This window comes from Anas platyrhynchos, chromosome 28 (assembly GCF_047663525.1).
Source record: "Anas platyrhynchos isolate ZD024472 breed Pekin duck chromosome 28, IASCAAS_PekinDuck_T2T, whole genome shotgun sequence".
In the NCBI taxonomy this organism is placed as follows: domain Eukaryota; kingdom Metazoa; phylum Chordata; class Aves; order Anseriformes; family Anatidae; genus Anas; species Anas platyrhynchos.
Window position 1 is genome coordinate 5,064,306 of NC_092614.1, and position 68,880 is coordinate 5,133,185.

Sequence of the window (68,880 nt, forward strand, 5' to 3'; positions counted from 1 at the left end):
TGACACCAAGTTAGGTGCGTGTGTCGATCTGCTCGAGGGTAGGAAGGCTCTGCAGGAGGATCTGGATAGGCTGGACAGATGGGCTGAGGCCAACCGTATGAAGTTCAACAAGGCCAAGTGCCGGGTCCTGCACCTGGGGCACAACAACCCCAAGCAGAGCTACAGGCTGGGAGATGAGTGCTTGGAAAGCTGCCTGGTGGAGAAGGACCTGGGAGTATTGGTTGATAGTTGGCTTAATATGAGCCAGCAGTGTGCTCAGGGGGCCAAGAAGGCCAACAGCATCCTGGCTTGCATAAGAAGCAGTGTGGCCAGCAGGTCTAGGGAAGTGATCGTCCCCCTGTACTCGGCTCTGGTGAGGCTGCACCTCAAGTACTTTGTTCAGTTTTGGGCCCCTTGCTACAAGAAGGACATGGAGGTGCTTGAGCGAGTCCAGAGAAGGGCAACGAAGCTGGTGAGGGGTCTGGAGAAAAAGTCTTACGAGGAGCAGCTGAGGTAGCTGGGCTTGTTCAGCCTGGAGAAGAGGAGGCTCATGGGTGACCTTATCATTCTCTACAGGTACTTTAAAGGAGGCTGTAGCGAGGCGGGGGTTGGTCTATTCTCCCATGTGCCTGGCGACAGATTGAGGGGGAATGGGCTAAAGTTGCACCAGAGGTGTTTTAGGTTGGATATTAGGAAGAACTTCTTTACCGAAAGGGTTGTTAGGCATTGGAATGGGCTGCCCAGGGAAGTGGTGGTGTCACCATTCCTGGAGGTCTTTAAAAGACGTTTAGATGTAGAGCTTAGGGATATGGTTTAGTGGAGGACTGGTTAGTGTTAGGTCAGAGGTTGGACTAGGTGATCTTGAGGTCTCTTCCAACCTAGACAATTCTGTGATTCTGTGATTCCTCATAACCTTCTTCTCTTCCAATTGCTTGGAGATAGCATCCAGAACAAGCTGTTCCAAGACCTTTCCAGGGACAGAGCTGAGACTGACTGGCCTGTAGTTTCCCGGATACTCCTTCTTGCCCTTCTTGAAGACCGGAGTGACAATGGCTATCCTCCAATCTTCAGGCACCTCTCCTGTTCTCCAGGACCTTTCAAAGATGATAGAGAATGGTTTGGTGATCACCTCTGCCAACTCTCTTAGCATACGTGGATGCATCACATCAGGACCCATGGATTTGTGAGCGCTGATCCCATTCAGATGCTACCGAACCACTCCCTTCTCAACAAGGGTGGAGATCTCCACTTCCCAGACTCTTTCTCCTCCTCCAGAGTTCAGGAGTCCCGTGGGGAAGTCCTTGAAGCAAAGAGTGTAGCAAAGAAAACATTCAGTATCTCTGCTTCAGTGAGACCCCACCTGGAGTGCTGTGTTCAGCTTTGGGGCCCCCAGCACGGGAAAGATACAGACCTGTTAGAGTGAGTCCAGAGCAGAGCCATGAAGATGATCAGAGGGGACCCATCCAGCACTTCCAGTGAGTCTTCTGCCCTCACTGATACATTCCTGCCCTAGAAGTCCTTGGACATTTCATCCCAGCACTCTAAAGAAATCATCACTGCGGAATGGCCATGGCCTAGATCTGCAAGTAAAAACGCAGCAGTGCAGGAAACCAGCACACAGCCCATATCATTTGTTGGGATGGTTTGCATTCAAGATGAACCTGTCAGAAAATTGTTACCTCTGCCAAGGGTGCCTCTGGGCCTGTGGCAATGAAGTACCAGTATAAAAGGCAGACCAGCTCCTTGCTCTCTCATCCAATTCTGTAGCTTCATCCTCCTTGGGAACCAGGTGAGTCTGAAGCCCTCTCTCCTCTTCTTCTCAAGTAGAAGGGATCTTGCATTAATAGACATCTCATCTGGTGGTGGTTCAGAGCTATGCTGGGCCTTGGAGTTCCTTGACATGGGAGAATGGTGGAGAGAGAAGTTCTGTGTAGAGAGAGACTGTGACATGGTGCAGAGGCAGCCTTTGGGATTATGCGCTCTGTGATGGTGTCATTGGATCTTCCTCTCTGCCCTCTCTCCCAGGTTCAACTCCAGCCCAAGACATGTCCTGCTACAACCAGTGCCTGCCATGCCGGCCCTGTGGCCCAACTCCACTGGCCAGCAGCTGCAATGAGCCCTGCGTTAGGCAGTGCCAGAACTCCACCGTCGTCATTGAGCCCTCTCCCGTAGTGGTGACCCTGCCCGGCCCCATCCTCAGCTCCTTCCCGCAGAACACCGTTGTAGGATCCTCCACCTCTGCTGCCGTTGGCAGCATCCTCAGCTGTGACGGAGTCCCCATCACCTCCGGGTGCTGTGACCTCTCCTGCATTACCAGCCGCTACTGTGGCAGAAGGTGCCTGCCCTGCTAAAGCCACTGCCCATGGCCCTGGGGTTCCAGCACGACCATGGTGCTGGACAATAGAAGGAGTCTTCAGGCAATTGCTTTCAGAATGACTGACCTTCCTCACCTCCTCTGGCAAACATTGGCAGGAGCCTGACCAGGGGCTAGCCTGAGATCTCTGAAAACATGGCCCAAGTCTCTTCTTCCATTCCTCCACCTACCGCCTTGCCCCCCTTTTCGTACTGTTCTCCTCCCTTGCGCTGTGGGGATCATCAGATCCAGCCCTGCCACTGTGGTAACAGCAGACTAATGCCCTGCATGAACTCCTCCATGGGCAAAGGATGCTGCCTCTTGTTTGGCCCTGCTGATCCCTGCACTGAAGGGCCTCTGCTCAGAATGACCTCCTTTTCCTCTCTACACTAATTAAAGTTTTCTGCATCACCAGCCTTGGTTGTACATGTTTCTTCCCTCTCCATATACCCTCCTCAACTGCCCACCGAGAAAGGTTTTGCCCTTGGTGGGTATAAGATGGGTGTTTAAGGAGCCTCTTCCCCACTCCTAGAACAATGGGAGGTTGCAAGACACTGCAGAGGGTCCTCTCTTGGACACTGCCCCTTGGGGCTGAAGAAGACATCCCTGCCTTTAACAGAGGTAGGGGTATCTACCCTTGCCTTGCAGCGTCTCTGCCCACAGCTCCCCCCTGTCCTGCAAACAGAGAGCACAACCTCTGCTCTCCTCACGGAAGAAGCTACGAGTCTGTGGGAGGCTGTGGAGGCTTGGCACCCTGTAGGCTCTTAGGAATGGGCTTCTTCTTGCTCAGGACAGTGCTGTGCTGGGGAAGCAGGTGGGGACAGAAGATGGATGGCAGATGTGGGGAATGGGTGGAATAAGTGCAGGGATGCCCGACTGCTTCTACTCCACCCTCATCTTCCCTCATTTGCCCTACCTCAGGGCTATGGCCAGCACACATGGGCATGTGCGGCAGGAACATGTGTCCCATGAGGCCCAACCGCCCCCAGCATGGCACTTGGCAGTGCCCAGGTGATGGCACACATGCAGGGCTGATCCCCTTCCACAAGTCAGCATTGGTGTTCGCCGTAATGGACCATACATGGCAATCTCCAGTCCCTGAGGACCCTGAACCAATATGGGGTGGGTCAGTGCAGAGACAGCAAGCAGTTTGCATGCCCCCACACTGCTCTAGGGTGCCCACTTGCCCTCAAGCATGCAGCAGCTTTCCTCAGGTGCAGGATGTGCACTCACAGGGACTTCCTCACTCTCATTTCCACTTTTCCTGACCATTTGCTTTGCTCCTGCTCAGGCAAGCTGTTTCTCTGTTTCTTCTTTTGGTTATGTAGAGGCTATGTTCAGGATGTGTGCAGCTCTCTGGTGCCCAGTTGCACTTCAAGGATGCCCATTGTTTCCAGGCCCTGTTCGACTGCTGGCAGATATTTTTCCTGTCAGTGCTTTTCACCCCCATGATGTTTCTCACCAGTATCTAATTAGAGCCTAGTAACCTCTGTAACAGCTCCCATCAGAAGGGAGCTGTCCTTCCTCCCTGTCTTTCCCTGCTTAATTACAGAGCTCTTTCCTTATGGATACATGTATGTCCCTGCTTCGTACAGCCTTGTCACATCCAGAAGGAATCAACCATGCAAGCAAGAGACGAGCCAAAGGTGTGCTGGGGTAAACCCTTTGTCTTTCCTGGTGTCAGAGGAATGGAATCAGCCACAGCTGCAAGAGAATGCAACCAATTTAGCCCAGGTGAAGGTATGGCACTGCCAGGGCTAAGGTGTGGGGTAGACCACAGGAAAGAGACCCAGGCAGAGCTCTAACAAACATTTCTGCTTTGTTGGGATGGCCCATTGCCCTGGAAGGGCTTGGCCCATGTTGCAACCCAAAATATGACTAGTAGTTCCTGGAGACATTGGTTTCTTAATTGCTCTGCTGTTTATTGCCTACCTTAAATGCCCCAGGACACTGTTAGCAGTATATAATGCTTGGGTGAAGTTCTGGGTGCATGTCATTGGCTAATGGACAAAACTGTGGTTGGGATACGCTTCTACGTTTGCACAAGGCAGCTTAGCTTGGTTGAAAAACATGCTACCATGAGCAAACACCTTTGCTCTAAAATAAGACGTGAGGCTGCCCCTTTGCCTTCAGGAGAAACAGCCAGACATGGGCTGGATGGGAATCTGTCCCCTCTGCGATGCATTTCTGAGACAATGCTGGCCGGCCTTTATAGACAACTGTGAGGAGATAGGCCTGTCTCCAGCACTGACTCCCAGAAGAACCTGGCAGTGTCCAGGGGCGGAAATCCCTGACTGACAGGCACTCTCAGGAGCCTCACAGCAGTCTGCTTCTCCTATACATCCCAAGGTCATCGATGGACAGCCACGCTGAGGCACTCCAAACATTGTTACCCTGAATTAAACCAAGGATGCAAACTGTCCTGATTCGGTCCTTGTTTGGGCATGAATTTGGGAGAAACTGAGGAACATTGTTGCAGAGTGAGGAAAAGGAGGGCTCAGGAGAAAGGGGCTGTGTTTCAGTGCCTCTTCCCTGCACACACCTCTGGCAGGCTGCTGCCATCTCCGTTCAGCTGCACCCAGGCTCCAGACCCTTTCAGCAGAACCGAAGTGCCTTGGAGGGGCCGGGCTGGCGGGGGAACCCCCGCGGCTGCGGGACGAGGTGGTCCTGGCGGGCGGAGCGGCAGCGCCCCCTGGGGGCTGTGCCCCTGCCTCGCCCCCGCCACACACGCCCGGCCCCGCCCGCCACGGTTCCTGCACGGCCGCAGCCCCGGCTCCTCTCCCCGTGGCTCTCAGGGCGCAGTAATACACCGCCGCGTCCCGAAGACGGGGATCGGTGAGCCACAGGGCGCTGGACCGGCGGTCTGCTGCCACCACGAGCCACCCCGGCAGGTCCCTCAGTTCTCTGGAACCACTGAAAGCGCTCATGAGGAATGCGGGTCCTTGGCCCGGGAGATGGCGGTACCAGTAGATGGAGTCACCAGTCTGCATGTTGGGGTGTGAGCAGGTGATGTTGATGCCCGTGCCCTCGGTGGTCTGTGCCCATGGCTCCTGCTGCACCTGGGCTCTGCACACAGCCACTGCCGAGAAAGCAAGCAGGAGAAAACTCAGAAAACGTCTTTCCTGCACCTAAATGTCACGCAGGGGGAGAGGGGAGAAGAAAACAGTTGACAGTTGATGCGAGCTTTTTCTCAGAAGAAAGCATACAAAGCCATTTCACGGGGAATGGTTATTTGGGGACCAAGTCGGAGCAGGGCTGTTTGGGAGGAGAGTCCGAGCCAGGAGGAGAAGGGAAGCAGGCAGGAATGAGTGGGGGTGTGCCGAAAGGAGAGGAGGGAGGCAGGGAGCAAGGCAAGGTGGGAGGCAACGGCCGGCTGAGCTCGCTGGAGGCAGGCGGGATGGCTGCAGAGGGAGGCCAGAGGGGAGCGAGGTCCGTAAGAAGCCGGCGGGCCAGAAGCGAGGGCAGCCCCGTCCCGTCCCGTCCCGTCCCGTCCCGTCCCGTCCCCGGCGCCGGCAGCCCCGCGCACCCAGGAGCACCGCGGCCAGCGCCGCCAGCCCTGCGGCCCGGCCCTGCCGCATCCCGCCGCTCCGCCGCCCGCGCCGCGCTGCCCCCGCCAGCCCCGGCTCTGCTCCGCCCGCGGCGCCTCCTCCCCGCCGCCGCCGCCCGGCGCCGCCAGCTCCGCCCCGGGGCCGCTCGGGGGCTGGCCCGGGCTGCGAGTGCTGGGCGCCTGTGGGCGGGCAGGGCTTCGGCTGCTGCCCGCGGGGCTCTGCCCGTCCTGCAGCCCAGCCCGGGATAGGAGAGGCAGAGCGAGAGGGAGTGGGAGATGGAGCCGGAGCGAAAGGGCGAGGGAGCGGAGACAGCGGCTGCCCGTCTGCTACGGCATCTCCTTTGGGAGTGGGAAGGGGAGAGGAGGGCAGTGAATGGGGTAGGAGATGAGTAGGGAGAGAGGAGAGAAGGGGGAGAGGAGAAAGCAGCTGCCTGCCTGAAGCGTCCCCAGTGGAGGGCAACGGGTCAGGCTGGGCTGGGCCTGGGAGCTTGGTGCTGTGGTGCGCTGGTATCACAGCCTTGGCCGGCACTGCTGCAGATGTGGAAAGCCAGCAGCAGGAACGGGTCCGGGGACACAGTGCCCCGACAGCACCCCAAACCGTACGGGGCCCTGCTGTCTGGCACTGCCCATTGAGCTGTCATCGTCGGTCGAGCGTCTCTGCCCAGATTGAGGGGCACAGTTGCCACTTTCCCATTTACAGGCTTCACGGCAATAGTAGCTGAGCACGTACCCAGGAGACACACAGGCAGGGACAAGCATGCCCATTTGGGGAAGATAGACGCAGGCCAGTACCCCCAGTAGCTGCTTTTGGAGACCCCAAATGGACTTGCCACATTTTCCTGGAGGCTGAGACCCCCTTTCCCTGCTCCAGGAGCTGCACAGGGACCCCTGGCTCCAGCAGCTGACAGCACAGGGCAGGGATGTCCTCGTGCTGAGTCTGACTCCAGCGGCTAGCATCAAATCCACTTCTGCCACTCCATGAGGAATTGCTACGTTCTCCTTGCAGCACATGTGTGCATGGGACAGAGCGAGATTATGGAGACGTAAGGAAATATTCCAGAAGAGGACAGGACAGACAGCGGTGCTCATGTGCAGGGCCCAGCCATGCAAGTACAGGCTGCAGCCCCTTTTACACCCTGCTCTGTCTGCCCTAGTGTGCTCCTCCCGGCTCCCATTTCCCTGCACGTCCCCTCATGGGGTTGTATAGGTCTGTCCTGCACCCACCCCAGCGTGTGTCCTAGCCCACAGCTGTAGGAGGTGCAAGGCCCAAGCTGATCTCCCTGTGGCTTCTTGATAGGCCACCAACTGGTGTTGTGACTGCCCACATTTGATCTCCTCTCTTCCTCCTTCATCATCTATCAGTCAGGTTTGTATCCCTGTGTGTTGTTTCCAGCTTCCTGCAGTTCTTTCTCTCGGCCCCCCTCCCAAGTGCTGAAGGGCTGCTTCTAGGGTAGGAAACAAGAAGGGAGGAGCTGAAAGCTATGAAAGAAAATAAGGGCTGCTGTGGAAGCAGTGATGGCAGCTTCCCCAAGACCTCCATTGCAGAAGAGAGTAGAGAAAACAGCATGGCCCTGAAAGCAGAGACAGCGAACACAGCAGAGGAAACAAAGAAACAACCTCCCTCTGTTTCTCAGGTTTCGCATGGCTTCCTTCACCTTCTCGGTCTTTACGCTGTAGGTTGGTGCATGGAGCAGAGGGAATCACAGCCCTGGAGAAGATGGACACCACTTTGTTGTGGGAGAAGTTTGCAATGGGGTGGGTATAGAGGAGGGAACGTAGCCCCCGGCATGATACAAGTGCAGGGAAGTGAGAGTGAGCAGACAGTGTCTTGTGTCTCCTCACATGTCTACATTCAGAGGGAGACCAGGAGCACCCTGCAGGAGCTCAAGGAGCACAGGAAAACTGGTGGTGCTGTTGTATTTAAGGAGCACAGCAGTCCAGAAGCTCTCTGCAGAAGGCAGCTGCATGACTGACAGCGAGTCCCAGAAGGAGCTGCGATTGTGTAGGGCTAGAGCAGTGCAAAGGAAGGGTGAGCGCCGCTTCCATGTATATTTCATCCATATAACCAAACCTACCAATTTCTGAAATTGCACGCATTAGCCCCAGACTAAGTATGCTTCATCTCCAGAGTTCAGCTCTGTTTCCTTTGAATCCCCCTGTGAGGTGGGCGTAGACAATACACGTCTGTTTGGCTTTCTGTGTGGCACCCACGGGGTCTTTCCCTCCTCCCACAGCACAGCAACACCAGGACCCATGTTCCTCTGGTTCAGTACCACTTCTGCCCAAGGTTTCAGGCCCTGCATGACTCAGCACCAGGCCCATGAGTCACAGATGTATGTGAGGCATTGGTTTCCCCATGGGGAACCACTGTCCCAACCCACACACCACTGACACTGCACCAGCAGCAGATCCACGCAGGGCTGGGCCTGCACAAAGATGGCAGGATTTCTCAGCCTTTCTCCTTGTGCATAAAGCTAATGCCATCCTTTTGAACTCTCTAGCCATGGGGAGTGCAGCTGTGTCCTGGCCTGGAGAGGCAGGGAGGGGTGACTGCCACCATGCTCTTACACTCTGAATCCTGTGGTACAGAATTAAAGAAAGGATCCAAACTGTTGTGGGCCCATCCTTGTTGGGGACTGACATTGGCAATGAACTTCTTAGGGTCAGGAGAAAGAGGGCTTCAGATACAGAAGGACACATTTCAGCATGTGTGCTGTGGGCACTTCTGGGCTGTTTTTGTTCTGTGATTGTTCAGCTGTTCTCAGGTTCCTTCTTGCTCTCTTCTTGCCAAGTAAACATCCACCACACAGCTCTCTCACACCCCCTGCTGAAAGCAAGATGTTGGGAGAGAATGTGATTTAAGCTAAAGGGCTTGCAAGTATAGATAGGGACAATATAATTAAATGAAAAAGGAAGCATAATTATAAAACTAAAGAGTGAAAAGTATTTGGAAACAAACTGAGAGAAAATTATACTCCACTTCCCATCAGCAAGTGATGTTCGTTGAAGTCTTTGGAAGCACTGACTTAGTATGCTCACCCCTGTTTTTCCTTCCCCTTTCACATCTTTACTGCTGAGTGTGACATCATCCAGTACAGAATATCCCTTTGGTTGGTTTAGGTCAGGTGCCCTGGTGATGTCCCCTCCCAACCTCGTGCCCACCCCCCACCTCCCGGCTTTGGGGGGCTTGGAGAGAGTCTTGATGCCGTGTCAACACTGCTCCACTATAGCCCCAATGTTGGTGTGATGGCAATGCTGTTCTAGCTCCAAGTGCTTAGCACAGCACTCTAGGGGCTGCTGTGGGGAATGTTGAGTCTGTCCCACATAGCCCCAATACAGGCCAGTGCCCACAAGGGAGGAACATGTGCATGAACGTGACACAGTGTACAGCAAAGATTCTGGACAGCATTTGAGCAAAGCACATGGTTTGACGTGGTAGAGAGGGGAGGTGGACTGGGAGCCTTGCAGAAGGCGCTGGAGCCAGGGCTCTTGACAAGACAATGTCAGCTTTCTTGGGCCTTGCATTTAAGGCCTGAGAATTCCATTTGTTAGCCTGAGTAGCAGTGGCAAGGAAAGTGCTGGAGTGCCCCGACTGATCACTGGTGGGTGTCATGACAGAAATAAGCTTGCGTCATGTAAGGAGATGGTGTATGATTTTATTCATTTTTTTTTTGAAGCAAAAAATGAAAGGCATCAAGTTATGGGAGTGAAGAAGGAATTCTCTATGTACAGGATCTGCACTGTGTGTCTTGGGAAAATCCACCCGGCTCTGTCCGATGCTGGTAGAAGGCAGGATCACCTGCACATGAAAGCATTCCTTTCTGTGTACATTCATCTTGTTATTCCTTCTAACTAAAACAGCCACTGACCTGTTGGGCCTTTCTTTTGTGATCCAGAAAGGGCCCTGCACAACCTCTCCCCCTTTACAGACACCCCTGGGTCAGAGCAGGAGGAGGCAAAACAGGCCAGCAGGTTTTCCCTGAGGGCAGTGTCAGCAGGGTTAGGGTCACAGGCAGGAGCTGGGTCACCTGTAGCCAAAAGGGCCCCAGAGAGTCCCTAGGGAGTCACCCTGACTGAAAACATTTGCCTTTACTGGACTCTTCCAGCACGTGAACTGAGTCTTCTACCCACACTGACATGCGTTGCCTGGAAATACTTGGGCCTCCCTACCTGCCACTCAGGAGTTGCCTTCTCTGGGGAAAGGACATAAAGCAGGAAATGAAAAGCAGCATCACAGGAAGGCAACACACATCCCGTATCATTAGGTGGGATGTTTTGTATTCAAGAGCAGCTTGTCAGAAAATAGTCCCTGCTTCAAGGGATGCCTCTGGACATGGGGCAGCTAAGGCCCACTATAAAAGCCAGCCCAGCTCCATGCTCTCTCATCCACTTCTCTGGCCTTCTTCTTGTTGGGAACCAGGTGAGTGTGAAGCCCCTTCTTGTCCCCCTCATTCTCCCACAGGAGGACTCAGTTCCTTGGACCTTTCAGCTGCTATCAGCTGTGTGCCCTGCCAAATCTTGGGACTGCTGGTTGTGGGAGAGTCAAGGGGTAGAAGGTTTGTCATGGAGGAAGATTGGGCCTTTGGTGTGATGGCTCCTGTGCTGGAGCCTAGGGTGTATCCTGGCTGTGGTGGCTCTTTTTGGGCCCTGTCAGGATGCAGCCAAGAATGCCTCGCACATCCCTGCACAGCCTCCAGCTCACAGTACTGCCTGTGCCTTGGATCTGTTAGGGTCTGGTAGCAGGCTGCTCCTCATGCATTTCCATGTTAAACTTCCTATCTGCCCTCTCTCCCAGGTGCACCTCCTGCCCCCAGACATGTCCTGCTACGACCAGTGCCGGCCATGCCAGCCCTGTGGCCCGACCCCGCTGGCCAGCAGCTGCAACGAGCCCTGCGTCAGGCAGTGCCAGAACTCCACCATTGTCATCCAGCCCTCTCCCGTGGTGGTGACCCTGCCCGGCCCCATCCTCAGCTCCTTCCCGCAGAACACGGCTGTGGGATCCTCCACCTCTGCTGCCGTTGGCAGCATCCTCAGCTGTGACGGAGTCCCCATCAACTCTGGGTGCTGTGACCTCTCCTGCATTACCAGCCGCTACTGTGGCAGCAGGTGCCGCCCCTGCTAAAGATGCCAGACAGTGCCCCAGACCAGGACCCCAGGAACTCACAACATGCTGCTGGCCAAAATGGATGGAAGAAAAGACCTCATGTTGTTGTTCTAAGAGGACCTGACCATCTCTGGCTTGTCCTGTAAAGACAGATAGGAAGGGGCCAGCCCGGAGTCTATGACAACATGACCAATGTCTTCCTATCCTGTTTTCTACACGCTCTTTTTCTTTCTTTGCTTTCTTGCCCTCTCCTTTGTGTGAGGCCCCCAGAAACCAGCCTGGAGAGACCTGCTAGCCCCTCTCCCCATGTGGACCAGGTAGATTGATGCCCTGTTGCAAGTCTGCCATTGGAAAAGCTGAACAGATTTTTGTCTGCTCCTGCTGTGCTACGATCTCGGGGCCTCCTCTTGGAGTGTCCTCCTTTCCCTCCTGAGCCTTGACAAACATTTGCAGCAACCCTGAGTGTGTCCCTGTGTGGTCTTTTCATCTGGATACTGATGGCCAAGGGAGAAAACCATTCCTTAGTGGGAATAGGCTGGGGGCACTGCCTCATTCCTCTAGGCACTGGAGGGTGGGGCATACTGCAGCAATTCCTCTTTCAGGCAGTGTCTCTTGAAGGTGAGGAAGACATCCCTAGTTCCATCACAGCCAATAGCCACCAGTCCGTGACTTGTGGCATCTCCGCCTAGACAAGCGCTGTTGACATTGTTGGCCCGAGCTCTTAGGGCAGAGTGTTCGTCTTGCTTTGGGTGGAGCTGTGCTGGGGGTGGAGGCTGAGACCAATATGATCCCAAAGGACTGCAGAAACTGGGAATGGGTAATTGTCTTGGTGATGGCCCTCTGTCCCTCATCGACTTTCACATTTCCTCCACCACCTAATCATGGGCATCATGTCTGGGCATGAAGAGCAGGAACAGTTTCCCTGTGCATCCCCATCACACTACAGCACAGCGTCTGGCATGGCCCAGCTGTTACCAAGATGCATAGGGCTGAGGAGATCCACAGGTTCGTACTGGTACCAGTCCCATCAGGCCACACACTGGAGTCCCCAGGCCCTGTGAACTCAATTCCTTTTTCATGAAGGCAGGCCCAGGGCAGGGACCAATGCCCAAACACTCACGGCTGCTCAGTCTTGCTTTCTTTTCCCCAAGCATGGATCAGCTTTCATCAGGCCCTGGAACTCAGAGACCCCATAGGTGGCACAATTGCACCATGCTCCAGAAAAGACATTCTGTGGGGGCAGGGATCCCAGAGTCTCTGCTGAGACATAGCAGTGAGAATGGGACCTGATTGTGCACTCAGCAAGATCTGTGTATGGGCCCTGAATGTCACAAGGCATGCACCAGCCCAACCACAGGGCACACGCTGGGGGATCTTCTCCCAGGCACCAAGCTCCTCTGTCATTCCCAGAGCCATGAGGATGAAGTGGCCCTTGTGCTCCATGTAGCCCCACTGCTCTCCACACCCAGGTGAGGGCCTTCCCACAGTAGCACACCTCGGGGCCCTGTGGTGTGGGGGTACTTTACTTTCACAAAGACTCTTGGCCCCTAGTCCAAAGACTCTGCTCATGCTCAGGCCTAGCATGGCATTGCCCCAGTTCTGCTGCCTGTGTGCCTGTGCCTGGGCTGGCCAAATCTTGTCAGCCTGGCCTAGCCAGCCTCTTAGGTGGTGCAGGGCCATCACTGGATGGAGCCTTCATCCAGGCCTCTCTGGAGTCTGGCCTATCAGGTATTAGCCCCGGCCCAGCTCTCACGCTGGGACCGAGACTTTCTACGCGTAACACATCTATTGCCTGGGTTAGAGCAATAATCAATAGGTGCTTCTGAGCCAGAATTATCTCCTGGCTAACACTGAAGTCTGAGATGGAGGAGCATATTCACAATTTGGAGATTCACAATTGTCTTGGAAATGACAGAATCCTTCTGGAGAACAAGTCCCCTCCACATCCAGAGTTGTTGCACAGCCAGGGCACCTTCCTGCACCAGGGTGTCACTCACAGCACAGAAGTACAAGGCGCTGTCAGAAAGCTCGACTTCCTTCAGCCGCAGAACACTGGATTTCCTCTCAGTGTTCAGCTCCGTGGTGAGACGGTCCTTCTGCTTGGTGCCTGCTCCTGCTTGATAGGAAATCCGTTGAGGGGCTTGTCCCTTCTTCTGCTGGTACCAGAACCAGGCATCAGGTGTGGAGCTCTGGTACGTGCAATTGGTCTGGAAGGTGTTTCCCTGCTCCACGGAGACTTGTCCTTCTTGCTGGATGACGGACACCTGCCCCGTGGTTTCTGGAAGAAAGAGAAGTTCAGCAGTTCTGTGGGGATATCTCCAGACAGCCAAACAGGAGTGAATTCAGACCTGTGGGAGATAAGGCCCCCTGTCCTTTACTGGGCTGAAAGGTCCCCAGGGCTGGGGCACAGCAAGGTGGTTTGGGGGCAGAGCTCAGAGCTCCCTGGCCAGAGCGGACCCTGAGGAGAGCTGTGCTGTGTGCCTGCTCCTCCTGCCTCACACATCAGGCAGAAGACAGACTGGACACCCTGGTAATGTCCATGGGAGGAGAGCTTTCATGTCCCTGTATCCACTTGGACACAATCTGTCTGTTTCTATAGGAAAGGGAGAAATGAGGGACGGCAGAGACTGATGAAATCTTCTCTGGTTACAGTAGGCGGACCAGAAGAGAGACGCAGAAAAGGGATGGACTGAAAGGACAAGAGAAGCAGGAGAGGTCTCTTCTCCATCTCCTCATTCCAAATTTCGAAGAATAACAGCAATGTGAGATAACCAGTCCAAGAACCAGAAACAGGAGACAACATTTACCAACATTTTCCCTGTGATTCATAATCTCTTTTTCACATAAATGTGGTAAGGCTGACGAGGGCTTCCTGGGAAAAGAAGATTTATGTCTTGATTAAAAGCCAGCACTTACCCAGCAGTTGCCCCAGGAAGGCAGTGAGGATGAGATACCCACGGTGCATGCTGAGACCGACCCTCTTGTTTGCTGTGGGAGAGAGAGTCAGAAAAGCACCTCCCAGCCCCAAGAGAACAGAGCTGCCGGAAATGACTCTGCTGGGGGAACAGGAGGAGATTCAGCAAAGATAAATTTTCTGTTCTGACTGTGCCCCAAATGCTCCCTGGGGTTTCTCCCTCCTCCAGCAGGAGCAACCTCTGAGGATTGTCACAGTCAGGGGAACTCTGGGAGCCGCATCATGTGCAGGGGCTGCTCTCGTCTCCTCTCCCAGTGGGGTCCTCACTTCCCCAGCTACATCTGCCTTCTGTTCTGCACAGGCACTGTTTGGCCATGGCTGATGTCAGGACAGTCTTCCCCACTGAGCTTGTTCTTTCTACCTTGGGGTCCCCTGCTCCATAGAAATGTTTCTGTTTCCTGTGTGAGGAGTAGATGCCTTTCACATCCCCAGAAAGAAGGGAGGAACCATGCTACGCAGCAGCCAGGGTTTCTGGCTGTGTCCTGTTCTGGTGGGATAACCTAGCATTTGCAAGAGGAATGGGGCTCCACTGGGGTGTTGGATGGCACGAGCCTAGAGGGGACAAGGACAACCTGTTCCATTGGGCAAGGGGTGAGGAGTCAGCAGGGAAAAGGATGTGGGTTCAGTGGGTCACATGCATTTACAATGATGGGCCACAGGGGGCACCCACCCAGGGCCACGTCCCCAGCAGTTTCTGTTTCCCTGATGCTTGGGCTCCCTCTATCACCACCCCTAACACCTTGCCTGGCTTGGCTGCGCCTGGCTAGTTGCCTTGTCAATGCCTCAGATGTGTACTTCTCAGACATCCAAAGGAATGACACTCCAAGCCCTGCAGCCCCCAACTGCTCCTTTCATACCCCCCAGGCAGTGTGAACGTTCTCCCTCTCTCCAAAAATATTTACCGCATGAAGCAGTGAATCCTCTTCACTGCCTGTGGTGTCCCAAAACAGAAGGAGATTGTTCATGGAGAAGTTTGGGATCTGCATGGCAGCTGGCCTGAATAGGCACAGAGCTCTGCTGTGCTGTACAGAGCTGTGCTGTCCACATCCTTTGGCACGTGGTAGTGTGCATGTGGCAAGTCTGTAGGAGTGAAGCAACGTGTTGTTGTTTGATGAATAGAGCTCTCCATTTCAAAGAAGAATTACACAAAATCCCAGAAAATCTCCAAAGAAAACAATGCCAGTGAATCTCAGCAGGAGCAGGATCTGCAGCATGTGCCTTGCCCTGACAAGTGGTCTGTCTTATGTTCCTTGGTGAGCTCCACCACAACCACTCTCTTACTCCCCCTCATCAGAAGAGGGTGAGAAGAAAAAAAATTAATATAAGGGAAAAGTAAGAGAGAGAAATAAGCAAGGGCTGCACAGAAGCACAGAGAGAAAAGAAAATTATTCTCTACTTCCCCTCAAAAAGTGATGTTTGGCCATCTCCTGGCAAGCAGGGCCTCAATACTCGTAGCGATTGTTTGGGAGGACAGATGTCTTCATAATGAGAGCTCCCCGCTTTCCTTCCCCTTTGCCGCCTTTTATTGCTGAGTGTGACATCACATGGAATGGAATATCCCTTTGGACGATATGGGTCAGCTGCCATGGTGATGTCCCCTCCCTCCTTTTGCCAACCCTCCACTTCCTGGCTTTGGAGGTGTTGGAGAAAGAATCTTGATGTTGTGCCAGCGCTGGTCCATAATTGCCCAAACATTGTTGCGATGGCAGTGGAGTTCTAGCTCTAAGTGCAGAGCACAGCACCCTAGGGGCTACTGTGGGGAATGTTATTTCTGTCCCAGACAGTCCCAGTACAGCTCCATAAATCAGGGACAACTCTTTGGGCCTGACTATTCAGCCAGTTTCTAACCCAATGAAGCATGCGCCAGTCCAAGCCATGAGCAGCCAGTTTCTTGAGGAGAATGCTGTGGGAAACGGTGTCAAAAGCCTTGCTGAAGTCAAGGTAGACCACATCCACAGCCTTTCCCTCATCCACCCAGAGCGTCACTGTGTCATAGAAGGAGATCAGGTTCGTCAAGCAGGACCTGCCTTTCATAAACTCATGCTGACTGGGCCTGATCGCCTTCCAGCCCACTCCTTCTCAATTTTCCACATTGCAGCTAACAGCCAGCTAACTCTCCTTCCTTCCTTTTCGCTTTCCTTACTGTACATGCATCTTTCCATTTATTAAATTCATTCCTTGAGGGATTTGGATTGTGGTGTATTGAGCTTAGCCATTGCTGCTTTGCACCTTGCCTTCCATTTCCAAGAAAACCCTTTCACAGTGGGGCCCATTTCTCAAGGGAACCATTCATTATTCTAACACAAGGCTCCTGCTGACTATACCCAGCTCTGTCTCCCAACACTACAGAGCACTGGCAGGTTCTCTACGGATCCTTGGTGGAATGAGGACTGGCCACAGGTTGTGGTTGTAATTAGGGATGTATTATTACATAATAAATTACTAGAAATACTAAAAATTACTACAAAATCCTAAAGCTTACTACAAATAAATTGCTAGTTTGATTACTAGCTTGATAACACCAATGCCCTTTCTCGCCACAATGGTGGGTATCTCAGCATGCTGGGGCCAGTGAGAGGGAGAGACAAGGAGGCAGGGGTGCACATTAACAGCCCCTTCCACATGATGATTATTTGCCTTTCTGTTGGTTATGCTAACCACACTGCCAGGCATCAGGAGCAGGGGCTGCTGGCTCAGCACAAGCCCCAGGTGTCCTTGGTGGGCAGGCTCAGCTCAGAGCGCTATGCAAACTGTGATGAGACGGAACTGCACCTCACAGCACCCGCACCTTCCTGTATAAAGCTGAAAGCTGAGGGCACCAGTGTGGGCTCAGTGCACACAGGTAGACAGCGCTGTCCTGGAGCTTGGCATCTTGCACGTGGAGAAGCACCTGGGAGTTCTCCATGGAGAGCACGGAGGAGATCCTCTCAGAATGCACATGAGGCTTGAACTTGCTCACCTGCAGCAAGAACTGAGGGGACTGGGTCAGGCGCTGCTGGTACCAGAAGATATAGGGTGTAGAGGTGCTGGTGGAGAAATTGCAGTGCAGAGTAGCGTTGTGTCCCACCTGGATGGCAGTTTCTTGTGCAAACTGCACCACAGAGTCCTTCTGTGCATGACCTGCAAAGCCAGAACAGCATCTCAGCACTGCTTGAAGATGTATCTGTTCTCCCCCTCTCTCTCCTGTGTCTATCAGCTCACCAACTTGTTCACTGTCCCCACTCTCCATCTCCCTTTTCATGGGCTATAGAATGCTGAGCTAAGTACACATGCACTCTTCTTTCTGCAGGTGTTATTCAATTCCCATAACCAAGTCTGTCAGCTTACCTACTTTTTAGGAGTATCTCACCAGGATTTGAGTCCTTATGTACCTGTGAACAATGCATGTATGAATGCTAGGCATCTGCAAAGGAAAAGTGTAGAAGCTTATTCATCCCTGTACACTCGTTGCTCCTGACATCTCCCAGACTGTCTCCCGTACTGGTCTGCAGCCCCTGCTCTCCCTACAGAAAACACTTCTAGTTCTTCCAGGAGGAAGGAGTCCAATTTCCCCCCTCCAGAAATGATGGGATGCCATCTTGACCCTAGCTTGCCCTGCCTCAAAGTCACATCTCACCAAAGTCTGACAGTGCCAACAGGGCTGCCAGGAAAAGCAGGACCATGTCACGCTCTCGCCTTCACAGGGTGCCCACGTAGTGCCTGGAAAGAGGGAGCTCAAGCTTGCAAGTTCACTTCCCCTTCTGCCAGCTCAAAGCAGCCTCTAAACCTCAGCACAGAGGGTGGAGCAAAGCTCTCCCCCTGCTGCTCCTTGGGGCTCACCTCTGCCCTAGCAAGGCTCTCAAGAGAGGGATGGACTAGTGGCTAAAGCAGTCAGAAAGGAATCCAGCCAATCTTTGCCGTGCCCTAGGATCCCCATGGCCAGCCAGAAGTGTTCCAGCACAGGGAGCGTCACACTTGTGCAGTTAGCTCACAGCTGAAAGCCTGTGAAGCCTAGGACATTTCACTTGGTCAGCTGGAAGGCAAAAGGACACCAACATGGCCACTGTGTGCTTCCCTCTTTTTGCCCCTTCCGGCAGGTGGGCAGCCCCAGCAAGGGGCAAGTGTCCCCAGTGGCCTCCCCCTCCCATCCAGAACCCGGCCAGACACAGAGACCTGCACCCACCTCTGCTGTCAATGAAGATGGGATTGCTTCCCCCACCCCTCTTCCACCCAATCCCCTGGGAGAGCCACACACTATCTGGCAGGGAAGGACGCCCCACCACAGCGCTCTGCTCAGCAGTCAGCACCTCTGCACACACAGGAGTGAATCCTGCACCAAGGGCAGACCTTCAACAGCGCTGGCTAGTGCAGCAAACCCCTCAGTGACTCAGTCCTTTGGCAAGATCCAAGGTTCCAACACGTGTCATTAGAGTGAGTGACCAGCACAGATATTTGTTGTATTGCCAGGACGTCATCTCAGCACCAGAGGTCCTGGATTTGGGCTTAGGAAGAAACCTGTACAACAAGCTCTTGGAAAAAAGACCACTAAAGAGAATGGAGGAAACCCAATGTGGCTGTTCTGAGGCTCCCTCGGGCCCGTGCTGTTTAACTCCAGGCCCTGCAAGGGGACTTCCAAGCACCGGCAACAACCCCACGCGGCCCGACTGTGGCTGTGCCCCCGCCTCGCCCACGCCCCACCTGTCCGGCCCCACGCACTGCGGGGCACCCCCTGATGCCTCCAGCTGCACAGGCCGTTGGCTGCCTTTGCTGCAAGGGCACACTACTGGCTCGTGTGTGGCTGGGTGCCTCCTGCACCCAAAAGCCTTTCCTGAGGGTTTGCTTCCTTGGCAGCCAGCCCCCATCCTGAATTACTCTGGGGGTGCTTCCTACCCAAGAGGAAAATCCTTTTCTTTGCTCCTTTGCACCAAAATGAGATTCTGGTCAGCCCCTTTCTCCAGCCAGCCTGTATTCTCCACAACACATTTGTGACCTACACTGTCACCACCTGTGTGCCCTGGTTGGGGACCATGCACAAACTCACCGAGGGTGTCCTCCTTCAAACTGCTTGTGGCCCTAATGAAAGCATTCAGCAGGACTGGGTGTCTGGCACTGCCAGCTGCTACTCAAGCAGAAGGTGACCTCCACGCCAAAGCTGCAGGCTTGGGCCTCCGGGAAGGGCTCTCAGGAGCTATGAACACTGTGCCAGACAGTCAGCCATACTGAAGACTCCAAATGCTGAGAATTCATTTGGCACAAGGGGGAGTGGGATGGGGACACACAAATTACTCTTGCTATTGTGTGATCCCTTTGCTGTGATATTCTACACATGGAGGAGTTCGCCTTAACCCTCAGGCGAACCAGCCAGTCCAGGCAGAACCAGCCATGGGAATCTGTCCCCTCTGCGATGCATTTCTGAGACAATGCTGGCCGGCCTTTATAGACAGGTGTGAGGAGATGGGCCTGGCACTGGCATTGACTCACAGATGAACCTGGCAGTGTCCAGGGGCGGAAATCTCTGACTGACAGGCACTCTCAGGAGCCTTACAGCAGTCTGCTTCTCCTATACATCCCAAGGTCATCGATGGACAGCCACGCTGAGGCACTCCAAACGTTGCTATCCTGAATTAAACCAAGGATCCAAACTGTCCTGATTCGGTCCTTGTTGGGGCCTGAATTCTGCAGGAACAAAGGGTGATTGTTGCAGTGTGAGGAAAAGGAGGGCTCAGGAGAAAGGGGCTGTGTTTCAGTGCCTCTTCCCTGCACACACCTCTGCCAGGCTGGTGCCATCTCCGTTCAGAATATACCAGAATAGTCGCAGAATATACCAGGACATGCTGCGTAATCCCAGAATTACCAAGATATAAAAAGGGACCCTGGTGGGGGTGAGGTGCGCGCCATTGATGGAGCTGAGACTCCCCGGCCACCCAGCGCTGTTTTGCTTGCTGTTGCTTACTCAATAAATTCCTTTCTATTATTAATGCAATGCTATCTGAAAATTAATTAAGGGGGCAACTTATAACAGTATTAGCCCCTGCGCAGCTCTCACGCTGGGACTGAGACATTCTACGCATAACACATCTATTGCCTGGGTTAGAGCAATAATCAATAGGTGCTCCTGAGCCAGAACTATCTCCTGGCTAACACTGAAGTCTGAGATGAAGGAGCATATTCAAAATTTGGAGATTCACCTTTGTCTTGGAAACGACAAAATCCGTCTGGAGAACAAGTGAAATTTTTGATTCATCTTTCCTATTCCTGAGATTTCGTGCTGCAATATGAGCAGCAGAAAACATCAACAAAAAGCGTCTTCCATTTTTTTTCTCATTCGGATTCTCAAACTGGTATTTAACAGCTGTTTGTTCAGCCCCAGGCATGTTCCCAGGCAAGAACCAGAGGGAAAACACTGTTCCTGCAGAGGTGTTCAATGTCTCCAGAGAATCCTTGGGGCAGTGATCCCGGGGGTAGATCAGACCCTTTCTGAGACAAGGCAGAGGCTGGTGCTGCCTTCCCTGAGAGCACAGAGAAAAGAGGGCCCATGGCTGTCCCCTGCTGGGAGCTGCCTGGGCCAAGCTTTTCTTTCTCCAGGTTGCGTTGCTTCTTGCTCTTGCAAACAGACAGAAAAGCTTCCTGAAGCCTGGGGACATCAAAACACCATATTCAACATGGTTTTGAGACGGAGGAAGGTTCATCAGCACAGCCTCGATTCTCCTGTCTGGCCTTGGCATTTGCAGCCTGCAGGATGCCTGGCTTGTCCCAGACACGCACCAGGTTGTCCCAGACACGCAATCCCACACTGCTGCAGGAGCTGGTCACTATGACACTGCTTCCTGTGCAGGGACTGAGGATGATCATACATGCCTCCAGCTCCCCTGAGGAGACATCAACGAACTCAGTGGGTTGTAAGTCTTCATTTATCTCTTGCTCTGATTGCTTACTGTGAAGAACATGGAGAGCATGGCCTTTGGCACTAGGGGCTGCTCTATTTTTCCTGTCCCTCAGGCACAGGCTTTGGACATGGACTGGCTGGAGGTCTGCAGATAACCTGGTGGCTGGGATGCAAATCCATTGCTATTGACTGACTCATTGAAGAGAGGGAAGTACCCTGAAAATCTCTGTCAGAACTACATCTAGGGGTCTCTGGCCTGGGCTAGCCAGGGCTCAAAGCAAGCAGCTTTATCATGGGCTTGAAGGAATTTACTCACCCTGGGGATGAGAGGCTGAGGGCAAGCCCCCAGGGGAGTTCTGTTTCCCAGCAGGCTCTGCCCTAGTCTGGCAGCCCAAAAAGGGAGGAAAGTAGAGCACTGTGGCCCATGTCAACCAGTCAAGGTCAGCCCTCTCTGCACAGCCAAAGACATCAGGCTGTTTGGGAAAGAGGATTGGGCTGGTAGATCCCGGAGTGAACAGGGGAAACAGCACAGCCAGGGGAGAGTTGAGTGCCCCATCCCAGAGCTCTGCCTTGCACAGACACATCCCCTCCACATCCAGAGTTGTTGCTCAGCCAGGGCAGCTCTGTGCACCAGGGTGTCACGCACAGCACAGAGGTACAAGGCGCTGTCAGAGAGCTCGACTTCCTTCAGATGCAGAACACTGGATTTCCCCTTAGTGTTCAGCTCCGTGGTGAAACGGTCCTTCTGCTTGGTGCCTGCTACTGCTTGATGTGTAATCAGCTGAGGGGCTTGTCCCTTCTTTTGCTTGTACCAGAACAAGCCATTAAAGGAGGAGGTTTCATATGTGCAATTTGTCTGGAAGGTGTTTCCCTGCTCCACGGAGACTTGTCCTTCTTCCTGGGTGACGGACACCTGCCCCATGGTTTCTGGAAGAAAGAGAAGGTCAGCAGCTCTGTAGAAAAGTCTCCAGGCAGCCAAACAGGAGTGAATTCAGACATGTGGGAGATAAGTTTCCCAGGAGTGAGCCCAGCCTGTGCACACAAGGAAGAGGACTTTGGAGGAACAAATCAGACAGAAGACAGACTGGACACCCTGGTAATGTCCATGGGAGGAGAGCTTTCATGTCCTGTATTGACTTGGACACAATCTGTTTTTTTCTATAGGAAAGGGAGAAATGAGGGACTGCAGAGACTGATGAAACCTTCTCTGGTTACAGTAGGTGGACCAGAAGAGAGACGCAGAAAAGGGATGGACTGAAAGGACGAGAGAAGCAGGAGAGGTCTCTTCTCCATCTCCTCATTCCAAATTTCGAAGAATAACAGCAATGTGAGATAACCAGTCCAAGAACCAGAAACAGGAGACAACATTTACCAACATTTTCCCTGTGATTCAAAAGCTGTTCCCCACATAAACGTGGTAAGGCTTCCTGGGGAAAGCAGATTTATACCTTGATTAAAAGCCAGCACTTACCCAGCAGTTGCCCCAGGAAGGCAGTGAGGATGAGATACCCACGGTGCATGCTGAGACCGACCCTCTTGTTTGCTGTGGGAGAGAGAGTCAGAAAAGCACCTCCCAGCCCCAAGAGAACAGAGCTCAGGAAATGACCCTGCTGGGGGAACAGGAGGAGATTCAGCAAAGATAAATTTTCTGTTCTGACTGTGCCCCAAATGCTCCCTGGGGTTTCTCCCTCCTCCAGCAGGAGCAACCTCTGAGGATTGTCACAGTCAGGGGAACTCTGGGAGCCGCATCATGTGCAGGGGCTGCTCTCGTCTCCTCTCCCAGTGGGGTCCTCACCTCCCCAGCTACATCTGCCTTCTCTTCTTCACACACACTGCTTGGCCATGGCTGATGTCAGGGCTGTCTTCTCCACTGAGCTTGTGCACCTTCACCTGGGGTCCTCAGCTCCATGGGGATGTTCCTGTTTCCTGTGGGAGGACAAGACACTTTGATTTCTCTTTCACATCCCCAGAAAGAAGGGAGGAACCATGCTACGCAGCAGCCAGGGTTTCTGGCTGTGTCCTGTTCTGGTGGGATAACCTAGCATTTGCAAGAGGAACGGGGCTCCATTGGGGTGTTGGGTGGCACAAGCCCAGAGGGGACAAGTACAACCTGTTCCATAGGGCAAGGCGTGAGGAGTCAGCAGGGAAAAGGATGTGGGTTCAGTGGGTCACATGCATTTACAATGATGGGCCACAGGGGGCACCCACCCAGGGCCACATCCCCAGCAGTTTCTGCTTCCCTGATGCTTGGGCTCCCTCTATCACCACCCCTAACACCTTGTCTGGCTTGGCTGCACCTGGCTAGTTGCGTTGTCTTCCCCCATACCTCCCTCAGTACACCTCAAATGTAGAATTCTCAGACACACAAAGGAATGTCACTCCAAGTCCTGCAGCCCCCAACTGTTCCTTTTATACCCCCCAGGCAGCGTGAACGTTCTCCCCCTCTCCAAAAAAGTTTACTGCAAAAAGCCGTGAATCCTCCTCATTGCTTGTGTTTTCCTGAAACAGATGGAGATTTTTCGTGGAGAAGTTTGGGATCTGCATGGCAGCTCACCTGAGTAGGCACAGAGCTCTGCTGTGCTGTACAGAGCTGTGCTGTCCACATCCTGAGCCCAAGATCTTGTCCCCATATCTGTTCTTCATACCTTGTACCCAGATCTGCTCCCCACACCTGCTCCCTAGAGCTGGATCCCACAGAGCTCTTCCCAGTACAGAGTTCCCAGATCGGGTTCCCATGACCCGGGCATGAACACCTGGTCTGCAGATCTGCTCCCACAGACCTGCTGCCCAGACGTGATCCTTAGATCTGGATCACAGCTCTTGGCCCCATATAGCCCAGTAGATTGCAACAGCTTGCCAGTGAGGGGCACTGTGGTTTCCGGAGGCCAGCCATGGCTGGCTGGTGGGGGTCCACCACCGCACTTGGGAGATTCCAGCAGCTTGCCGGCAAGGGTCCACCGTAGCTCCTGGAGAGCCAGGCATGGCTCTTCGGTGTGAGTCTGCTGTGGCACTTGGGAAACCACTGCTGATCATTAGCGGGGGTCCGCTGCCACGCCCTCAGTCCGACGCAGGTCATTGGCAGGGTTCCGCTGCCACACCCGGGAGACCACAGCAGCTCGCCAGTGAGGTTGCGCTGCAGCTCCTGGAGGCCTGCTGCAGCTGGCAGACCTGGTCCCAAGACGTGCTCCACCAGGACCTGCTCCCTACACCTTCTCCTCACACCTGTTCCACAGATCTGGTCCCTAGACATGCTCGCTAGAGCTGCTCCCCAGAGCTGGCTCCACAGACCTGCTCATATGACCTGCTCTGCACACCTGTTCCACCTATCTGGTCTTGAGAACTGCTCCCCAGACTGGTTTCCCAGAGGTGGTCCCCAGAGTTGTTTCCCAGAAGTGGTCTGCAGACCTGCTCCCCAGATCTGTTCTTCAGTTCTGTTCTCACAAACCTGGTATCCAGACCTGCTCTTCACACCTGGTCTCCAGTTCTACCCCCAAGATCTGGTCTCCAGAGCTAGTTCACAGACACAGTCCCCACTCCTGGTGCCCAGACATGGTTCCCGAATCTGGTCCCCAGACCTGTACTCCTGAGAGCTGGTCTCCTGACCCGGTCATCAGAGTGGGTGCCCAGGGCTGCTCCTCAGAGTTAGTGCCCAGGACTGATTCCTAGACCAGGTTCCCAGATCAGCTCTCCAGACCTTCTCCCCACACCTCTTCCGCAGATCTGGTCCCCAGAAGTGCTCACTGCACATGGCAGTGAGCATGTGGCAAGTCTGTAGGAGTGAAGCAATGTGTTGTTTGATGAATAGTTTTCCATTTCTAAGAAGAATCACAAAAAATCCCAGAAAATCTCCAAAGATAACAATGCCAGTGAATCTCAGCAGGAACGGGATCTGCAGCAAGTGGTCTGTCTTATGTTCCTTTTGTGAGCTCCACCACAACCACTCCCTCACTCACCCTAAGAAGAAGAAGAAGCGAAAAAGAAAGAAATTTGGTATAAAGCAAAAGTAAGAGAAGAAAATAAGCAAAGGCTGCATGGAAGCACAGAGAGAAAAGAAAATTATCCTCTACTTCCCCTCAAAAAGTGAGGTTTGGCCGTCTCCTGGCAACAGGGCCTCAATACTCATAGCGATTGTTTGGGAGGACAGATGTCTTCATAATGAGAGCTCCCCGCTTTCCTTCCCCTTTGCCGCCTTTTATTGCTGAGTGTGACATCACATGGTATGGAATATCCCTTTGGATGGTATGGGTCAGTTGCCCTGGCGATGTCCCCTCCTGCCTCTTTCCCACCCTCCACTTCCTGGCTTTGGAGGTGTTGGAGAAAGAATCTTGATGTTCTGCCAACACTGGAGTTCTAGCTCCAAGTGCAGAGCACAGCACTCTAGAGACTACTGTGGAGAATGTTAATTCTGTCCCAGGCAGTCCCAGTACAGCTCCATAAATCAGGGTTCCCAGCTTCAGGAAAAAAAAAAAAAAAGCCTATGCTATTCCCTTTTTCTTTGAGAGTTTGGCTCCATTTGACTTTTGAATATATCACCTAGCAATGCAATTTGAATAGACAGCTAAATACAAAGATTAGACGTATTCTAATATGAACTCACTGTGTTGTATCCTAAGAGTAAAAATCACTCCCCTGTACAGGGAGACCCTGGCCCAACATGAGACCCTTCCTCTCTGAGGATGTGCAGAAGGAAAAGTGCAGATGCTTATTCATCCCTGTACACTCGTTGATCCTGACATCTCCCAGACTGTCTCCCGTACTGGTCTGCAGCCCCTGCTCTCCCTACAGAAAACACTTCCAGTTCTTCCAGGGAGGCAGGACTCCAATTTCCCCCCTCCAGAAATGATGGGATGCCATCTTGACCCTATCTTGCCCTCCTGAATGTCACATCTCACCAAAGTCTGACAGTGCCAATAAGGCTGCCAGGAAAAGCAGGACCATGTCACGCTCTCGCCTTCATAGGGTGCCACGTAGTGCCTGGAAAGAGGGAGCTCAAGCTTGCAAATTCACTTCCCCCTCTGCCAGCTCAAAGCAGCCTCTAAACCTCAGCACAGAGAGTGGAGCAAAGCTCTCCCCCTAGTCTCAAGACTAGTGGTTAAAGCAGTCAGAAAGGAATCCAGCCAATCTTTGCTTTTGCCTAGGATCCCCATGGCCAGCCAGAAGTGTTCAAGCACCGTGAGCGTCACACTTGTGCAGTTAGCTCAAAACTGCAGGCCTGTGAAGGCTAGGACATTTCACCTGGTCAGCGGTAAGGCAAAAGGGCAACGACATCGCCCCTGTCTGCTTCCCTCTTCTGGCCCCTTCTGGCAGGTGGGCAGCCCCAGCAAGGGGCAAGTGTCCCCAGTGGCCTCCCTCTGCCATCCAACCTGCAAGGGGACTTCCAAGCAACGCCAGGACGCCCACGTGGCTCCGGCTGTGGCTGTGTCTCTGGCAGGCTGCTGCCATCTCCGTTCAGCTGCACCCAGACTCCAGACCCTTTCAGCAGAACCAAAGTGCCTTGGAGGGGCCGGGCTGGCGGGGGAACCCCCGCGGCTCCTCGTAAGACTTGTTCTCCAGACCCATCACCAGCTTCGTTGCTCTTCTCTGCACTTGCTCAGGCTCCTCCATGCCCTTCTTGTAGTGAGGGGCCCAAAACTGAACACAGTACTCGAGGTGCAGCCTCACCAGAGCCGAGTACAGGGGGACGATCACTTCCCATGACCTGCTGGCCACACTGCTTCTGATACAAGCCAGGATGCTGTTGGCCTTCTTGGCCCCCTGAGCACACTGCTGGCTCATATTCAGCCGACTATCAACCAATACTCCCAGGTCCTTCTCTGCCAGGCAGCTTTCCAAGCACTCATCTCCCAGCCTGTAGCTCTGCTTGGAGTTGTTGTGCCCCAGGTGCAGGACCCGGCACTTGGCCTTGTTGAACTTCATACGGTTGGCCTCAGCTCATCCAAATCATTCTGCAGAGCCTTCCTTCCTCGAGCAGATCGACACATGCACCTAACTTGGTGCCATCTGAAAACTTACTGAGGGTGCACTCGATCCTCTCTTCCACATCATCAATAAAGATATTAAAGAGAACTGGCTCTAGTACTGAGCCCTGGGGGACGCCACTAGTGACTAGCCTCCAGCTGGATTTGACTCCATTCAAGGCCAATAGGCCTTGGTCAAAAGGCACGTCCAGGTCAGCAGGGGGCGTAACAGCGAAAGCCTTCGACGGCTGTAGCAGCAGCGGGGCCAGTGGCATAGATTGTGGCCCCACGTGGCTCTTTAAAGCCTCAGAGACTGCTTGCCAGGTGCCGAGCAATCCCACTGCAACCTTGTCGTTTTTAGTAGCAGAGTCACACACCTTGACCTCAATTTGGTCCCATATTTCAGGATCATAAACCGTCTGATTGTTAATAAGGAGAATAAGATGTAAGGTTACCAGGACTGTCTTTGTTCCAAAGGACGTATGATTCCCCATAATGCGCAACTGCTTACCAGCAAGGGGCAGTTGTGTGCACAGGTCCGCTTCTTTCAGCTTTATCTTCTTTCCAGCTCTGGTGCGCCTATTTCCAGCAACTTTCTGTACGAGCTTCTTTGAGCAGTTTGCTGAGTTTGGCCGAACCTATCTTCATGAGGAGATCAGTGTGCCTGTTCCAGTCCTGGTCTCCGTTCTGCTAGCCTGTTCCTTTTCATTCCTTCTTTCTGCTCCTTTACTAATGACATAACTTCATCGTGTTGCCTTCTTTTTTTTCTTTTTTCTTTTTTTTTTTTCAATCTTGAGGGCAGGCTCCCCTCTTACACCCTTCTCTCCACAGCAGTTCTTTTCAAAACAACTTTTAATTGGTCAAACAACTTTGAATATAACAACAACAGCAAACACCCAGAAATTTCCATGCCTTAAGGGCTGGAGAACAAGAAAACCCAGACTGCATGGAGTCTCCTGAATCACCCTTCTTTGTTCCCTCTAAATTCTTTTACATTCCTGATGGACTCATTGTTAGGAGTCTAATGTTATCATTAATCACGGGGCTTGCCAACCCCCATGGCCACACTCCCACATCTCCCCCTTCTTTATTAATATCTACCATTTTCTCGACTTGAATTACCACTCCATATATAACACCAGCAAGGGGTAAGAATCCCCAGTGGCCTCCCCCTCCCATCCAGAACCCAGCCCCAGACACAGAGGTCTGCACCCACCTCTGCTGTCAATGAAGGTGGGATTGCTTCCCCCACCCCTTCCCCACAACCCCCTTGGAAAAGCCACGTTCTCTCAAGTTGGCAGGGAAGGACGCCCCACCACAGCGCTCTGCTCAGCAGTCAGCACCTCTGCACACACACACAGGAGTGAATCCTGCACCAAGGGCAGACCTTCAGCAGCGCTGGCTAGTGCAGCAAACTCCTCTACAACTCAGTCCTTTGGCAAGATCCAAGGTTCCAACACGTGTCATTAGAGTGAGTGACCAGCACAGATATTTGTTGTATTGCCAGGACATCATCTCAGCACCAGAGGTCCTGGATTTGGGCTTAGGAAGAAACCTGTACAACAAGCTCTTAAAAAGAGACCACTAAAGAGAATGGAGGAAACCCAGTGTGGCTGTTCTGAGGCTCCCTCGGGCCCATGCTGTTTAACTCCAGGCCCTGCAAGGGGACTTCCAAGCACCGGCAGCGACCCCACGCGGCCCGACTGTGGCTGTGCCCCCGCCTCGCCCACGCCCCACCTGCCCGGCCCCACGCACTGCGGGGCACCCCCTGATGCCTCCAGCTGCACAGGCCGTTGGCTGCCTTTGCTGCAAGGGCGCGCTGCTGGCTCGTGTGTGGCTGGGTGCCTCCTGCACCCAAAAGCCTTTCCTGAGGGTCTGCTTCCTTGGCAGCCAGCCCCCATCCTGAATTACTCTGGGGGTGCTTCCTACCCAAGAGGAAAATCCTTTTCTTTGCTCCTTTGCACCAAAATGAGGTTCTGGTCAGCCCCTTTCTCCAGCCAGCCTGTGTTCTCCACAGCACATTTGTGACCTACGCTGTCACCACCTGTGTGCCCTGGTTGGGGACCATGCACAAACTGACCGAGGGTGCCCTCCTTCCGACTGCTTGTGACCCTAATGAAAGCATTCAGCAGGACTGGGTGTCTGGCACTGCCAGCTGCTACTCAAGCAGAAGGTGCCCTCCATGCCAAAGCTGCAGGCTCAGGCCTGCGGGAAGGGCTCCCAGGAACTATGAAAACTGTGCTTAATGGGCAGCCATGCTGAAGCACTCCAAACACTGAGCATTCCTCTGGTGCAAGGGGTGGATCAATTTACTCTTGCCACTGTGTGATCCCTTTGCTGTGAAATCCCACATGTGGAGGAGTGACAGTTGTCCCTTTGCCTTCAGGAGAACCAGTCTAACATGGGGTGCATGAGAATCTGCCTGCTTTCCGATGTATTTCTGAGACAATGCTGGCAGGCCTTTCTAGACAAGTGAGAGGAGATAGGCCTGGCTTCAGCACTGACTCCCAGGAGGACCTGGCAGTGTCTACGGGTGGAAATCTCTGACTGACAGACACTATCAGGAGCCTTACAGCAGTCTGCTTCTCCTGTACATCCCAAGGTCAACTATGGACAGCCACTCAGAGGCACTCCAAATGTTGCTATCCTGAATTAAACCAAGGATCCAAACTGTCCTGATATGGTCCTTGTTTGGGCCTGAAGATGGCAGGAACAGAGGGTGATTGTTGCAGCGGGACGAAAAGGAGGGCTCAGGAGAAAGGAGCTGTATTTTTCAGTGCCTCTTCCCTGCACACACCTCTGAGAGGCTGGTGCCATCTGCGTTCAGCTGCTCTCAGGCTCCTTCTGACAATGGGAACCCGCTCCCCTGCAGGACTCATGCACAGAGCACAGGAGAGTGCTACAACTGTGCACATTCCCTCATGATAAAGGGGAAACAAGGACACAGTCACGTGCTCATCTATACCTGCATGGAGTCCTGGACAAATCTCTGCACCCACGTGCCTTCACACAAAGCTAGCTGCACAGTGGTTGTCACAAGACAAGAGCAGATGTGTGAACAAAAGCAACCGGGCACTCAGGTGAGTGCACAAGGTGAGCCTACAAGGACAGGTGCTATATTATGGACCTCGTTCTCATAGTACTTGGGGTTGGTGGGACTGTGAAGCTCAAGGGCAGCCTTGGCTGCAGTTACTGTGAAATGGTGGAATTTAGGTTCATGAGCACAGTGAGGAGGAAGCACAAGAAACTTGCTGCCCTGGACTTCTGGAGAGCAGACTTTGGTCTGCTCAGGCATCTTCTTGGTAGAGTACCATGATACAAAGCCCTGAGGGGACATGGGCCCAAGAAGGCTGGTTAATATTCAAGGATCATCTCCTCCAAGTTCAGGAGTGATGCATCCCACCAAAGAAGGAGTCAGGCAAAATGCCAGGATACCTACATGGATGAACATGGAGCAACTGGCTGAACTCAAACATGACAGAGAAGGCCATAGAGGGTGGGAGCAAGGACAGGTAGACTGGAAAGAATATAGATACATAGTCTGATGAGGAAAGATAGGAATCTAGTTAGGAGAGCTAAATCGAAGCCAGAATTGAATTTGGCCAAGGAAAGAAGCTTTGTTTCCATGCTTGTCTGCCTTGACAGAAGCACGTCCAGAATGTGGAGGGAGGTGATTCACGGCCTGTGCTCCACTTCAGTGAGACCTGACCTGGAGTGCTGTGTTCAGCTTTGGGGCTCCCAGCACGAGAAAGATATAGACCTGTTCAAGTGGGTTCATAGCAGAGCCATGGAGATGATCAGAGGGGACCCATCCAGCACGTCCAGTGAGTCTTCTGCCCTCACTGATGCATTCCTGCCCTAGAAGTCCTTGGACATTTCATCCCAGCACTCTAAAGAAACCATCACTGCAGAATGGCCATGGCCTAGATCTGCAAATGAAAAGGCAGCAGTGCAGGAAACCAGCACACAACCCATATCATTTGTTGGGATGGTTTGCATTCAAGATGAGCTTGTCAGAAAATTGTTACCTCTGCCAAGGGTGCCTCTGGGCCTGTGGCAATGAAGTACCAGTATAAAAGGCAGCCCAGCTCTCTGCTCTCTCATCCAATTCTGTTGCCTCATCCTCCTTGGTAACCAGGTGAGTCTGAAGCCCTCTCTCCTCCTCTTCTCAAGTAGAAGGGATCTTGCATTAATAGACATCTCATCTGGTGGTGGTTCAGAGCTATACTGGGCCTTGGAGTTCCTTCCCATGGGAGAGGGGTGGAGAGAGATGTTCTGTGTAGAGAGAGGCTGGGACATGGTGCAGAGGTAGCCTTTTGGGTTATATGCAACATGATTGTCTCATTAGATCAGCCTGCGCTTAGAAGGCCCCTGTCAGTACAAGGCACTGAAGACCATGAACCTCCTGGCATAGCCTCCACATCCACCCTCACCAGTTGCCTTAGCTCCTTTGTGGTGGGATAATGGGGCTGCTCCTCACCATATGCTCTTCTTCCTCTCTTCCCTCTCTCCCAAGTGCATCTCCAGCCCAAGACATGTCCTGCTACGACCAGTGCCTGCCATGCCGGCCCTGTGGCCCGACCCCGCTGGCCAGCAGCTGCAACGAGCCCTGCGTCAGGCAGTGCCAGAACTCCACCGTCGTCATTGAGCCCTCTCCCGTAGTGGTGACCCTGCCCGGCCCCATCCTCAGCTCCTTCCCGCAGAACACCGTTGTGGGATCGTCCACCTCTGCTGCCGTTGGCAGCATCCTCAGCTGTGACGGAGTCCCCATCACCTCCGGGTGCTGTGATCTCTCAGGCATTTCCAGCCGCTACTGTGGCAGAAGATGCCTGCCCTGCTAAAGCCACTGCCCATGGCCCTGGGGTTCCAGCACGACCATGGTGCTGGACAACAGAAGGAGGAGTCTTCAGGCCATTGCTTTCAGAATGACGGACCTTCCTCACCTCCTCTGGCAAACATTGGCAGGAGCCTGACCAGGGGCTAGTCTGAGATCTCTGAAAACACAGTCCATGTCTCTCCTTCCATTCTAACACCTACCCCCCTGTCTCAATTTTCATAGTGTTCTTCTCCTCCCCTGTGCTGTGGGGATCCTCAGATCCAGCCCTGTCACTGTGGTAACAGCAGACAAATGCCCTGCATGAACTCCTCCATGGGCGAAGGATGCTGCCTCTTGGTTGGCCCTGGTGATCCCTGCACTGAAGGGCCTCTGCTCAGAGTGACCTCCTTTTCCTCTTTACATTCATTAAAGATTTCTGCATCCCGGCCTTGGTTGTACATGTTTCTTCCCTCTGCATATGCCCTCCCGAGCTGCTCAGCGAGAATGGTTTTGCCCTTGGTGGGTATAAGATGGGTGTTTAAAGTCTTCATGCAATTGCTTTCAGAATGACGGACCTTCCTCACCTCCTCTGGCAAACATTGGCAGGAGCCTGACCAGGGGCTACCCTGAGATTTCTGAAAACTCGGCCCATGTCTCTCAGTAAGCCCTGGAGATCCCTGCACTGAAGGGCCTCTGCTCAGAGTGACCTCCTTTTCCTCTGTACACTCATTAAAGTTTCCGGCAACCCAGCCTTGGCTGTAGATGTTTCTTCCCTCTGCGTATGCCCTCCTGAGCCGCCCAGCGAGAATTGTCTTGCCCTTGGTGGGTATAAGATGGGCGTTTAAGGAGCCTTTTCCCCACTCCCAGAACAATGGGAGGTTGCGACATGCTGCAGAGGGTCCTCTCTTGGACAATGCCCCTTGGGGCTGAAGAAGACATTCCTCACTTTCACAGAGCTAGGGGCAATCTACCCTTGCCTTGCAGCATCTCTGCCCACAGCTCCCCCCTGTCCTGCAAACAGAGAGCACAACCTCTGCTCTCCTCATGGAAGAAGCTACGAGTCTGTGGGAGGCTGTGGAGGCTTGGCACCCTGTAGGCTCTTAGGAACGGGCTTCTTCTTGCTCAGGACAGTGCTGTGCTGGGGAAGCAGGTGGGGACAGAAGATGGATGGCAGATGTGGGGAATGGGTGGAATAAGTGCAGGGATGCCCGACTGCTTCTACTCCACCCTCATCTTCCCTCGTTTGCCCTACCTCAGGGCTAAGGCCAGCACACATGGGCATGTGCGGCAGGAACATGTGTCCCATGAGGCCCAACCGCCCCCAGCATGGCACTTGGTAGGGCCCAGGTGATGGCACACATGCAGGGCTGATCCCCTTCTACAAGTCAGCATTGGTATTCCCCGTCATGGAACATACACGTAAATCTCTAGTCCCTGAGGATCCTGAACCCATATGGGGTGAGTCAGTGCAAAGACAGCAGGCAGTTTGCATGCCCCCATGCTGCTCTAGGGTGCCCACTTGCCCCCAAGCATGCAACAGCTTTCCTCAGGTGCAGGATGTGCACTCACAGGGACTTCCTCACTCTCATTTCCACTTTTCCTGACCATTTGCTTTGCTCCTGCTCAGGCAAGTTGTTTCTCTGTTTCTTCTTTTGGTTATGTAGAGGCTATGTTCAGGATGTGTGCAGCTCTCTGTTGCCCAGTTGCACTTCAAGGATGCCCATTGTTTCCAGGCCCTGCTTGACTGCTGGCAGACATTTTTCTTGTCAGTGCTTTGCAGCCCCTTGATGTTTCTCATCAGTATCTCATTAGAGCCTGGTTACATCTATAACAGGTCCCATCAGAAGGGCACCTTGTCCTTCCCTGCTTGATTACAGAGCTGTTTTCTTATGGATCCACTTATGGCCTTGCTTGGTACAGCCTTGTCATGTCCAGAAGGAATCAGCCATGCAGGCAAGAGAGATGAGCCAAAGTTGTGCTGGGGTAAACCCTTTGTCTTTCCTGGTGCCAGAGGAATGGAGTCAGCCACAGCTGCAAGAGAATGCAACCAATTTAGCCCAGGTGAAGGTATGGCACTGCCAGGGCTAAGGTGTGGGGTAGACCACAGGAAAGAGACCCAGGCAGAGCTCTGACAAACATTTCTGCTTTGTTGGGATGGCCCATTGCCCTGGAAGGGCTTGGCCCATGTTGCAACCCAAAATATGACTAGTAGTTCCTGGAGACATTGGTTTCTTAATTGCTCTGCTGTTTATTGCCTACCTTAAATGCCCCAGGACACTGTTAGCAGTATATAATGCTTGGGTGAAGTTCTGGGTGCATGTCATTGGCAAACAGATAAAAGTGTGGTTGGGATCTGCCTCTGAATTTGAACAAGGCAGATTATAGGGATGGTTAATTCTGTCCCAGGCAGTCCCAGTACAGCTCCATAAATCAGGGTTCCCAGCTTCAGGAAAAAAAAAAAAAGCCTATGCTATTCCCTTTTTCTTTGAGAGTTTGGCTCCATTTGACTTTTGAATATATCACCTAGCAATGCAATTTGAATAGACAGCTAAACACAAAGATTAGACATATGCTAATATGAACTCACTGTGTAGTATCCTAATTACAAGAGTAAAAATCACTCCCCTGTACAGGGAGACCCTGGCCCAACATGGGACCCTTCCTCTCTGAGGATGTGCAGAAGGAAAAGTGCAGATGCTTATTCATCCCTGTACACTCGTTGATCCTGACATCTCCCAGACTGTCTCCAGTACCGGTCTGCAGCCCCTGCTCTCCCTACAGAAAACACTTCCAGTTCTTCCAGGGAGGCAGGACTCCAATTTCCCCCCTCCAGAAATGATGGGATGCCATCTTGACCCTATCTTGCCCTCCTGAATGTCACATCTCACCAAAGTCTGACAGTGCCATCAAGGCTGCCAGGAAAAGCAGGACCATGTCACGCTCTCACCTTCACAGGGTGCTCACGTAGTGCCTGGAAAGAGGGAGCTCAAGCTTGCAAGTTCACTTCCCCCTCTGCCAGCTCAAAGCAGCCTCTAAACCTCAGCACAGAGGGTGGAGCAAAGCTCTCCCCCTAGTCTCAAGACTAGTGGTTAAAGCAGTCAGAAAGGAATCCAGCCAATCTTTGCTGTGCCCTAGGATCCCCATGGCCAGCCAGAAGTGTTCAAGCACCGTGAGCGTCACACTTGTGCAGTTAGCTCAAAACTGCAGGCCTGTGAAGGCTAGGACATTTCACCTGGTCAGCGGTAAGGCAAAAGGGCAACGACATCGCCCCTGTCTGCTTCCCTCTTCTGGCCCCTTCTGGCAGGTGGGCAGCCCCAGCAAGGGGTAAGTGTCCCCAGTGGCCTCCCTCTGCCATCCAACCTGCAAGGGGACTTCCAAGCAACGCCAGGACGCCCACGTGGCTCCGGCTGTGGCTGTGTCTCTGGCAGGCTGGTGCCATCTCCGTTCAGCTGCACCCAGGCTCCAGACCCTTTCAGCAGAACCGAAGTGCCTTGGACGGGCCGGGCTGGCGGGGGAACCCCCGCGGCTGCGGGACGAGGTGGTCCTGGCGGGCGGAGCGGCAGCGCCCCCTGGGGGCTGTGCCCCTGCCTCGCCCCCGCCACACACGCCCGGCCCCGCCCGCCACGGTTCCTGCACGGCCGCAGCCCCGGCTCCTCTCCCCGTGGCTCTCAGGGCGCAGTAATACACCGCCGCGTCCCGAAGACGGGGATCGGTGAGCCACAGGGCGCTGGACCGGCGGTCTGCTGCCACCACGAGCCACCCCGGCAGGTCCCTCAGTTCTCTGGAACCACTGAAAGCGCTCATGAGGAATGCGGGTCCTTGGCCCGGGAGATGGCGGTACCAGTAGATGGAGTCACCAGTCTGCATGTTGGGGTGTGAGCAGGTGATGTTGATGCTGGTGCCCTCCCTGGTCTCTGCCCACGGCTCCTGCTGCACCTGGGCTCTGCACACAGCCACTGCCGAGAAAGCAAGCAGGAGAAAACTCAGAAAACGTCTTTCCTGCACCGAAAACGTCACGCAGGGGGAGAGGGGAGAAGAAAACAGTTGATAGCCGATGCGAGCTTTTTCTCAGAAGAAAGCATACAAAGGCATTTCACTGGGACTGGTTATTAGGGGACCAAGTCGGAGCAGGGCTGTTTGGGAGGAGAGTCCGAGCCAGGAGGAGAAGGGAAGCAGGCAGCAATGAGTGGGGGTGTGCCGAAAGGAGAGGAGGAAGGCAGGGAGCAAGGCAAGGTGGGAGGCAACGGCCGGCTGAGCTCGCTGGAGGCAGGCGGGCTGGCTGCAGAGGGAGGCCAGAGGGGAGCGAGGTCCGTAAGAAGCCGGCGGGCCAGAAGCGAGGGCAGCCCCGTCCCGTCCCGTCCCGTCCCGTCCCGTCCCCGGCGCCGGCAGCCCCGCGCACCCAGGAGCACCGCGGCCAGCGCCGCCAGCCCTGCGGCCCGGCCCTGCCGCATCCCGCCGCTCCGCCGCCCGCGCCGCGCTGCCCCCGCCAGCCCCGGCTCTGCTCCGCCCGCGGCGCCTCCTCCCCGCCGCCGCCGCCCGGCGCCGCCAGCTCCGCCCCGGGGCCGCTCGGGGGCTGGCCCGGGCTGCGAGTGCTGGGCGCCTGTGGGCGGGCAGGGCTTCGGCTGCTGCCCGCGGGGCTCTGCCCGTCCTGCAGCCCAGCCCGGGATAGGAGAGGCAGAGGGAGAGAGAGTGGGAGATGGAGCGGGAGCGAAAGGGCGAGGGAGCGGAGACAGCAGCTGCCCTTCTGCTACGGCATCTCCTTTGGGAGTGGGAAGGGGAGAGGAGGGCAGTGAACATGGTAGGAGATGAGGAGGCATAGAGGAGAGCAGAGAAGGAGCCTCAGCCCCGTGTACCCCACGCAAGTGATGTGACTGCCCACATTTGGTCTCCTCACTGCCTCCCTCAGTCAGGTTTGTATCCCTGTGTGTTGTTTCCAGCTTCCTGCTGTTCTTTCTCTCGCCCCCCCCCCAGGTGCTGAACGGCTGCTTCTAGGGTAGGAAACAAGGAGGGAGGAGCTGAAAGGTAAGAAAGAAAATGAGGGCTGCTGTGGAAGCAGTGATGGCAGCTTCCCCAAGACCTCCATTGCAGAAGAGAGTAGAGAAAAGGGCATTGCCCTGAAAGCAGAGACAGAGAACACAGCAGGGGAAACAAAGAAAAAACCTCCCTCGGTTTTGCATGGCTTCCTTCATTTTCTCGGTCCCTAGGCTGCAGATTGGTGCATAGAGCAGGGGCATCATAGCCCTGGAGAAGATGGACACCACTTTGTTGTGGGACAAGTTGGCAATGGGTTGGGTATAGAGGAGGGAACGTAGCCCCCGGCATGATACAAGTGCAGGGAAGTGAGAGTGAGCAGACAGTGTCTTGTGTCTCCTCACATGTCTACATTCAGAGGGAGGAGCACCCTGCAGGAACTCAAGGAGGACAGGAAAACTGGTGGTGCTGTTGTATTCAAGAAGCACAGCAGTCCAGAAGCTCTCTGCAGAAGGCAGCTGCATGACTGACAGCGAGTCCCAGAAGGAGCTGCGATTGTGTAGGGCCAGAGCAGGGCAAACAAAGGGTGAGCACCGCTTGTGCCAAGGAGGGGAGCAGGAGCTCAGCCCACAGGCCTCCCACCAGACTGCAGTTCTGCAGTGGGTGGCAGATGCACGCAGCTTGGTCATAGGCCATGAGTGTGAAGAGGACATCCCAGTTTAGGCCCGCTAGTGGAGGAAGAGGAGCCAGACCACACAGCTGGAAAAGTAAATTGTCCATAAAGAGGCGTCCTGACCAAGACATGGCACATGTCAGTGAATGAGAGGTTTCCAAAGACAAACTACACAGAAGGATGCATGGGCTATTTGGGCACCACACATGAGTGTATTCCCAACCTGGATCAAGAGGTAGATATCTGAGTCCAGAATAAAGAGCAGCAGCTCTCAGCTCTCAGACAAACCCAGCAGCAACAAAAGAAACCTCTCTCTAGACCTTCCCCTCACTCCTGTGGGAAGGAGATAGAGTTGCTGCTCAGGATTCCTTGCCTTCCACCACTCGATATCTTCTGGAGGTAAAACACAGCAGGGCCTCAGCAATCCAGGATGTTCCTTGACAGACAGTTGAAAGTAAAATCTGAACTCTGGAGTTCAGGAGAGCAGTATTTGTTTTCTTCACTGTGTGCACAACTATCTCTGTGCGTTCCCAAATATACTTCAGTATGCATCCAGGAGTGTCTGTGAGTGCACCCATGAAATCATGCATCTTTTGACATGAGCAGCAGTGTGCATGAGTGCTGTTCCCTCCGCCCGCTTTTGATATCATGAATGATATCGGTACGTGATCATGGGTCACCCTGGGAATTAACAGAAACAGTGATCCGTCAACAGCATCCCTCCAAGGCTGATATGTGGTGACTGTGCATGATCCTCCTCCAGAGGATCACAGGCTGCACCTCCAGCACGCACGTAGTCCAACCCTGTTTTCAGAGCGGGTCTCATCAGATCAGGTTGCTTAGGATCAAGTCCAGGCAAAGTCTGAACTTTTCAGAGGGTGGAGCTCCAATAGCATCTCTTTGGCAATCTGCTCTAGGACTTGATCGCCTTCAGGGTAAATATTTCTTCCATGTATATTTCATCCATATAACCAAGCCTACCCATTTCTGAAATTGCACGCATTAGCCCCAGACTAAGTATGCTTCATCTCCAAAGTTCAGCTCTGTTTCCTTTGAATCCCCCTGTGAAGTGGGAGTAGACAATACACGTCTGTTTGGCTTTCTGTGTTGGACCCACAGGGTCTTTCCCTCCTCCCACAGCACAGCAACACCAGGACCCATGTTCCTCTGGTTCAGTACCACTTCTGCCCAAGGTTTCAGGCCCTGCATGACTCAGCATCAGGCCCATGAGTCACAGATGTATGTGTGGCATTGGTTTCCCCATGGGGGACCTCTGTCCCAACCCACACACCACTGACACTGCACCGGCAGCAGATCCACGCAGGGCTGGGCCTGCACAAAGATGGCAGGATTTCTCAGCCTTTCTCCTTGTGCATAAAGCTAATGCCATCCTTTTGAACACTCTAGCCATGGGGAGTGCAGCTGTGTCCTGGCCTGGAGAGGCAGGGAGGGGTGACTGCCACCATGCTCTTTCACTCTGAATCCTGTGGTACAGAATTAAAGAAAGGATCCAAACTGTTGTGGGCCCATCCTTGTTGGGGACTGACATTGGCAATGAACTTCTTAGGGTCAGGAGAAAGAGGGCTTCAGATACAGAAGGCTGCATTTCAGCATGTGTGCAGTGGGCACTTCTGGGCTGTTTTTGTTCTGTGATTGTTCAGCTGTTCTCAGGTTCCTTCTTCCTCTCTTCTTGCCAACTAAACATCCACCACACAGCTCTCTCACACAATCTGCTGAAAGCAAGATGTGGGGAGACAATGTGATTTAAGCTAAAGGGCTTACAAGTATAGACAGGGATAATATAATTAAATGAAAAAGGAAGAATAATTATGAAACTAAAGAGTGAAGGTTGTTTGGAAACAAATTGAGAGAAAATTATACTCCACTTCCCATCAGCAAGTGATGTTCGTTGAAGTCTTTGGAGGCACTGACTCAGTATGCCCACCCCTGGTTTTCCTTCCCCTTTCACATCTTTCCTGCTGAGTGTGACATCATCCAGTACGGAATATCCCTTTGGTTGGTTTAGGTCAGGTGCCCTGGTGATGTCCCCTCCCAACCTCGTGCTCACATGCATACCTGCTGGCTTTGTGGGGCTTGGAGAGAGTCTTGATGCCGTGTCAACACTGCTCCACTATAGCCCCAATGTTGGTGTGATGGCAATGCTGTTCTAGCTCCAAGTGCAGAGCACAGCACTCTAGGGGCTGCTGTGGGGAATGCTGAGTCTGTCCCACATAGCCGCAATACAGGCAAGTGCCCACAAGGGACGAACATGTGCATGAATGTGACAACATGTACAGCACAGACAGAATTTGAGGAAAGCACATGTTTTGAAGAGATAGAGAGGGGAGGTGGACTGTGAGCCTTCCAGAAGGCACGGGAGCCAGGTCTGTTGACAAAACAATGTCAGCTTTCTTGGGCCTTGAACTTAAGGCCTGAGAATTCCATTTGTTAGGCTGAGTAGCAGTGGTAAGGAAAGTGCTGGAGTGCCCCGACTGATCACTGGTGGGTGTCATGACAGAAATAACCTTGCATCATGTAAGGAGATGGTGTATGATTTTATTCATTTTTTAAAGCAAAAAAGCATCAAGTTATGGGAGTGAAGAAGGAATTCCCTATGGACAGGATCTGCACTGTGTGTCTTGGGAAAACCCACCCGGCTCTGTCCGATGCTGGTAGAAGGCAGGATCACCTGCACATGAAAGCATTCCTTTCTGTGTACATTCATCTTGTTATTCCTTCTAACTAAAACAGCCACTGACCTGTTGGGCCTTTCTTTTGTGATCCAGAAAGGGCCCTGCACAACCTCTCCCCCTTTACAGACACCCCTGGGTCAGAGCAGGAGGAGGCAAAACAGGCCAGCAGGTTTTCCCTGAGGGCAGTGTCAGCAGGGGTAGGGTCACAGGCAGGAGCTGGGTCACCTGTAGCCAAAGGGGCCCCAGAGAGTCCCTAGGGAGTCACCCAGACTGACAACATTTGCCTTTACTGGACTCTTCCAGCACGTGAACTGAGTCTTCTGCCCACACTGACATGTGTTGCCTGGAAATACTTGGGCCTCCCTACCTGCCACTCAGGAGTTGCCTTCTTTGGGGAAAGGGCATAAAGCAGGAAATGAAAAGCAGCATCACAGGAAGGCAACACACATCCCGTATCATTAGGTGGGATGTTTTGCATTCAAGAGCAGCTTGTCAGAAAATAGTCCCTGCTTCAAGGGATGCCTCTGGACATGGGGCAGCTAAGGCCCACTATAAAAGCCAGCCCAGCTCCGTGCTCTCTCATCCACTTCTCTGGCCTTCTTCTTGTTGGGAACCAGGTGAGTGTGAAGCCCCTTCTTGTCCCCCTCATTCTTCCACAGGAGGACACAGTTCCTTGGACCTTTCAGCTGCTATCAGCTGTGTGCCCTGCCAAATCTTGGGACTGCTGGTTGTGGGAGAGTCAAGGGGTAGAAGGTTTGTCATGGAGGAAGATTGGGCCTTTGGTGTGATGGTTCTTATGCTGAAGCCTAGGGTGTATCCTGGCTGTGGTGGCTCTTTTTGGGCCCTGTCAGGATGCAGCCAAGAATGCCTCGCACATCCCTGCACAGCCTCCAGCTCACAGTACTGCCTGTGCCTTGGATCTGTTAGGGTCTGGTAGCAGGCTGCTCCTCATGCATGCCCATGTTAAACTTCCTATCTGCCCTCTCTCCCAGGTGAACCTCCTGCCCCCAGACATGTCCTGCTACGACCAGTGCCGGCCATGCCAGCCCTGCGGCCCAACCCCGCTGGCCAGCAGCTGCAACGAGCCCTGCGTCAGGCAGTGCCAGAACTCCACCATCGTCATCCAGCCCTCTCCCGTGGTGGTGACCCTGCCCGGCCCCATCCTCAGCTCCTTCCCGCAGAACACGGCTGTGGGATCCTCCACCTCTGCTGCCGTTGGCAGCATCCTCAGCTGTGACGGAGTCCCCATCAACTCTGGGTGCTGTGACCTCTCCTGCATTACCAGCCGCTACTGTGGCAGCAGGTGCCGTCCCTGCTAAAGATGCCAGACAGTGCCCCAGACCAGGACCCTAGGAACTCGCAACATGCTGCTGGCCAAAATGGATGGAAGAAGAGACCTCATGTTGTTGTTCTAAGAGGACCTGACCATCTCTGGCTTGTCCTGTAAAGACAGATAGGAAGGGGCCAGCCCGGAGTCTATGACAACATGACCAATGTCTTCCTATCCTGTTTTCTACACGCTCTTTTTCTTTCTTTGCTTTCTTGCCCTCTCCTTTGTGTGAGGCCCCCAGAAACCAGCCTGGAGAGACCTGCTAGCCCCTCTCCCCATGTGGACCAGGTAGATTGATGCCCTGTTGCAAGTCTGCCATTGGAAAAGATGAACAGATTTTTGTCTGCTCCTGCTGTGCTACGATCTCGGGGCCTCCTCTTGGAGTCACCTCCTTTCCCTCCTGAGCCTTGATAAACATTTGCAGCAACCCTGAGTGTGTCCCTGTGTGGTCTTTTCATCTGGATACTGATGGCCAAGGGAGAAAACCATTCCTTAGTGGGAATAGGCTGGGGGCACTGCCTCATTCCTCTAGGCACTGGAGGGTGGGGCATACTGCAGCAATTCCTCTTTCAGGCAGTGTCTCTTGAAGGTGAGGAAGACATCTTTAGTTCCTCCACAACCAATGGCCACCAGTCCTTGACTTGTGACGTCTCTGCCTAGACAAGCGCTGTTGACATTGTAGACCCCAGCCCTTGGGGAAGAGTGTTTGTCTTGCTATGGGTGGGGCTGTGCTGGGGATGGAGGTTCAGACAAAGATGATCTCAAAGGATTGCAGAAACTGGGAATGGGTAATTTTCTTGGCGATGGCCCTCTGTCTCACTTCCACATTCACCTTTCTTCCACCACGTGATCATGGGTATCATGTCTGGGCATGGAGAGCAGAAACAGTTTCCCTGTGCACCCCCATCACACTACAGCACAGTGTCTGGCATGGCCCAGCTGTTGCCAGGATGCATAGGGCTGAGGGGATCCACAGGTTTGTACTGGTACCAGTCCCATCAGGTCACACACTGGAGTCCCCAGGCCCTGTGAACTCAACTCCTTTTTTATGAAGGCAGGCCCAGGACAGGCACCGGTGCACAAACACTCATGGCTTCTCTGTCTTGCTTTCTTTTTCCCAAGCATGGATCATCTTTCACCAGGCCCTGGAACTCAGAGGCCCACAGGCAGTACAACCCCATCATGCTCCAGAAAAGAGATCATGTGGGGGCAGATATCCCAGTGTCTCTGATGAGACATGGCAGTGAGAATGCGACCTGGTTCTGCACTCAGCAAGGTCTGTATATGGGCGCTGAATGTCACAGGGTATGCACCAGCCCAACCACAGGGCACACGCTGGGGGATCTTCTCCCAGGCACCAAGCTCCTCTGTCATTCCCAGAGCCATGAGGATGTAGTGGCCCTTTTGCTTCATGCAGCACCACTGCTCTCCACTCCCAGGCAAGGGCCTTCCCACATCTGCAAACCTTGGGGTCCTGTGGTGTGGGGGTGATTTAGTTTCACACAGACTGTACATGCTGCCAGTGCCAAGGGACCAGGATGGGGGATGGGGCTATTGCTCCATGGTGTGAGGATGGGGGGACCTCTCCCCAGGCCAGGTTCTCTGGGAGGCAGTGCTAGCTCAGGTGGCAGTGCAAGGGCAACAAGCATCAGAACCAAGCCCACCAAAGTCCAGGATAACCATGGCTCCCAGCTCTGGCCTGAGCCCTAGCCCAGGGTCTCTGCATAAGCTCAGGCCTAGCATAGCCCTGCCCCAGCTCTGCTGCATGTGTGCCTGTGCCTGGCCTTGCCTAATCTTGTCTTGTCTTGGTAAAAAGGCATCGTCCACATAGCATCTCATTGTCTCTGAAAACCATAGAAAAACAGAATGCTAGGATATACTAAGTTAGAACAGACAAACAAGGGTCATCAAGTCCATCTCCTCTAGCTTCACCTGCAAACTACGGGTATGAGACTGTTGTCCGTGTGGTGCAATTTCCTGAAGTAACTAGGAAAATAAAACTAACATTCACATTTCAAAGAAAATGTACAGCATTGAAGAGGCTTTCAGGGTGGGGTGTAGCTGCATTATAAGCTGCACTTTTTGCTACCCTGATCCAAGGACCTGTCATGTTTTGACAAACGCTGTACCCTAGTGTACTGTTGCTCATTATAATATCATTATAATACCAAAACACACCTCCATCCCAAAAGCTACCTGCCTCCAAGGTGTGACCACCCCACACTGAGCATGCGCTCTGAATTTCTTGGAGCCTATTACTTTAAACAGAGACGGGAGAACTTTTCACCAATCATAATGTATTGGATGTAGGAATAGAAGGTATTTTGAGCAAGTTTGCTGATGACACCAAACTTGGAGGAGTTGTGGACTCGAATGAGGGTGGAAAGGCCTTGCAGAGGGATCTGGATAGGTTGGAGAGCTGGGCGATCGCTAACCGCATGAAGTTCAATAAGAGCAAGTGCCGGGTCCTGCACCTGGGACGGGGAAACCCTGGCTGCACGTACAGACTGGGCGATGAGATGCTGGAGAGCAGCCTAGAAGAGAGGGATCTGGGGGTCGTGGTAGACAGCAAGTTGAATATGAGCCAGCAGTGTGCCCTGGCAGCCAGGAGGGCCAACCGTGTCCTGGGGTGCATCAAGCACGGCATCGCTAGTAGGTCGAGGGAGGTGATTGTCCCGCTCTACTCTGCGCTGGTGCGGCCTCACCTCGAGTACTGTGTGCAGTTCTGGGCACCACAGTATAAAAAGGACATGAAACTGTTGGACAGTGTCCAGAAGAGGGCTACGAAGATGGTGAAAGGCCTGGAGGGGAAGACGTACGAGGAATGGCTGAGGGCACTGGGCCTGTTCAGCCTGGAGAAGAGGAGGCTGAGGGGAGACCTCATCGCAGTCTACAACTTCCTCGTAAGGGGGTGTCGAGAGGCAGGAGACCTTTTCTCCATTAACACCAGCGACAGAACCCGCGGGAACAGGGTTAAGCTGAGGCAGGGGAAGTTTAGGCTTGACATCAGGAGGAAGTTCTTCACAGAGAGAGTGGATGCACACTGGAACAGGCTCCCCAGGGAAGTGGTCACTGCACTGAGCCTGACTGAATTTAAGAAGAGATTGGACTGTGCGCTTAGTCACATGGTCTGAACTTTTGGGTAGACCTGTGCGGTGTCAAGAGTTGGACTTGATGATCCTTAAGGGTCCCTTCCAACTCAGGATATTCTATGATTCTATGATTCTATAACTAAGATATGCGTGACTAGAGTCACTCAAGCTCCACCTAAAAGACAGAAAATAATATAAATTGGCCTAAGAGAGAGGGGATGTTAGGGAAGATACCACCATCAGGGGAGATACCATCCCAAGGGAATACAACATCCTCAGGACCTCCTGACTCCTGGGACCAGTCAATGGGCTGAGCCTCTCTTCCCCCCCATTGGGACACATTTGGGTGAGGTTTGAACACTTGGTTATAAATCTCTCTGGAGTCTTTGATCCTTTTAATGCGTTAATATCTAGGCTGCGCACCTGTAACACCTGTAACATCTGTAACACCTGTAATGCCTGTGTCACCTGTGTATTTCATGCATGCTAGCTTGCTTTTGCAGGCAGTATCGCCAGCAATCCAAAGAACCCGTGTACCTGTTGCTGTAATAAATCGTACTTAATTGCATTGTTATAGCTCTCATTAAGCGCGACTAGTGTAAGGGTGGTTATACGTTATTGGTGAATCTGTGACTGTGATAGTTCAGTGTTCTGAATCCAACCAGACCCCTAACAGTTAATACGCTATTAGTGAATATCCAACTGGACCCCTAATGGTTTATGTGTTATTGGTGAAATTTGTGATTGTGATAGTTCAGTACCCTGAATCTGACTGGGCCCATAATGGTTAATCAGCTACACCCCTTAACATGACAGTCCGAATGCTTCTTGAACCCCAGCAGGCTTGTTGCTGTGACCACTTCCATGGGGAGCCTTTTCCAGTGCCCAAACTCACTTGCCATGCACTTCTTAGTAAACTACATATATAGACAGAAAAGTACTCAGAGAATGGGAACCGTGATGGGGTGGGATAAGGTGGGGTGCATAAGCAGGAAATGCCTTGTGGTGAGTGAAAAACAAGGGAACAGGGAAAGTGTGTGGATACAGTCAAGGATCTTGCTCAGCATTATAGCCTCACAGGCCAGGCTCAGAAGAGGCCCAGCACCAGAGCAGAAACAGGCAATGGTGTTCCTGGTACCCCCTCCGCACCCATGCTCTGAAGGAGAGCAGGAAGCAAAGTTTCTTTCTCATGACTGAGGTATAATGCAATGCCTCATGTGTGGCAATCAGAGAGCAACATTGTGAAAATGAGAAACTCAGTGATACCCTGGAGAAGGTGAAAAAATATATATGCCAGGCAGCTGGAAACACAAATGGTTCACCTGATGACATGGAAAGTCTCCAGTGTTTGGGGAGCAATGGTGGTGGAGTACAAGTTCTCCAAGAAGGTGAGCGTGCTGAGTAAAAAGTGAATTGGGGTATTCAGCGGGTGGTGGTCACTCCCCACAGTGACAAACGGAAGCCATTCCCCATCGCCTTCAGAGATGAGGAGAAGATAATGACAAAGAGGATGATGTGCCAGCCACAATGGTCTGTTAAGCTCAGAAGAAGGTATTCAGTCCCAAAGGTCCTGTTCTTTGGTCCAGGCTTTGGACATGAACTGGCTGAAGGTCTGGAGATAACCTGGTGGCTGGGGTGCAAATGCACTTTACTGACTGACTCATTGAAGAGAGGGAAGAACCCTGCAAATCTCTGTCAGAGTTACTTCTAGGGGTCTCTGGGCTGGGCTGGACAGGGCTTGAAGCAAGCAGCTTTATCATGGGCTGGCAGGAATTTACTCAACCTGGGGCTGAGGGGCTGAGAGCAATCCCCCAGGGGAGTTCTGTTTCCCAGCAGGCTCTGTCCTATTCCGGCAGCCTGCGAAGGGAGGAAAGGACCATGTGGTCCATGTCACCCAGTCAGGATCAGCAATCTCCACACAGCCACATACACCAGCCTGTCTGGGAAAGAGGATCTGGCTGGCAGGTCATGGAGTGAACATGTGAAACAGTGCTGCAAGGGGAGAGCTGAGGGCCCCATCACAGACCTATGCCTTGCACAGGTACATCCTTTCCCTCACCGGTGTTGTTGCACAGCCAGGGCAGCTCTGTGCAGCAGGGTGTCACTCACAGCACAGAGGTACAAGGCGCTGTCAGAAAGCTTGACTTCCTTCAGACGCAGAACACTGGATTTCTCCTCAGTGTTTAGCTCCATGGTGAAACGGTCCCTCTGCTTGGTGCCTGCTCCTGCTTGATAAGAAATCAGTTGAGGGGCTTGTCCCTTCTTCTGCTCGTACCAGAGCAAGCCATAAAATCTGGAGGTTTCATATGTGCAATTGGTCTGGAAGGTGTTTCCCTGCTTCACGGAGACTTGTCCTTCTTCCTGGGTGACGGACACCTGCCCCGTGGTTTCTGGAAGAAAGAGAAGTTCAGCAGCTCTAAAAGGAAGCCTTGAGGCATCCAAACAGGAGTGAATTCAGACCTATGGGAGATAAGTCTCCCTGTCCTTTACTGGGCTGAAATGTCACAAGGCTGGAGCAGTGCAAGGTGGTCTGGGGGCAGAGCTCCCTGGCCAGAGCAGACCCTGAGGAGAGCTGTGCTGTGTGCCTGCTCCTCCTGCCTGCTGTCCTTCTGCCCAGAGGACCAGGGCACGGCCTGTCACGCCTGGCTTTGTGTGCTGGGACCAGTACCCTCCAGCAGGTTGAGGGGCCCACGCAGCTATGGAGAAAAGGTTCAACCTGCTTCCTCGATCCTGTCATCTCAGGGGCCTCCAAGTCCCATCAGTACAAACAAAGCTGAGGTGAGTGGTGGCAGGAGGGAGCCCTGGCTGTGCTGATGAGCAGGGAGGGAATGATTTTGGAGGCCATGGCAGGAACACATCAGGCAGAAGACAGAGTGGACACCCTGGTAATGAGTCCACTTGGACACAGTCTGGCTTATTCTATAGGAAAGGAAAAATGAGGGGCTGCAGAGACATTTCCCTGTGATTCAAGATTTGTTCCCCACATAAATGTGGTAAGGCTGACGAGGGCTTCCTGGGGAAAGAAGATTTATGTCTTGATTAAAAGCCAGCACTTACCCAGCAGTTGCCCCAGAAAGGCAGTGAGGATGAGATACCCACGCTGCATGCTGAGACCGACCCTCCTGTTTGCTGTGGGAGAGAGAGTCAGAAAAGCACCTCCCAGCCCCAAGAGAACAGAGCTGCCGGATGTGACACCTGGGGAGATTCAGTGACAAGATATATTCTGGTCTGACTGTGCCCAGAATGCTCCCTGGGGCTTCTCTCTCCTTCAGCAGGAGCAACCATTGAGGATTGTCACAGTCAGGGGTCCTGGAAGCTGTGGAGGCCACATCATGTGCAGGGGCTGCTCTCATCTCCTCTCCCAGTGGGATCCTCACCTCCTCAGCTCCAACTGCCTTTTCTTCCCCACCAAACTTGTGCACCTTCACCTCAGCTCCGTTGGGATGTTCCTATTTCCTCTGGGAGCAGAAGACACTTTGATTTTTCTCCCACATTCCCAGAAAGAAGGGAATAACCATGCTATGCAGCAGCTAAGGAGCTCTGGCCGTGTGCTGTCTGGTGGGATAACGTAGCATTTGCAAGAGGAACCTGTCTCCAGTGGGGTGTGGGATGCCACAAGCCCAGAGGGGACAAGGACCAGCTGTTCCATAGGGTAAAGGGTGGGGAGTCAGCAGAGAAATAGGTGTGGGTTCAGTGGGTCACGTGCACTCACAATGATGGGCCACATGGGGCACCCACCCAGGGCCACATCCCCAGCAGTTTCTGCTTCCCTGATGCTCGGTCCCCCTCTATCACCACCCCTAACACCTTGTCTGGCTTTTCTGTACCTGGCTAGTTGCGTTGTCTTCCCCCATACCTCCCTCAGCACACCTCAAATGTGGAATTCTCAGACACCCAAAGGAATGACTCTCTAAGCCCTGCAGACCCCTACTGTTCCTTTCATACCCACCAGGCAGTGTTAACTTTCTCCTGAGAGAGGGAGTTAGAAGAATCTTTTCAAGTAGAGATACAGCACTGACAGCATTAAACTAGGATGCTACGTAGTGTCTTTACTAACTATGCTGCATTGTGCAAATTAACTAAAGCAAGAAGCCTTGGGCCCCTTACCAAGGTCAGTCTCTTAATAAGAGTGTAAGCGTATCTTAAGAAACTGGCAAAACTGGTCTTGTGGATGGACAAGAGCCAAGGAGCAACCGAGTCTGTGCAAAGACAAGAGGTCAACTAGTGGTGACGAGGACGAGTAATCAACCTTCATCCCCATGACCTCCAATGACCACCACCAGGACACGCTGTGCAAGTGCAGATGGGAGGATTTAATGGAAATGATTCTTTGGATCTAATTTTAATATGAAGCGGGGACAGGTTATGAATATGTATAGGCGTATTGTGAAACTTCATGTATATGTAACTCTTTACTGCATATAACCAAGGCAAGTTGTCACGTCAGGTGCGCATGACTTTGGTGGGACTATCCCCAATACTGCCCAGCACTGAATAAACATACCTACTTTACAATCTTATTGATTCTGGAGTCCGTTTTCCGCAAGTCACTCCCTCTCTCCAATAAATTTACCGTATGAAGCAGTTAATCCACTTCACTGCCTGTGGTGTCCCGAAACAGAAGGAGATTTTTTGTGGAGAAGTTTGGGATCTGCATGGCAGTTCACCTGAGCAGCCACAGAGCTCTTCTGTGCTGTACAGAGCTGTGCTGTCCATATCTTTTGGCATGTGGCAGTGAGCATGTGGTGAGTCTGTAGGAGTGAATCAACGTGTTGTTTGATGAATAGAGTTGTCCATTTCTAAGAAAAAGCACAACAAATCCCAGAAAATCTCCAGATAACTTGCCAGTGAATCTCAGCACGAGCAGGACCTGCAGCATGTGCCTTGCCCTGACAAGTGGTCTGTCTTATGTTCTTTGGTGAGCTCCACCACAACCACTCTCAGTCCCCCTCATCAGAAGAGGGTGAGAAGAAAGAAATTTGATATAAGGGAGAAGTAAGAGAGAAAAATAAGCAAGGGCCGCACAGAAGCACAGAGAGAAAAGAAAATTATTCTCTACTTCCCCTCAAAGTGATGCTTGGCCATCTCCTGGCAAGCAGGGCCTTAATACTCAGAGCAGTTGTTTGGGAGGACAGATGTCTTCATAATGAGAGCTCCCCCATTTCCTACCCCTTTCCCACCTTTTATTACTGAGTGTGACATCACATGGTATGGTATATCCCTTTGGTTGGTATGGGTCCGCCACCCTGGTGATGTCGTATCCCTACCTCTTGCCCACCTCCTGCTTCCTGGCTTTGGGGGGCTTTGAGGAAGTCCTGATGCTGTGCCCTCTGCTCAGCAGTCAGCACCTCTGCTCACACAGACAATAGTGATTCCTGCACCAAGGACAGACCTTCAAGAGTGCTGGCTAGTGCAGCAAACTCCTCAGTGACTCAGTCCTTTGGCAAGATCCAAGGTTCCACAAGGTGTCACTAGAGTGAGTGTCAAGCACAGATATTTGTTGCATTGCCAGGACTTCATCTCAGCGCCAGAGGTCCTGGATTTGGGCTTGGGACAAAGCTTGTACAACAAGCTCTTGAAACGTTACCGCTGCAGAAAACGGACGAAACCCAATGTGGCTGTTCTGAGGCTCCCTCGGGACCATGCTGTTTAACTCCAGGCCCTGCAAGGGGACTTCCAAGCACCGGCAACAACCCCACGTGGCTCCGGCTGTGGCTGTGCACCCACCTCGCCCTCGTCCCACCTTCCCGGCCCCACGCACTGCGGGGCACCCCCTGATGCCCCCAGCTCCGCAGGCCGTTGGCTGCCTTTGCTGAAAGGGCACACTGCTGGCTCTTGTCTGGCCGGGTGTCTCCTGCACCCAAAACCCTTTCCTGCAGGTCTACTTCCTTGGCAGCCAGCCCCCACCCCGTGTTATTCTGGGGGTGGTTCCAGCCCAAGAGGAAAATCCTTTTCTTTGCTCCTTTGCACCATCATGAGATTCTGGTCAGCCCCTTCCTCCAGCCAGCCTGTGTTCTCCACAGCACATTTGTGACCTACGCTGTCACCACCTGTGTGCCCCGGTTGGGGACCATGCACAAACTGACCAAGGGTGCCTTCCTTCCGACTGCTTGTGGCCTTAATGAAAGCATTCTGCAGGACTGGATGTCTCTGGCATTGCCAGCTGCTACTCAGGCAGAAGGTGCCCTCCATGTCAAAGGTGCTGGGCAGGGCGTGTGGGAAGGGCTCCCAGGAACTATGAACACTGTGCTTGATGGGCAGCCATAGTGAACCACTCCAAATGCTGAGCATTCATCTAGTGCAAGGAGGGGATCAGTTTACTCTTGGCACTGTGTGATCCCTTTGCTGTGATATCCCACACGCATAGGAGCGACAGCTGCCCCTTTGCCTTCAGGAGAACCAGCCTGACATGGGCTGGATGGGAATCTGTCCCCTCTGCTATGCAGTTCTAGAACAATGCTGGAAGGCCTTTATAGATGGGTGTGAGGAGATGGCCCTGGCGCCAGCACTGACTCCCAGGAGGACCTAGCAGTGGCCAGGGGGTGGAAATCCATGACTGATAGGCACCATCAGGAGCCTCACAGCAGTCTGCTTCTCCTATACCAAGGATCCAAACTGATACGGTCCTTGTTGAGGCCTGAATTCTGCAGGAACAGAGGGTGATTGTTGCAGCGTGAGGAAAAGGAGGGCTCTGGAGAAAGGAGCTGTGTTTCAGTGCCTCTTCCCTGCACACATCTCTGCCAGGCTGGTGCCGTCTCCATTCAGCTGCTCTCAGGCTCCTTCTGAGCCCGGGAACCTGCTTCCCTGCAAAACTCATGGACAGAGCAGGGGAGAGTGCTGCCAAGTGCACATACCCTTGTGATAAAGGGGAAACAAGGACACACGCACGTGCTCATCTATACCTGCATGGAGTCCTGCACAAATATGTGCATGCACGTGCATTCACACAATGTCAGCTGCACAGTGGCTGTCACAAGACAAGAGCAGATGTGTGAACACAAGCAACCAGGCACTCAGGTGAGTGCACAAGGTGAGCCTACAAGGAAAGGTTCTGTATTCTGGGCCTTGATCTCACAACAACTGCGGCTGGTGGGACTGTGAAGCTCAAAGGCAGCCTTGGCTGCAGTGACTGTGAAATGGTGGAATTGAGGATCCTGAGAACAGCGGGGAGGAAGCACAACAAACTTGCTGCCTTGAACTTCTGGAGAGGAGACTTTGGTCTGCTGAGGCATCTGCTTGGTAGAGTACCATGATACAAAGCCCTGAAGGGCCCAAGAAAGCTGGTTAGTATTCAAGGATCACCTCCTCCAAAGTCAGGAGCGATGCATCCCACCAAAGAAGGAGTGAGGCAAAATGCCAGGAGACCTGCATGGATGATCATGGAGCAACTGGCTAAACTCAAATATGACAGAAAAGGCCATAGAGGGTAGGAGCAAGGACAGGTCACCTGGAAAGAATACAGGGAAATTGTCTGAAGAGCAAGTTAGGAGAGCTGAATCGAAGAGAATATTTAGCCAAGGAAAGACACTTTGTTTCCATGCTTGTCTGCCTTGACAGAAGCATGACCAGAAGGCGGAGGGAGGTGATTCACAGCCTCTGCTCCGCTTCAGTGAGACCCTGCCTGGAGTGCTGTGCTCAGCCTTGGTCCCTTGGCACAGGAAAGATATAGACCTGTTAGGATGGGTCCAGAAGAGAGCCATGAATAATCAGAGGACTGGAATATGTCAGGGGATAATGGTTTAAAACTAAAAGCAAGACAATTTAGATGAGATATTAAAAGAAATTCTTTACTAAAATAGATGAGGTCAAAACCCAGTAGAACAAATCACACACCTTGAGAGGCAACAAGGGACCATCAGAGTGAGTTGATGAGGAAAGGAAGGGAAGGATATGGCACGTCCTCATTCACAGACACGGTTTGGAATCCAACTGAAGCTCATGGGAGCTTCTTCCTCAGAATGGAACTTCAAACAACCCCAATAGAGTGACCAAGACAGACATCACCTGACTGCCTGGGACCTGTCCAGCACTTCTGGTGAGTCTGCCCTCACTGATGCATTCCTGTCCTAGAAATCATCCTCCATGGGGAGGTTTCTAACGCCTCCATGGGGAGTGCAGCTGTGTCCTGTAGAGGCAGGGAGAGGTGACTGCCACCATGCTCTTACACTCTGAATCCTGTGATACAGAATTAAAGAAAGGATCCAAACTGTTGTGGGCCCATCCTTGTTGGGGACTGAAACTGGACATCTTAGGGTCAGGAGAAAGAGGGCTTCAGATACAGAAGGCCACATTTCAGCATGTGTGCAGTGGGCACTTCTGGGCTGTTTTTGTTCTGTGATTGTCCAGCTGTTCTCAGGTTCCTTCTTGCTCTCTTCTTGCCAAGTAAACATCCACCACACAGATCTCTCACACCCCCTGCTGAAAGCAAGATGTGCGCAGAGAATGTGATTTAAGCTAAAGGACTTACAAGTTGAGATAGGTATAATATCATTAAGTGAAAAAGAAAAAAAATATATATAAAAATAAAGAGCGAAGAGTGTTTGGAAACAAACTGAGAGAAAATTATACTCCACTTCCCATCAGCAAGTAATGTTCGTCGAAGTCTTTGGAAGCACTGACTCAGTATGCCCACCCCTGGTTTTCCTTCCCCTTTCACAACTTTACTACTGAGTGTGACATCATTAAGTACAGAATATCCCTTTGGTTGGTTTAGGTCAGCTGCCCTGGTGATGTCCCCTCCCAACCTCGCGCCCACGTGCATACCTGCTGGCTTTGTGGGGCCTGGAGAGAGTCTTGATGCTGTGTAAGCACTGCTCCACTATAGCCCCAATGTTGGTGTGAAGGCAATGCTGTTCTATCTCCAAGTGCAGAGCACAGCACTCTAGGGGCTGCTGTGGGGAATGTTGAACGTGTGTTGCCTGGAAATACTTTTGCCTCCCTACCTGCCACTCAGAAGTTGTCTTCTTTGGGGAAAGGGCATAAAGCAGGAAATGAAAAGCAGCATCACAGGAAGGCAACACACATCCCGTATCATTAGGTGGGATGTTTTGCATTCAAGAGCAGCTTGTCAGAAAATAGTCCCTACTTCAAGGGATGCTTCTGGACATGGGGCAGTTAAGGCCCACTATAAAAGCCAGCCCAGCTCCGTGCTCAATCATCCACTTCTCTGGCCTTCTTCTTGTTGGGAACCAGGTGAGTGTGAAGCCCCTTCTTGTCCCCCTCATTCTCCCACAGGAGGACTCAGTTCCTTGGACCTTTCAGCTGCTATCAGCTGCGTGTCCTGCCAAATCTTGGGACTGCTGGTTGTGGGAGAGTCAAGGGGTAGAAGGTTTGTCATGGATGAAGATTGGGCCTGTGTATGATGGCTCCTGTGCTGGAGCCTAGGGTGTATCCTGGCTGTGGTGGCTCTTTTTGGGCCCTGTCAGGATGCAGCCAAGAATGCCTCGCACATCCCTGCACTGCCTCCAGCTCACAGTACTGCCTGTGCCTTGGATCTGTTAGGATGTGGTGGCAGGCTGCTCCTCATGCATCCCCATGTTGAGCTTTCTATCTGCCCTCTCTCCCAGGTGAACCTCCTACCCCCAGACATGTCCTGCTACGACCAGTGCCGGCCATGCCAGCCCTGCGGCCCGACTCCACTGGCCAGCAGCTGCAACGAGCCCTGCGTCAGGCAGTGCCAGAACTCCACCATTGTCATCCAGCCCTCTCCCGTGGTGGTGACCCTGCCCGGCCCCATCCTCAGCTCCTTCCCGCAGAACACGGCTGTGGGATCCTCCACCTCTGCTGCCGTTGGCAGCATCCTCAGCTGTGACGGAGTCCCCATCAACTCTGGGTGCTGTGACCTCTCCTGCATTACCAGCCGCTACTGTGGCAGCAGGTGCCGCCCCTGCTAAAGGTGCCAGACAGTGCCCCAGACCAGGACCCCAGGAACTCACAACATGCTGCTGGCCAAAATGAATGGAAGAAGAGACCTCATGTTGTTGTTCTAAGAGGACCTGACCATCTCTGGCTTGTCCTGTAAGGACAGATAGGAAGGGGCCAGCCTGGAGTCTATGACAACATGGCCACTGTCTACCTAACCTGTTTTCCACACGCTCTTTTTCTTTCTTTGCTTTCTTGCCCTCTCCTTTGTGTGAGGCCCCCAGAAACCAGCCTGGAGAGACCTGGTAGACCCTCTCCCCATGTGGGCCTGGTAGATTGATGCCCTGTTGCAAGTCTGCCATTGGAAAAGCTGAACAGATTTTTGTCTGCTCCTGCTGTGCTACGATCTCGGGGCCTCCTCTTGGAGTCACCTTCTTTCCTCCCTGAGACTTGATAAACATTTGCAGCAACTCTGAGTGTGTCCCTGTGTGGTCTTTTCATCTGGATACTGATGGCCAAGGGAGAAAACCATTCCTTAGTGGGAATAGGCTGGGGGCACTGCCTCATTCCTCTAGGCACTGGAGGGTGGGGCATACTGCAGCAATTCCTCTTTCAGGCAGTGTCTCTTGAAGGTGAGGAAGACATCCCTAGTTCCTCCACAGCCAATGGCCACCAGTCCTTGACTTGTGACGTCTCTGCCTAGACAAGCGTTGTTGACATTGGAGTCCCCAGATCTTTGGAAGAGTGTTTGTCTTGCTATGGGTGGAGCTGTGCTGGGGATGGAGGTTCAGAAAAAGATAATCCCAAAGGATTGCATAAACTGGGAATGGGAAATTGTCTAGGGGATATCCCTCTGTCTCTCATCGACTTTCGCCTTTCCAGCACCACGTGATCATGGGCATCATGTCTGGGCATGGAGAGCAGGAACAGCTTCCCTGTGCATCCCAATCACACTTCAGCACAGCGTCTGGCATGGCCCAGTTATTGGCAAGACAGGGACTGATGGCCAAACACTCATGGCTGCTTGGTCTTGCTTTCTTTTTCCCAAGCGTGGGTCAGCTTTCATCAGGCCCTGGAACTCAGAAGCCCCATGGGTGGCACAATCGCACTATGCTTCAGAAAAGCCATTCTGTGGGGCAGATATCCCACAGTCTCTGAGGAGACATGGCAGTGAGAACGGGACCTGGTTGTGCACTCAGCAAGGTCTGGTTATGGGCCATGAATGGCACAGGGCATGCACCAGCCCAACCACAGGGCACACGCTGGGGGATCTTCTCCCAGGCACCAAGCTCCTCTGTCATTCCCAGAGCCATGAGGATGTAGTGGCCCTTTTGCTTCATGCAGCACCACTGCTCTCCACTCCCAGGCAAGGGCCTTCCCACATCTGCAAACCTTGGGGTCCTGTGGTGTGGGGGTGATTTAGTTTCACACAGACTGTACATGCTGCCAGTGCCATGGGACCAGGATGGGGGATGGGGCTATTGCTCCATGGTGTGAGGATGGGGGGACCTGTCCCCAGGCCAGGTTCTCTGGGAGGCAGTGCTGGCTCAGGTGGCAGTGCAAGGGCAACAAGCATCAGAACCAAGCCCACCAAAGTCCAGGACAACAACATCTTACAGCTCTGGCCTGACCCCTAGCCCAGGGTCTCTGCACAAGCTCAGGCCTAGCATAGCCCTGCCCCAGCTTTACTGAGTGTGTGCCTGTGCCTGGCCTACCTAATCTTGCCAGTCTGGCCTGGCCAGCCATCTGAGTGGTGCAGTGCCATCACTGGAAGGAGCCTTTAGCCAGGCCTCTCTGGGGTCTGGCCTTAGTCTGTGCCCCAGACCCAGCTCTCACCCTGGGACCCAGACCTTCTATGCATAACACATCTATTGCCTGGGTTAGAGCAATAATCAATAGGTGCTCCTGAGCCAGAATTACGTCCTGGCTAACGCTGAAGTCTGAGTTGGAGAAGCACACTCACAATTTGGAGATTCACCTTTGTCTTGGAAATGAAAAATCCATTTAGAGATCAGGTCAAATTGTTGATTCCATCTTTCCCAGCCTGTAGCATAAGTTAACTGAGGAGAACAAGACCAACATTTTAAGAAGACATTGTCCACATAGCATCTCATTGTCTCTGAAAACCATAGAATAACAGAACTCTAGTGTATGCTAAGTTAGAACAGACAAACAAGGATCATCAAGTCCATCTCCTCTAGCTTCACGCAGAATTACCTGCAAATGAAACCACTGGTCTGAGAGTGTTGTCTGAATGCTTCTTGAACCCCAGCAGACAGGTGGTCACACCCCATAGTGACAAAGGGGAGGCCATTCCCCATAGCCTTCAGAGAGATGAGGAGAAGATGATGATAAAGAGGATGATGTGCCAGCCACGATGGTCTGTTAAGCTCGGAAGAATGTATTCAGTTCCAAAGGTCCTGTTCTCCTTTGCCATGGCTCTAAGATTTCAGAAGGGGATGATGTCACACTGAGGTTTCATGCTGCACTAAGAGCAGCAGTAAACATCAACGAAAAGCCCCTTCCTTGCCTCTCATGGCCTCTCTTGATGTCTCATTTTCCCTCCATCTGCCCTCTCTCCCTCACACTCTACTTCCATATAGAGAGCCATACAAACAGCTGTCCATCTTTCTCCAGGCATCCATCCACCCACTCTTCACTACATGACCCTTCTTGAAGTGAGCTACAAACTACAGTCTTTCTAGTCCAGATTCTGTTTTCTATTCTTGTCCCTGACTTTTTCTCTTGTGTCAGTTTCCAAAAACCAAGTAGGTCAGACAAATCTGGAGTATTTGGCAGAAATTATTTATTCAGGTTTCAAAGAAATGTTAATGTTATAATATTATGTAAAAATTTATATTGTATTTATGTATTTATATTATATATAAATAATATAAATGTTAATAATATTATATATATATATTTTGCATTGCTAGATTTCTTCGTGTCCCACGGTGCTGTAAGACGTACAATAATTTTCTGCATAAAAGAAGCTCCCAACTCATAAGAATTCCAGCCAGCAACAGAAATACTGCTATACAAGAACATCAGCATCAACCCAGTGTTTTTTGTTTTTTTTTCAACCAAAGTGAATAGATATTATGCTTCAGAGTGTTGCAAAAGAAACAAAGATATAAATGAAATGTTAGAAGCAAGTCACAGAATCATAGAAACATAGACTATCCCGAGTTGGAAGGGACCCATTAAGGATCATCAAGTCCAACTTCTGGCACCACACAGGTCTGCCCAAAATTTTAGGCCATGTGACTAAGTGCACAGACCAATCATTTCTTAAATTCAGACAGGCTTGGTGCAGTGAGTACTTCACTGGGGAGCCTGTTCCAGTGTGCGACCAACCTCTCGGTGAAGAACCTCTTCCTGATGTCCAGCATAAACCTCTCTGGTCTCAGCTTGACACTGTTCCCACAGGTCCTATCACTGGTGATTATGGAGAACAGGTCAGCACCTGCCTCTCCACTCCCCCTCATGAGGAAGTTGTAGACTTCGATGAATCTCCCCTCAGCCTTCTCTTCTCCAGGCTGAACAGGCCAAATGACCTCAGCCACTCCTCATATGTCATCCCCTCTAGGCCCTTCACCACATTTGTTGCCCCAAGTATTTTTAGTCTCTACTTTTGTCAGTTCAGCTTTTTCTGAACAGGGTTGCGGAATGCTCAGGAGATGATGAGTTTTAAATGTTTTCCTTGATGGAACTTTTTTTTTTTTTTTTTCCCCAATATCAAGTGCAGCATTCTGACTCTCAAACTAAAATTTTGCAGCTGTTTGGTCAGCTCCAGGCATGTTCCCAGGCAAGAACCGGAGGGAAGGCATTATTCCTACAGAGGTGTTCAATGTCTCCAGAGAATCCTTGGGGCAATGATCCCGGGGGTAGGCTCTAGTGAGGCCGCACCTCCAGTACTTTGTTCAGTTTTGGGCCCCTCACTACAAGAAGGACATGGAGGTGCTTGAGCGAGTCCAGAGAAGGGCAACGAAGCTGGTGAGGGGTCTGGAGAACAAGTACTACCAGGAGCGGCTGAGGGAGCTGGGCTTGTTCAGCCTGGAGAAAAGGAGGCTCAGGGGTGACCTTGTCATTCTCTACAGGTACCTTAAAGGAGGCTGTAGCGAGGCGGGGGTTGGTCTATTCTCCCATGTGCCTGGCGACAGATTGAGGGGGAATGGGATAATGTTGCACCAGGGGTGTTTTAGGTTGGATATTAGGAAGAACTTCTTTACCGAAAGGGTTGTTAGGAATTGGAATGGGCTGCCCAGGGAAGTGGTGGTGTCACCATCCCTGGAGGTCTTTAAAAGACGTTTAGATGTAGAGCTTAGGGATATGGTTTAGTGGAGGACTGGTTAGTGTTAGGTCAGAGGTTGGACTAGGTGATCTTGAGGTCTCTTCCAACCTAGACAATTCTGTGATTCTGTGATTCCTCATAACCTTCTTCTCTTCCAATTGCTTGGAGATAACATCCAGAACAAGCTGTTCCAAGACCTTTCCAGGGACAGAGCTGAGACTGACTGGCCTGTAGTTTCCCGGATACTCCTTCTTGCCCTTCTTGAAGACTGCAGTGACAATGGCTATCCTCCAATCTTCAGGCACCTCTCCTGTTCTCCAGGACCTTTCAAAGATGATAGAGAATGGTTTGGTGATCACCTCTGCCAACTCTCTTAGCATACGTGGATGCATCACATCAGGACCCATGGATTTGTGAGCGCTGATCCCATTCAGATGCTACCGAACCACTCCCTTCACAACAAGGGTGGAGATCTCCACTTCCCAGACTCTTTCTCCTCCTCCAGAGTTCAGGAGTCCCGTGGGGAAGTCCTTGAAGCAAAGAGTGTAACAAAGAAAACATTCAGTATCTCTGCTTCAGTGAGACCCCACCTGGAGTGCTGTGCTCTGCTTTGGGGCCCCCAGCATGAGAAAGATACAGACCTGTTAGAGTGGGTCCAGAGCAGAGCCATGAAGATGATCAGAGGGGACCCATCCAGCAATTCCAGTGAGTCTTCTGCCCTCACTGATGCATTCCTGCCCTAGAAGTCCTTGGACATTTCATCCCAGCACTCTAAAGAAACCATCACTAGGGCATGGCCATGGCCTAGATCTGGAAACGAAAAGGCAGCAGAGCAGGAAACCGGTGCACAGCCCATATCATTTGTTGGGATGGTTTGCATTCAAGATGAGCCTCTGGGTGCCTCTGGGCCTGTGGCAATGAAGTACCAGTATAAAAGGCAGACCAGCTCCTTGCTCTCTCATCCAATTCTGTAGCCTCATCCTCCTTGGGAACCAGGTGAGTCTGAAGTCCTCTCTCCTCCTCTTCTGAAGTAGAAGGGATCTTGCATCAATAGACATCTCATCTGGTGGTGGTTCAGAGCTATGCTGGGCCTTGGAGTTCCTTGACATGGGAGAATGGTGGAGAGAGAAGTTCTGTGTAGAGAGAGACTGTGACATGGTGCAGAGGCAGCCTTTTGGATTATGCGCTCTGTGATGGTGTCATTGGATCTTCCTCTCTGCCCTCTCTCCCAGGTGCACCTCCTGCCCCCAGACATGTCCTGCTACGACCAGTGCCTGCCATGCCGGCCCTGTGGCCCGACCCCGTTGGCCAGCAGCTGCAACGAGCCCTGCGTTAGGCAGTGCCAGAACTCCACCGTCGTCATTGAGCCCTCTCCCGTGGTGGTGACCCTGCCCGGCCCCATCCTCAGCTCCTTCCCACAGAACACCGTTGTGGGATCCTCCACCTCTGCTGCCGTTGACAGCATCCGCAGCTGTGACGGAGTCCCCATCACCTCCGGGTGCTGTGATCTCTCAGGCATTACCAGCCGCTACTGTGGCAGAAGGTGCCTGCCCTGCTAAAGCCACTGCCCATGGCCCTGGGGTTCCAGCATGACCATGGTGCTGGACAATAGAAGGAGGAGTCTTCAGGCCACTGCTTTCAGAATGACTGACTTTCCTCACCTCCTCTGGCAAACATTGGCAGGAGCCTGACCAGCGGCTAGCCTGAGATCTCTGAAAACATGGCCCAAGTCTCTTCTTCCATTCCTCCACCTACCGCCTTGCCCCCCTTTTCGTACTGTTCTCTTCCCTTGCACTGTGGGGATCCTCAGATCCGGCCCTGCCACTGTGGTAACAGCAGACACATGCCCTGCATGAACTCCTCCATGGGCAAAGGACGCTGCCTCTTGGTTGGCCCTGGTGATCCCTGCACTGAAGGGCCTCTGCTCAGAATGACCTCCTTTTCCTCTCTACACTAATTAAAGTTTTCTGCATCACCAGCCTTGGTTGTACATGTTTCTTCCCTCTGCATATACCCTCCTCAACTGCCCACCGAGAATGGTTTTGCCCTTGGTGGGTATAAGATGGGCGTTTAAGGAGACTCTTCCCCACTCCTAGAACAATGGGAGGTTGCAAGACACTGCAGAGGGTCCTCTCTTGGACACTGCCCCTTGGGGCTGAAGAAGACATCCCTGCCTTTAACAGAGGTAGGGGCTATCTACCCTTGCCTTGCAGCGTCTCTGCCCACAGCTCCCCCCTGTCCTGCAAACAGAGAGCACAACCTCTGCTGTCCTCACGGGAAAAGCTACGAGTCTGTGGGAGGCTGTGGAGGCTTGGCACCCTGTAGGCTCTTAGGAACGGGCTTCTTCTTGCTCAGGACAGTGCTGTGCTGGGGAAGCAGGTGGGGACAGAAGATGGATGGCAGATGTGGGGAATGGGTGGAATAAGCGCTGGAATGATCCACCGCTTCTACTCCACCTTCATCTTCCCTCTTTCGCCCTACCTCAGGGCTATGGCCAGCACACATGGGCACGTGCGGCAGGAACATGTGTCCCATGAGGCCCAACCGCCCCCAGCAGAGCACTTGGCAGGGCCCAGGTGATGGCACACATACAGGGCTGATCCCCCTCCACAAGTCAGCATTGGTGTTCCCCGTCATGGACCATACATGGCAATCTCCAGTCCCTGAGGACCCTGAACCCATATGGGGTGGGTCAGTGCAGAGACAGCAAGCAGTTTGCATGCCCCCACACTGCTCTAGGGTGCCCACTTGCCCCCAAGCATGCAACAGCTTTCCTCAGGTGCAGGACGTGCACTCACAGGGACTTCCTCATGCTCGTTTCCACTTTTCCTGACCATTTGCTTTGCTCCTGCTCAGGCAAGTTGTTTCTCTGTTTCTTCTTTTGGTTATGTAGAGGCTATGTTCAGGATGTGTGCAGCTCTCTGGTGCCCAGTTGCACTTCAAGGATGCCCATTGTTTCCAGGCCCTGTTCGACTGCTGGCAGATATTTTTCCTGTCAGTGCTTTTCACCCCCATGATGTTTCTCACCAGTATCTAATTAGAGCCTAGTAACCTCTGTAACAGCTCCCATCAGAAGGGAGCTGTCCTTCCTCCCTATCTTTCCCTGCTTAATTACAGAGCTCTTTCCTTATGGATACATGTATGTCCCTGCTTCGTACAGCCTTGTCACATCCAGAAGGAATCAACCATGCAAGCAAGAGAGATGAGCCAAAGGTGCGCTGGGGTAAACCCTTTGTCTTTCCTGGTGTCAGAGGAATGGAATCAGCCACAGCTGCAAGAGAATGCAACCAATTTAGCCCAGGTGAAGGTATGGCACTGCCAGGGCTAAGGTGTGGGGTAGACCACAGGAAAGAGACCCAGGCAGAGCTCTGACAAACATTTCTGCTTTGTTGGGATGGCCCATTGCCCTGGAAGGGCTTGGCCCATGTTGCAACCCAAAATATGACTAGTAGTTCCTGGAGACATTGGTTTCTTAATTGCTCTGCTGTTTATTGCCTACCTTGAATGCCCCAGGACACTGATAGCAGTATATAATGCTTGTGTGTAGTTCTGGGTGCATGTCATTGGCAAATAGATAAAAGTGTGGTTGGGATCTGCCTCTGAGTTTGAACAAGGCAGATTAGCTTGGATGAGACACCCACTACGCTGAGAAAACACCTTTGCTCTGAAATACGACATGTGAAGCTGCCTCCTTGCCTTCAGGAGAACCAGCCAGACATGGGCTGGATGGGAATCTGTCCCCTCTGCGATGCATTTCTGAGACAATGCTGGCCGGCCTTTATAGACAACTGTGAGGAGATAGGCCTGTCTCCAGCACTGACTCCCAGAAGAACCTGGCAGTGTCCAGGGGCGGAAATCCCTGACTGACAGGCACTCTCAGGAATCTCACAGCAGTCTGCTTCTCTTATACATCCCAAGGTCATCGATGGACAGCCACGCTGAGGCACTCCAAACATTGTTACCCTGAATTAAACCAAGGATCCAAACTGTCCTGATTCGGTCCTTGTTTGGGCCTGAATTCTGCAGGAACAAAGGGTGATTGTTGCATTGTGAGGAAAAGGAGGGCTCAGGAGAAAGGGGCTGTGTTTCAGTGCCTCTTCCCTGCACACACCTCTGCCAGGCTGCTGCCATCTCCGTTCAGCTGCACCCAGGCTCCAGACCCTTTCAGCAGAACCGAAGCGCCTTGGAGGGGCCGGGCTGGCGGGGGAACCCCCGCGGCTGCGGGACGAGGTGGTCCTGGCGGGCGGAGCGGCAGCGCCCCCTGGGGGCTGTGCCCCTGCCTCGCCCCCGCCACACACGCCCGGCCCCGCCCGCCACGGTTCCTGCACGGCCGCAGCCCCGGCTCCTCTCCCCGTGGCTCTCAGGGCGCAGTAATACACCGCCGCGTCCCGAAGCCGGGGCTCGGTGAGCCACAGGGCGCTGGACCGGCGGTCTGCTGCCACCACGAGCCGCCCCGGCAGGTCCCTCAGTGCATTGGAGCCTTTAGTACCGAACACTAGGAATGTAGGTCCTTGGCCCGGGAGATGGCGGTACCACTGGATGAACTCGTTTAACTGGATGTTGGGGTGTGAGCAGGTGATGTTGATGCCGATGCCCTCCCTGGTCTCTGCCCATAGCTCTTGCTGCACCTGGGCTCTGCACACAGCCACTGCCGAGAAAGAAAGCAGGAGAAAACTCAGAAAACTTCTTTCCTGCACCGAAAATTCAGGCAGGGGGAGAGGGGAGAAGAAAACAGTTGACAGCTGATGCGAGCTTTTTCTCAGAAGAAAGCACACAAAGGAATTTCACTGGGAATGGTTATTAGGGGACCGAGTCGGAGCAGGGCTGTTTGGGAGGAGAGTCCGAGCCAGGAGGAGAAGGGAAGCAGGCAGCAATGAGTGGGGGTGTGCCGAAAGGAGAGGAGGGAGGCAGGGAGCAAGGCAAGGTGGGAGGCAACGGCCGGCTGAGCTCGCTGGAGGCAGGCGGGCTGGCTGCAGAGGGAGGCCAGAGGGGAGCGAGGTCCGTAAGAAGCCGGCGGGCCAGAAGCGAGGGCAGCCCCGTCCCGTCCCGTCCCGTCCCGTCCCGTCCCGTCCCGTCCCGTCCCCGGCGCCGGCAGCCCCGCGCACCCAGGAGCACCGCGGCCAGCGCCGCCAGCCCTGCGGCCCGGCCCTGCCGCATCCCGCCGCTCCGCCGCCCGCGCCGCGCTGCCCCCGCCAGCCCCGGCTCTGCTCCGCCCGCGGCGCCTCCTCCCCGCCGCCGCCGCCCGGCGCCGCCAGCTCCGCCCCGGGGCCGCTCGGGGGCTGGCCCGGGCTGCGAGTGCTGGGCGCCTGTGGGCGGGCAGGGCTTCGGCTGCTGCCCGCGGGGCTCTGCCCGTCCTGCAGCCCAGCCCGGGATAGGAGAGGCAGAGAGAGAGAGAGTGGGAGATGGAGCCGGAGCGAAAGGGCGAGGGAGCGGAGACAGCAGCTGCCCGTCTGCTACGGCATCTCCTTTGGGAGTGGGAAGGGGAGAGGAGGGCAGTGAACGGGGTAGGAGATGAGTAGGGAGAGAGGAGAGAAGGGGGAGAGGAGAAAGCAGCTGCCTGCCTGAAGCGTCCCCAGTGGAGGGCAACGGGTCAGGCTGGGCTGTGCCTGGGAGCTTGGTGCTGTGGTGCGCTGGTATCACAGCTGTGGCCGGCACTGCTGCAGGTGTGGAAAGCCAGCAGCAGGAACGGGTCCGGGGACACAGTGCCCCGACAGCACCCCAAACCGTACGGGGCCCTGCTGTCTGGCACTGCCCATTGAGCTGTCATCTCTGGCCGAGCGTCTCTGCCCAGATTGAGGGGCACAGTTGCCACTTTCCCCTTTTACAGGCTCCATGCAATAGAAGCTGAGCACGTACCCGGGAGACACACAGACAGGCACATGCATGCCCCATTGAGGGAAGTTACATCCAGGCCGGTACCCCCAGTAGCTGCTTTTGGAGACCCCAAATGCTCCTGCCACATTTTCCTGGAGGCTGAGGCTCCCTTTTGAGATGGTAAAGATGCTAAAACTTATCCAAATTAGTATTTAGCTACATATATGGTAAAACATCCTAATTATCCGGGATGTGGATGAAAACCTAGAAATATGCCAATTGGATGTAGATGAGAACCTTATGAGAAGCAGATGTAAAAAAGAAGGTATCGCTCAAGGCCAATGGATGAGGGAAGGATGAACAACTTGTTGGCAGGAAACAAGGGAAAGATAAACAAAAAACTTCGAAATACTGTGCAGCAGCAGGTCAAAGTCCACAAAGGTAAAAAGTTTAACCTCCTCTTCCTCGTTGCCTTCATCCTGCAAGACCCCTGCCCACGACGGTGAGAAACACTCCGTAGCCAATATCTTAGGCTCAGGCGAGGATCTCAGTGAAGTAGTAATTTATTCGGGATTGCAATGGCGGGCGCTCCACAAGCAGGAGAGCACATCTACTAGTTCCAAAACATAATTTATATACTTTTTGACGACAGGACCCTCCCCTGTTTCCCCACTGAGTGGGTAATCCAGGTTCACAATCTATCTGATGCTTCACAAACAATGCATGGCCTTCAGTAGCCAGCCTGTCAAATTTCAATTTCCTTTTGCCATTTTTACTGTTTGAAGTGGTAATGTTTCTTCAGTTATCTGACTTGACTTAACACCATGATTTTCACCTAATTGTCCTAAGGAGTCTGGTTGTCTGCATTTTACAAGGTCACCTGCTTAAGCTTTCTTATCACTGTAAGCATATCTCAGTACCACATTTCTTCCTTCTAAACAATGTAACTCTGCCAAAACAACATTTCTATTCCTACACGACCACCAGGCTACACTGCGCAGGCGCAACCGGGAGGAGCTAAGAGTAGGGAGTATGGAAATGAGTACTTGGAAGAGGTCTGCCTTTTGGGGAAAAATAATGAATATGTAGTAGAGCTCATGTAATGTGTGACAATATTCATGTATGAAGTTGTGAGAGACGACTGGGAAGGTGCACAAATTTGAGGGAAGCTATTCCCAGTGCGCCCGGTGCACTGCAATATAGTATACCTACTTTACAACCCTATGGTTGTGGAGTCTTTTCCGTGCATCACTTTCCCTGCTCCAGGAGCTACACGGGGACCCCCTGGCTCCAGCATCTGACAGCACAGGCCAGAGGTGTCATCGCACTGGGTCTGACTCCTGCAGCCGGCACCAAATGCACTCCTCCCTCTCCACCAGGAGTTGCTACTTTCTCCTTGCAGCACACGTGCACATGGGACAGAGCGAGATTACGCAGATGTAAGGAAATATTCCAGAAGAGGACAGGACAGACAGCGGTGCTCATGTGCAGGGCCCAGCCACACAAGTACATGCTGTAGCCCCTTTTACACCTTACTCTGTGTGCCCTCATGTGCTCCTCCCGGCTCCCATTTCCCTGCACGTCCCCTCATGGGGTTGTATAGGTCTGTCCTGCACCCATCCCAGTCTGTGTCCTGGCCTACAGCTGTAGGAGGTGCAAGGCCCAGGCTGATCACCCTGGCAGTGGCACCTGTGGTTACTTGATAGGCCATCAACTGGTGTGAATGGTGATGTTTGTCTCTTGTCATTGCCTCTGTGTTTGTTTTCTCTGGTCTCAGTCTCTGTATGCTTGTTGCTTGCCTCCTCTTTTCTTACCATCCCACTTGCCAAGGTCTCCAATCTTAGAACCTCACTGACATAAACTCAGCCACAGCTCTGTGTACCCCCCACAAGTGGTGTGACTGCCCACATTTGTCTTCTCACTGCCTCCCGCATCATCTGTCAGTCAGGTTTTTATCCCTGTGAGTTGGTTCCAGCTTCCTGCTGTTCTTTCTCTGGTGGTGCTGATGTATTCAAGGAGCACAGCAGTCCAGAAGCTCTCTGCAGAAGGCAGCTGCATGACTGACAGCGAGTCCCAGAAGGAGCTGCGATTGTGTAGGGCCAGAGCATGGCAAACAAAGGGTGTGAGCACCGCTTGTGCCAAGGAGGGGAGCAGGAGCTCAGCCCACAGGCCTCCCACCAGACTGGAGTTCTGCAGTGGGTGGCAGATGCACGCAGCTTGGTCATAGGCCATGAGTGTGAAGAGGACATCCCAGTTTAGGCCCGCTAGTGGAGGAAGAGGAGCCAGACCACACAGCTGGAAAAGTAAATTGTCCATAAAGAGGCATCCTGATCAAGACATGGCACATGTCCGTGAATGGGAGGTTTCCAAAGACAAACTACACGGAAGGATGCATGGGCTATTTGGGCACCCCACATGAGTGTATTCCCAGCCTGGATCAAGAGGCAGAGGGCTGAGAATTCCAGAACGAAGAGCAGCAGCTCTCAGCTCTCAGAAAAACCCAGTAGCTACAAAAGAAACCTCTCTCTAGACGTTCCCCTCACTCCTGTGGGAAGGAGATAGAGTTGCTGCTCAGGAGTCATTGCCTTCCACCACTCGATATCTTCTGGAGGTAAAACACAGCAGGGCCTCAGCACGCCAGGATGTGTCTTCAGAGAGAGTAGAAAGTAAAATCAGAACCCTAGAGTTCAGGAGAGCAGCATTTGCTTTCTTCACTGTGTGGACACCTGTCTTTGTGCGTGTGTGCCCAAATATACTTCAGTATGTATCCAGGAGTGTCTGTGAGTGCACCCATGAATTCATGCATCTTTTGACATGAGCAGCAGTGTGTATGAGTGCTGTTCCCTCTACCTGCTTTTGATGTCATGAATAATATCCGTATGAGAACAAGCAGCACACTGTGAATTAACAGAAACAGTGATCTGAGTGATCTGACGTCAGCATCCCACCAAGGCTGATCTGTGGTGACTGTGTATGTTGCCCCATGCTTCCTGAGCAGTCCTAATGAGAAACCCTCCAGAGGATCACAGGCTGAACCTCCAGCACGCACCTAGTCCAACCCTGTTTTCAGAGCGGGTCATCAGATCAGCTTGCTCAGGATCAAGTCCAGGCAAAGTCTGAACTCTTCCAAGGATGGAGCTCCAATAGCACCTCTTAGGCAATCTGCTTCAGGATTTGATCACCTTCAGGGTAAATATTTCTTCCATGTATCTAACCAAAACTACCCGTTTCTGAACTTGCACGCATTAGCCCCAGACTAAGTTGGAGTGCCCCAACTGATCACTGGTGGGTGTCATGACAGAAATAAGCTTACATCATGTAAGGAGAAGGTGTATGATTTTATTTATTTTTTAAAACAGTAAATGAAAGGCATCAAGTTATGGGAGTGAAGAAGGAATTCCCTATGGACAAGATCTGCATTGTGTGTCTTGGGAAAACCCACCCGGCTCTGTCCGATGCTGGTAGAAGGCAGGATCACCTACACATGAAAGGTTTCCTTTCTGTGTACATTCATCTTGTTATTCCTTCTAACTAAAACAGCCACTGACCTGTTGGGCCTTTCATTTGTGATCCATAAAGGGCCCTGCACAGCCTCTCCCACTGTACAGACATCCCTGGGTCAGAGCAGGAGGAGGCAAAACAGGCCAGCAGGTTTTCCCTGAGGGCAGTGTCAGCAGGGGTAGGGTCACAGGCAGGAGCTGGGTCACCTGTAGCCAAAAAGCTCTAGAGAGTCCCTAGGGAGTCACCCAGAATGACAACATTTGCCTTTACTGGACTCTTCCAGCACGTGAGCTGAGTCTTCTGCCCACACTGAAATATGTTGCCTGGAAATACTTGGGCCTCCCTACCTGCCACTCAGGAGTTGCCTTCTTTGGGGAAAGGGCATAAAGCAGGAAATGAAAAGCAGCATCACAGGAAGGCAACACACATCCCGTATCATTAGGTGGGATGTTTTTCATGCATGAGTAGCTTGTCAGAAAATAGTCCCTGCTTCAAGGGATGCCTCTGGACACGGGGCAGCTAAGGCCCACTATAAAAGCCAGCCCAGCTCCGTGCTCAATCATCCATTTCTCTGGCCTTCGTCTTGTTGGGAAGTATGTGGGTGTGAAGCCCCTTCTTGTCCCCCTCATTCTCCCACAGGAGGACTCAGTTCCTTGGGCCTTTCAGCTGCTATCAGCTGTGTGCCCTGCCAAATCTTGGGACTGCTGGTTGTGGGAGAGTCAAGGGGTAGAAGGTTTGTCATGGAGGAAGACCTCCGTGGTCACAGTACTACCTGTGCCTTGGTTCTCTTAGGATGTGGTGACAGGCTGCTCCTCATGCAAGCCCATGTTCTGCTTCCTCTCTGCCCTCTCTCCTATGTCCACCTCCTGCCCCCAGACATGTCTTGCTATGACCAGTGCCGGCCATGCCAGCGCTGTTGCCTGACGCCACTGGCCAGCAGGGCCACAAGTATGAATCAGCTTTCATCAGGCCATGGAACTCAGAGACCCCATAGGTGACACAATCGCACCATGCTCCAACCATAGGGCACACGCTGGAGGATCTTCTTCCAGGCAC

At 52.9% G+C, this 68,880-nt stretch overlaps 3 protein-coding genes, 4 long non-coding RNA genes and 2 pseudogenes across 7 annotated transcripts in view; 5 read left to right on the plus strand and 4 right to left on the minus strand.

Annotated features, from left to right (window-relative positions):
- Window positions 1-1,634: 1,634 nt before the first annotated feature.
- Window positions 1,635-2,558, plus strand: LOC139999698 (feather keratin Cos2-3-like; annotated as a pseudogene).
- Window positions 2,559-10,200: 7,642 nt separating this feature from the next.
- On the plus strand, window positions 10,201-11,445 carry LOC139999693 (feather keratin Cos2-3-like). The gene is made up of 2 exons (XM_072028927.1): window positions 10,201-10,299; window positions 10,675-11,445. The coding sequence occupies exons 1-2, from the start codon at window positions 10,201-10,203 to the stop codon at window positions 10,999-11,001; spliced, it is 426 nt and encodes a 141-aa protein (XP_071885028.1). The 3' UTR covers window positions 11,002-11,445.
- Window positions 11,446-16,939: 5,494 nt separating this feature from the next.
- LOC139999707 (uncharacterized) lies at window positions 16,940-21,248 on the minus strand. Its single transcript, XR_011805196.1, has 3 exons — window positions 17,574-21,248; window positions 17,285-17,328; window positions 16,940-17,077 (listed from the first exon to the last, which is right to left on the minus strand). It is a non-coding gene; the product is annotated as an uncharacterized lncRNA (long non-coding RNA).
- A 9,535-nt stretch (window positions 21,249-30,783) lies between these two features.
- Window positions 30,784-32,041, plus strand: LOC139999701 (feather keratin Cos2-3-like; annotated as a pseudogene).
- On the minus strand, window positions 31,742-34,821 carry LOC139999705 (uncharacterized). The gene is made up of 2 exons (XR_011805187.1): window positions 32,303-34,821; window positions 31,742-31,999 (listed from the first exon to the last, which is right to left on the minus strand). It is a non-coding gene; the product is annotated as an uncharacterized lncRNA (long non-coding RNA).
- A 5,614-nt stretch (window positions 34,822-40,435) lies between these two features.
- Window positions 40,436-41,695, plus strand: LOC139999697 (feather keratin Cos2-3-like). The gene is made up of 2 exons (XM_072028935.1): window positions 40,436-40,549; window positions 40,925-41,695. The coding sequence occupies exons 1-2, from the start codon at window positions 40,451-40,453 to the stop codon at window positions 41,249-41,251; spliced, it is 426 nt and encodes a 141-aa protein (XP_071885036.1). The 5' UTR covers window positions 40,436-40,450; the 3' UTR covers window positions 41,252-41,695.
- Window positions 41,696-53,439: 11,744 nt separating this feature from the next.
- Window positions 53,440-54,691, plus strand: LOC139999694 (feather keratin Cos2-3-like). Its single transcript, XM_072028928.1, has 2 exons — window positions 53,440-53,546; window positions 53,921-54,691. Exons 1-2 carry the CDS (start codon window positions 53,448-53,450, stop codon window positions 54,245-54,247), a joined length of 426 nt encoding a protein of 141 aa, XP_071885029.1. The 5' UTR covers window positions 53,440-53,447; the 3' UTR covers window positions 54,248-54,691.
- A 6,954-nt stretch (window positions 54,692-61,645) lies between these two features.
- Window positions 61,646-64,285, minus strand: LOC119714142 (uncharacterized). Its single transcript, XR_011805190.1, has 2 exons — window positions 63,615-64,285; window positions 61,646-63,157 (listed from the first exon to the last, which is right to left on the minus strand). It is a non-coding gene; the product is annotated as an uncharacterized lncRNA (long non-coding RNA).
- Window positions 64,286-67,642: 3,357 nt separating this feature from the next.
- LOC139999710 (uncharacterized) overlaps window positions 67,643-68,880 on the minus strand; it is a 4,250-nt gene continuing 3,012 nt past the window's right edge. Inside the window, exon 2 of the long non-coding RNA XR_011805201.1 lies at window positions 67,643-68,880. This exon is cut by the window's right edge and continues 2,100 nt beyond it. This is a non-coding gene — a long non-coding RNA (uncharacterized lncRNA).

Excerpts from the sequence above, each read along its gene's own strand:
- LOC139999693 (XM_072028927.1), top strand. The coding sequence starts at position 10,201 with ATGCCTCTGGACATGGGGCAGCTAAGGCCCACTATAAAAGCCAGCCCA. Across the intron at positions 10,300-10,674 it reads TTCTTCTTGTTGGGAACCAG|GTGCACCTCCTGCCCCCAGA; the intron begins GTGAGTGTGAAG and ends CCTCTCTCCCAG.
- LOC139999697 (XM_072028935.1), top strand. The coding sequence starts at position 40,451 with ATGCCTCTGGACATGGGGCAGCTAAGGCCCACTATAAAAGCCAGCCCA. Across the intron at positions 40,550-40,924 it reads TTCTTCTTGTTGGGAACCAG|GTGAACCTCCTGCCCCCAGA; the intron begins GTGAGTGTGAAG and ends CCTCTCTCCCAG.
- LOC139999694 (XM_072028928.1), top strand. The coding sequence starts at position 53,448 with ATGCTTCTGGACATGGGGCAGTTAAGGCCCACTATAAAAGCCAGCCCA. Across the intron at positions 53,547-53,920 it reads TTCTTCTTGTTGGGAACCAG|GTGAACCTCCTACCCCCAGA; the intron begins GTGAGTGTGAAG and ends CCTCTCTCCCAG.